Below are 72,089 nucleotides of genomic sequence, written 5' to 3'. Positions count from 1 at the left end.
GGAACCAGACAAGGATGCCCTTTATCACCGCTCTTATTCAACATCGTACTTGAAGTCCTAGCCAGGGCAATTAGGCTAGACAAAGAAATAAAGGGTATCCGGATTGGCAAGGAGGAAGTAAAGCTATCACTATTTGCAGATGACATGATCGTATACATGGAAAACCGTAAGGAATCCTCCAGAAAACTACTGAAACTAATAGAAGAGTTTGGAAGAGTCTCAGGTTATAAAATAAACATACAAAAATCACTTGGATTCCTCTACATCAACAAAAAGAACACCGAAGAGGAAATAACCAAATCAATACCATTCACAGTAGCCCCCAAGAAGATAAAATACTGAGGAATAAATCTTACCAAGGATGTAAAAGACCTATACAAAGAAAACTATAAAACTCTGCTACAAGAAATTCAAAAGGACATACTTAAGTGGAAGATCATACCCTGCTCACGGATAGGAAGACTTAACATAGTAAAAATGTCTATTCTACCAAAAGCCATCTATACATATAACGCACTTCCAATCCAAATACCAATGTCATACTTTAAGGAGATAGAGAAACAAATCACTAATTTCATACGGAAGGGAAAGAACCCCCAGATAAGCAAAGCATTACTGAAAAAGAAGAAGAAAGTGGGAGGCCTCACCCTACCTGATTTCAGAACCTATTATATAGCTACAGTAGTCAAAACAGCCTGGTACTGGTACAACAACAGGCACATAGACCAATGGAACAGAATTGAGAACCCAGATATAAATCCATCCATGTGTGAGCAGCTGATGTTTGACAAAGGACCAGTGTCAGTCAATTGGGGAAATGATAGTCTTTTTAACAAACGGTGCTGGCATAACTGGATATCCGTTTGCAAAAGAATGAAACAGGACCCATACCTCACACCATGCACAAAAACTAACTCCAAGTGGATCAAAGACCTAAACATAAAGACTAAAACGATAAAGATCATGGAAGAAAAAATAGGATCAACCCTAGGAGCCCTAATACAGGGCATAAACAGAATACAAAACATTACCAAAAATGATGAAGAGAAACCAGATAACTGGGAGCTCCTAAAAATCAAACACCTATGCTCATCTAAAGACTTCACCAAAAGAGTAAAAAGACCACCTACAGACTGGGAAAGAATATTCAGCTATGACATCTCAGACCAGCGCCTGATCTCTAAAATCTACATGATTCTGTCAAAACTCAACCACAAAAAGACAAGCAACCCAATCAAGAAGTGGGCAAAGGAGATGAACACACATTTCACTAAAGAAGATATTCAGGCAGCCAACAGATACATGAGAAAATGCTCCCGATCATTAGCCATTAGAGAAATGCAAATTAAAACTATGATGAGATTCCATCTCACACCAACTAGACTGGCATTAATCCAAAAAACACAAAATAATAAATGTTGGAGAGGCTGCGGAGAGATTGGAACTCTCATACACTGCTGGTGGGATTGTAAAATGGTACAACCACTTTGGAAATCCATCTGGCGTTATCTTAAACAGTTAGAAATAGAACTACCATACAACTCAGAAATCCCACTCCTCGGAATATACCCTAGAGATACAAGAGCCTTCACACAAACAGACATATGCACTCCCATGTTTATTGCAGCTCTGTTTACAATAGCAAAAAGCTGGAAGCAACCAAGATGTCCATCAACGGATGAACGGGTAAATAAATTGTGGTATATTCACACAATGGAATACTACGCATCGATAAAGAACAGTGACGAATCTCTGAAACATTTCATAACATGGGGGAATCTGGAAGGCATTATGCTGAGCGAAATGAGTCAGAGGCAAAAGGACAAATATTGTATAAGACCACTATTATAAGATCTTGAGAAATAGAAAAAAACGGAGAAAAACACATACTTTTGTGGTTACAAAGGGGAGAGGGAGGGAGGGAGGGAGGGAGAGGGTTTTTTATTGATCAATCAGTAGGTAAGAACTGCTTTGGGTGAAGGGAAAGACAACACACAATACAAGGAAGGTCAGCCTAATTGGACTGGACTAAAAGCAAAGAGGTTTCCGGGATAAAATGAAAGCTTCAAAGGTCAGCAGAGCAGGGGCTGGGGTCTGGGGAACATGGTTTGAGGAGACTTCTAAGTCAAGGGGCAAAATAATTCTATTATGAAAACATTCTGCATCCCACTTTGAATTGTGGTGCCTGGGGTCCTAAATGCCAACAAGCAGCCATCTAAGATACATCAATTGGTCTCAACCCACCTGGAGCAAAGGCAAAGGAAGAACACCAAGGCCACAAGACAACTAAGAACCCAAGAGACAGAAAGGGCCACATGAATCAGAGACCTACATTATCCTGAGACCAGAAGAACTAGTTGGTGCCCAGCCACAATTGATGTCTGCCCTGCTAGGGAGCACAACAGACAACTCCTGAGGGAGCAGGAGGCCAATGGGATACAGACCCCAAATTCTCATAAAAAGACCATACCTAATGATATGAATGCGACTAGAGGAATCCCAGAGACAATGCTCCCCAGAACATCTGATGGCACAGGACAGGAACCATCCCCGAAGACAACTCATCAGGCATGAAAAGGACTGGTCAGTGGGGGGGAGAGAGATGCTGATGAAGAGTGAGCCAATTAAATTAGGTGGACACTGGAGAGTGTGTTGGCAGCTCTTGACTGGAGGGAGGATGGGAAGATAGAGAGAGAGGGAAGATGGCAAAATTGGCACGAAACGAGAGACTGTGGGGGCTGACTCAATAGGGCGAGAGCAAGTGGGAGAAGGGAGTAAGATGTATGTAAACCTACATGTGACAGACTGATTGGAATGGTAAATGTTCACTTGAAGCTTAATAAAAATTAATTGAAAAAAAAAAAGAAGCAAGGATGGAGAGACTATATCTCACATGCTTTGGACGTGTTAACAGGAGGGACCAGTCCCTGGAGAAGGACATAATGCTTGGTAAAGTAGAAAAAAAAAAGTAGAGGATCAGTGAAAAAGAGGAAGGCTCTCAAGGAGATGGGTTGACACAGTGGCTCTAACAATGAGCTCAATCCTAGCAACGATTGTGAGGGTGACGGGGGACCAGGCATTGTTTCATTCTGTTGTACGTAAGTGTTGCTATGAGTCGGAACCTACTTGATGGCACCTAACAACAACAACAACAATATTCCTTATGCCTGTACAAGTCCACTCAAGGCCTCTATCTATAATGATCCCATTCCGTTAATCACCATCCTCAGAAAAGATCTTTAATATAACAGGCAGCTGTTGTCAATTATTTTCAGCATCTTAGGTCAAAAACTGTCCATTGTGTATGTTTCTTGAGCTTCAGCTTCACTAAATCATGCCTTATCATTTCTAGTTTTAAGGTGAATCCCCTTACTAAAGAAAACAAAATCTGTTTCAAGTAATCCAGGTTTCACTATTTTTCCAATGGAAAGCTGATTAGAAGAGCAAAGCTGCAAGTTTTTTAAAAAATCACTCTGTTACAGCACATATTTCAAAGTATTCATGGTAATCCCAAAATTTAGGCATAATTATCAACTCTTCAAATGCAATCATTTACATTCCCACATCAAAGTGTATTGACTAGGTAACTATTTGTGGGTCCAAATAATTGATTACATTCACCCAAGCCTTGAGGCAGCATAGATCATTGCTAGAGCACATGGTTTTCCTTTAGTTTGGAACTTAAAAGAAATAGACATATGTTAAACATGTTTTTTGAGAAAAAGAAAAAAAAAACATATAAAAAATCTGTAAGTATTACTTAGATTTAAGGGAAAATACAATAAACTTTTAAAGATCCAAGTGTATCTCTAGGCCCTGAGTTGGTGTCTGAAAAAATGGAGACTTTTATTTGGAAAAGTCATATGCACAGTAAGCTCGTGGCAGGGTTCCTAACCCTCCTAATGACGATAGAGCGTCAGGCATGCAGGAGTTATCACATCTTTGAAGGGTGCTCCATTTGGGTCATTATAGGAAGATGTGCTGTTTCCTATGCCCTGAGAAGGTAGTAACATGCAGTATAAACCTTTGCACACCTGTGTCAGCAGCTCATTAGACCAACTGGGGGCACAGCCTGGGATGGGGAGGAAGACGTGGGAGGAGGATGTCTTGCCACACTGCATGTCATAGCGCATGCATGCTCTCCCCCATAGGGAGGCACTGATAGCAGCTTGGCCCCAGCAAGTGTGTAGAAAACTACATGCCAGAGACCTATGGATGCCCTCAAGTGATTCCCAGATTCTGCTTGTTTCCACAGTATCACTAGGCTCATCATTCAACTTTCTGAAGGAATCCACCAAACAATGTATACTAAAAAATGCCCATGTGCCAGGCACTCAGGAAAGTACGTTTACAAAAGTCATAAAGTCATATTTCATGCCCACAGGTTAGTGGAAAATTCAAAATTTAAGTGTCTTTCATAATAAAAAGAATATGCTTTATGTCTAAGCCTTTATTCTTTCTGACATGCCATGGTTTGAATGATGAAGGTTAAAGCTATCAAAAAGAATAATTGATAACATATATGTGTGTGTGTATATATAAACAAAAACCAAACCCAGGGCCATCGAGTCGATTCCAACTCATAGCGACCCTATAGGACAGAGTAGAACTGCCCTGTAGAGTTTCAAAGAAGCGCCTGGAAGATTTGAACTGCTGACCCTTTGGTTAACAGCTGCAGCACTTAACCACTATCGCACCAGGGTTTCCGTATGTGTGTATATATACACATATATAATTTTTTTTACATGTAGAAAAAATTGAGGAGGGAGTTATAATATTAGAGCCAAAAGACATGTTTTAAAAGTGAATTTAGTTATAGTTAAATTATGTCAGATTTAGCTTGGCTGCTAACCAAAAAGTTGGAAGTTCAAATCCACCAGCCACTCCTTGGAAATTCTATGGGGTGGTTCTACTCTGTCCTGTAGGGTCCCTATGAGTTAGAATCGACTCAATGGCCACAGGTAATAATTATTGAGGGGTTTTGGGTGGGTATCCAGGGACTATTGCTAAATACTCATTTAATCCTCCCACAAACCCATGATACAGATTGTTTTACTCTCCATCTAACAGAAAAATAGAAAAACAACAACTGTTCAGGGCAGCAAAAGGAAGTACCTTGTCCAAGATCACATAACACAGTAAGATTTTTATATTATTAATTTTGGTAGTCACACGCTAAACAACTTTATATATCTATATATAATTTCATATTTATTTATATGTATATTTAATATACATATATCTCAAAAATATTTCACTTGATACTTTTAAACTTAGCTTTAAAGTGTGTTCATATATATATATATTTTATGTGTCCTATATATAAAAAAATTTTTTTTTTATATATATGTGTGTGTGTGTGTGTATATATATATATAAACTCTTGCTGTTGAGTCAATTCCGACTCATAGCAACCTTATGGGACAGAGTAGAATTGCCCCATAGGGTTTCCAAAGAGCAGCTGGTGGATTTGAACTGCCAACCTTTTGTTTAGCAGCCAAACGCTAAGCACTGCATCTCCAGGGCCCCAGATATATATATATAGACACATAACATTAACCTAGAGATAATTCAAAAATGATTTAAGCAGTACATCAACAGGAAACTGCCAGAAATTCAAACTAGATTTGGAAGATGAAGTAGAACAAGGGATATTATTACTGATGTCAGATGGATCTTGGCTATAAGCAGAGAATTTAAGAAAGATGTCTGTGTTTTATCGACTATGCAAAGGCATTCGATTGTGTGGATCATAACAAATTATAGATAACATTGCAAAGAATGGGAATCCCAGAATTTAATCGTGCTTGTGTGAAACCTGTACAAAGACCAAGAGACAAGTGTTCAAACAGAACAGGGGGTGCTGTGGTTTAAAATCAAGAAAGGTGTGCCTCAGGTTAGTATCCTTTCACCATACTTAATTTGTATGCTGAGCAAATAATCCAAGAAGCTGGACTATATGAAGAAGAATGCAGCATCAGGATTGAAAGAAGACTCATTAACAACTTGTGATATGCAGATGACACAACTTTGCTTGCTGAAAGCGAAGAGGGCTTGAAGAACTTACTGATGAAGATCAAAGACTACAGTCAGTATGAATTACACCTCAACATAAAGAAAACAAAAATCCTCACAAGTGGATCAATAAGCAACATCATGCTAAGTGGAGAAAAGATTGAAGTTATCAATGATTTCATTTCACTTAATCCACAATCAGTGCCTTGAAAGCAACAGTCAAGAAATCAAATGACATATTGCATTGGGCAAATCTGCAAAAGACCTCTTTAAAGTGTTAAAAAGCAAAAATATCACCTTGAGGACTAAGGTGGGCCTGACCCAAGCCATTGAATTTTTGCTGTATATGAGTGAGAAAACTGGACAATGAATAAGATGGACTGAGGAAGAATTGATGCCTTTGAATTATGGTTTCAGCAAAGAATATTGAATATACTTGGACTGCCAGCAGAACGAATAAATCCATCTTAGAAGAAATACAGCCAAGTGCTCCTTGGAAGCGAGGATGGCCAGACTTCGTTTCATGTATCTTGGACATGTTATCAGGAGGGACCAGTCCTTGGAGAAGGACATCATGCTTGGTAAGGAAGAGGATCAGCAAAAAAGAGGAAGACCCTCAAGGAGATGGTTTGACACAGTGGCTGCAACAATGGGCTGAAACATAGCAACAATTTTGAGGACAGCGTAGGACTGGGCAGTGTTTCATTCTGTTATACACAGGGTTGCTAGGTGTCTGAACTGACTCGACGGCACCTGACAACAGCCTATTCTGACTCATAGCGATCCTACGCACAACGGAATGAAACACTGGCCAGTACTGCGCCATCCTTACAATCATTGTTATGCTTGAGTTCGTTGTTGCAGCCGTTGTGTCAATCCACCTCGTTGAGAGTCTTCTTCTTTTCTGCTGACCCTGTACTCTGCCAAGCATGATGTCCTTCCCCAGGAACTGATCCCACCTGACAACATGTCCAAAGTATGTAAGATGCAGTCTCGCCATCCTTGCCTCTAAGGAGCATTCTGGCTGCACTTCTTCCAAGGCAGATTTGTTCGTTCTTTTGGCAGTCCATGGTGTATTCAATATTCTTCGCCAACACCACAATTCAAAGGTGTCAATTCTTCTGTCTTCCTTATTAATTGTCCAGGTTTCTCATGCATACGATGTGATTGAAAATACCATGACTTGGGTCAGACGCACCTTAGTCTTCAGGGTGACATCTTTGCTCTTCAACACTTTGAAGAGGTCCTTTGCAGCAGATTTGCCCAATGCAATGCGTCTTTTGATTTCTGGACTGCTGCTTCCATGGCTGTTGATTGTGGATCGAAGGAAAATGAAATCCTTGACAACTTCAGTCTTTTCTCTGTTTATCATGATGTTGCTCATTGGTCCAGTTGTGAGGATATTTGTTTTCTTTATGTTGAGGTGTAATCCATACTGAAGGCTGTGGTCTTTGATCTTCATTAGTAAGTGCTTCAAGTCCTCTTCACTTTCAGCAAGCAACGTTGTGTCATCTGCATAATGCAGGTTGTAGATGAGTCTTCCTCCAAACCTGATGCCCAGTTCTTCTTCATATACTCCAGCTTCTCTTATTATTTCTTTAACATACAGATTAAATAGGTATGGTGAAAGAATGCAACCCTGACACACACCGTTCCTGACTTTAAACCAATCAGTATCCCCTTGTTCTGTCCGAACAACTGCCTCTTGATCTATGTCCATGTTCCTCATGAGCACAATTAAGTGTTCTGGAATTCCCATTCTTCACAATGTTGTCCATAGTTTGCTATGATCCACACAGTCGAATGCCTTTGCATAGCCAATAAAACACAGGTAAACATCCTTCCGGTATTCTCTGCTTTCAGCCAGAATCCATCTGACATCAGCAATGATATCCCTGGTTCCATGTCCTCTTCTGAAACCAGCCTGAATTTCTGGCAGTTTCCTGTTGATATACTGCTGCAGCTGTTTTTGAATGATCTTCAGCAAAATTTTGCTTGTGTGTGATAGTAATGATATTGTTCTATAATTTCCACATTCAGTTGGATCACCTTTCTTGGGAATAGGCATAAATATGGATCTCTTCCAGCCAGTTGGCCAGAAAGCTGTCTCCCATATTTCTTGGCATAGATGAGTGAGCACCTCCAGTGCTGCATCTGTTTGTTGAAACATCTCAGTTGATAATCCATCAATTCCTGGAGCCTTGTTTTTCACCAATGCCTTCAGAGCAGCTTGGACTTCTTCCTTCAGTACCATTGGTTCCTGACCATATGCCACCTCTTGAAATGGTTGAATATTGACTAATTCTTTTTGGTATAATGACTCTGTGTATTCCTTCCAGCTTCTTTTGATGCTTCCTGGGTTGTTTAATATTTTCCCCATGGAATCCTTCACTATTGCAACTCAAGGCTTGAATTTTTTCTTCAGTTCTTTCAGCTTGAGAAATGCCGAGTATGTTTTTCCTTTTGGTTTTATATCTCCAGCTCTTTGCACATGTCATTATAATGCTTTACTTTGTCTTCTCGAGAGGCCCTTTGAAATCTTCAGTTCAGTTCTTTTACTTCATCAATTCTTCCTTTTGTTGTAGCTGTTCGATACTCAAAAGCAAGTTTCAGAATCTCCTCTGACATCCACCTTGGTCTTTTCTTTCTTTCCTGTCTTTTTAGTGAACTCTTGCTTTCTTCATGTATGATGTCCTTGATGTCATTCCACAACTCATCTGGTCTTTGATCACTAGTGTTCGATGCATCAAAACTATTCTTGAGATGGTCTCTAAATTCAGATACCAGCAGGGTCACCCACGGAGGACAGGTTTCAGCTGAGCTTCCAGGCTAAGACAGACTAGGAAGAAGGACCCGGCAGTCTACTTCTGAAAAACATTAGCCAGTGAAAAGTTTATGAATAGCGGCAGAACATTGTCTGATATAGTGCTGGAAGATGAGTCCCCCAGGTTGGAAGGCACTCAAAAGATGACTGGGGAAGAGTTGCCTCCTCAAAGTAGAGTCAACCTTAATGATGTGGATGGAGTCAAGCTTTTGGGACCTTCATGTGCTGATGTGGCACGACTCAAAATGAGAAGAAACAGCTGCAAACGTCCGTTAATAATCAGAACCTGGAATGTACCAAGTATGAATATAGGAAAATTGGAAATCGTCAAAAATGAGATGGAACGCATAAACATCAATATCCTAAGAATTAGTGAGCTGAAATATACTGGTATTGGCCATTTTGAATCAGACAATCATATAGTCTACTATGCTGGGAATGACAACTCGAAGAGGAATGGTGTTGCATTCATTGTCAAAAAGAACGTATCAAGATCTATCCTGAAGTACAGCGCTGTCAGTGATAGGATAATATCCATACGCCTACAAGGAAGACCAGATAATACGGCTATTATTCAAATTTATGCACCAACCACTAGGGCCAAAGATGAAGAAATAGAAGATTTTTATCAGCTGCTGCAGTCTGAAATTGGTCAAACATGCAGTCAAGATGCCTTGATAATTACTGGCGATTGGAATGTGAAAGTTGGAAACAAAGGATCGGTAGTTGGAAAATATGGCCTTGGTGATAGAAACAATGCCGGAGATGGAATGATAGAATTTAGCAAGACCAACAACTTCTTCATTGCAAATACCTTCTTTCACCAACACAAACGGCTACTGTACACGTGGACCTTGCCAGATGGAACACACAGAAATCAAATTGACTACATCTATGGAAAGAGACAATGGAAAAGCTCAATATCATCAGTCAGAACAAGGCCAGGGGCTGACTGTGGAACAGACCATCAATTGCTCATATGCAAGTTCAAGCTGAAACTGAAGAAAATCATAGCAAGTCCATGAGAGCCAAAATATGACCTTAAGTATACCCTGAGTAACAACATAATACCCTGAGTAACAACATACACACATATTTTAGACATACAAAATATGTCTTTAAGGCTTCAAATCCTGTTTGTATTTTTAGTACATATTGATGCTAACATTATTTGAAATCATTATTATATTTGTATGGCTACACAGAGTGCTTTAAAGTTTTCAGAATATCTTGACATGTATTGTCATATTCGATGTCAATAAAAAGAGTACTATTGATAATAACTATGTTTTATTGCCATGAATATTTTTAGGCACTTGAGCGTATGTTATTTAATTAAAGCAAGTTTTATTTTCACATTTTGCGGATGAAGAAACTAAGAACCTGAAGCCTAAAATAAGGTGGCCAAAATGATAGGACAAATAAGCAGCAGCACTAGCAAAGGGTCATATCTAATCTTCTGGCTCCAAAGCACCTGTGCACTGTAATATATATGTGAATAGAGATTTGACATGTTATGGAATTTATACACTTGATCACCTTCTCAGCTAGCATGAAATGTATCGGAAATTATTATAAGATTGGGAAATAGCTTGCACTTGCTGAAATGTTGTAGAAAGTGTTTAAAACTCAACAATGGCATGGCTCCTGGAAATTTCCATTTCGGCTGCACAGACTTGAGTCATGAATTTTGTTTTCATGACTGGAAGCTGTCACGTTCTGAGTCAGATTGACTGCCTGCATATGAAGCCAGCTCAGAACCATGTATCCCTACAATGTCACCTCCACAAATAAAGTTAGGAATTGAGTATATTTTCCTACAATTTTTCTTATTATGTTAAATTATAAATCTTAGACAAACAGGTAAGTGAAACCATGATATGTTACTAGTTTAGGTTTAGGACACATCAATATATGTAGCAGGATATAAACCTGTTGCGGTTGAGTTGATTCTGACTCATAGCAACACTATAGGACACAGAAGCTATTTTTTACAGCAAAAAAATTTAAAAAGTCGCATAGAGGGCTTAGGAAAATATCTCGCCGGGGGTGGGCGTGGTTGGAAAAAAACGTAGAGCACATGCATTGTTTGCATGAAACACGGTGGAACAGCGCCATAGAGTTTCCAAGGCTGTAATCTTTACGGAAGCAGACTGACGCATCTTTCTCTCATAGAGCAGTTGGTGGGTTCTAACTTCTGACCTGTCGCTTAGCAGCTGAGCATTGCGTCACCAGGGCTCTTTGCAGAAAGTAAGTGCTATCTAATAAACCTGGGCTATGTTTATCTTATATCAGCTAACAAAAACATTAGATGTTCCAATACTAGAGTCCATGATTTGAGCTCCACAGTTTTTTTCAGTAGCATTGGATAACTTTCTAATAAGATCAAGCATGTGGCTTATGTGGTTGTGGGTATTTGCCATCCAGTCAATTTCAACTCATGGCAACCTCATGTGTGCAGAGTAGAACGGCTTTGTAGGGTTTTCAAGGCTGTGAAATTTTGGAAGCAAATTGCCAAGACTCTCTTCTGAGGAGCTTCTGGGTGGATTAGAACTGCCATCTTTTAGTTAGTAGTGTAGCCCTTAACCATTTGCATCACCCAGGGATTACCAATCATGGCATGATCATAGCAAAATTGAAATGTTGATTAACAAAACATTTATCATATAAAAAGCCACATTCATTTTACTTGCAGCCTTCATTGAGCTATTTTCACAAACAGGCTATTTAAACAAAAATTTTAGAGGAAGATTCTAACATCAAGGAAGCAAACAAACAAACAAAAAAAAATCCAGTAGTATTTAGGTAAATAGCTTCCCTGCTCCTGGCATGCAAATTGAACAAAGGTAGGGCAGTTGCACAGACTGTGTCATCTCTAATCTGACCATGGTCTGCTTTGGAGCTGCATCTGTATTTTGATAGCAAATTCAGAGGGATAGATGGTATAGTTATTGCAAGGTTGGCTTTTCTCTTCTAGTAACTTTTACGGTGCTCTAGGATTACTGAATTCTATAATGGTGGAAGGGTTTTATTTTTATAGAGTGAGATCATTTTTAAAAATACTGTTATGCAGCAGTTGAGATTAAAGTCAAATTCCCCTTCACACTCCCTAATAATCTGCTTCTGTATCCAAAAGATAAGAACTTGAGAAATGGCTCACTGGGACAGGCCAATGGGCCTGGAGTCAGGATTCCATCTCTGACAATGACAGCAAAAAATTTTATAGGGAACTGCATAGTTACGCTCCATGACATGAGCCTGAAGTGGTAGGAGATGTATATTAAGAACATCTGATGACCTTTAATAATCTGTTATGGATCTGACATCTAAAGCTTTATCTCAGTCCTTTGTCGTTCCGTACATATATTTGGTTTCTGATGCCTTTGTTGGGTTGGGCAACCTTAGACTAGAGTCAAACATTTTTTGTTTCAGTCCAAACTCTTCCACATACTAATTGAATGAACTTCAGGAAATCCTTTTACTTCCATAGTCTCAGTTTATCTGTTAAATTACAATAATAACCGTCCTGCCTTTATAGAACTAAATTTCAAACCGTTTCTCTAAAGAAAAAGTGAGAGAATTTATGTCTATTAACTGAAAATGAAATGATCCAAATGTAATGGTAGCATTCTAATAATCTTACAGGATCTGAAGTGATCTTCCTGAAATTCATGCCCAGAGGCTAGCTACTGACCACTTAGAAGAGATTATCATCATCTAAACTTTGGGATTCTCATGAGGGTATCCTCATCCATCTTCCAGATTGTTAAGAACATTTAATAGTAGTATTTTTTTTTTTCTTGAAATAGACAGGGATGTACCATTTCATCCTTGCCTTTGATTTCCAAAATCTAAGAAATTTGTTCAAAAACAACTCTTAAATACTTATAACATCCACAGGCTGCTGTTCTCATGACAAGTAATTCCTACATCATTTCATATACCTATATATACTGATGGTTTTTAAATAAAAGTCAATGTCATTTTTAATATTCATGAACTGTTCCATCCCTCACATGTTTCTTTACCCCTCAGAAAATCCCAGTATTTGGGGAAAGAATGATTGCCCCTTCCAGGAACTACGTTTTGTTTTCTACAAAAAGGAAGTAAGAGTTATAACATAAGAAGATATCTGGGAGAGGAACAAATCAGTCTGTGAGAAAGAAGATACAAAGAAGTAGAATAAGTAGCTCTAGAGAAGAAATGGTTCAATCAATTTCCATGAATCACAGTGTTTGAAGTCATTAAACAAATTTTACAAGGTTCAAATACATTGAACCAGTCAAAGTGTATTTTTCCTTCTTCAAAGCAGTTCTCAATTTGTAATTTTCCATCAGCTATCTACACTTGACCATTTCTGACATGTACTAGCCTTTATATATTAATATCTTCACTGGATTTACAATTTTGCTCATACAACTGTCAGGAGAGTGTTGTTGTAATATGTGAGGATGGGAGAGGTCAGCAATTTTAGTAACAACCTTTTTAGTAAGATCATGAGTTTGTAAAGACAGTACAGAATAATAACCAACTCTCCCAGATAATTTTAACTGGAATATGTGATAGGAGATAGTGGGACATTGCAGATTAAAGGATCATGTTGTCGTTGTTGTTAGGTGCCATTGAGTGGTTCCGACTCATAGTGATCCTATGTACAGCAGAAGGAAACATTGCCCTATCTTCTGCCATTCTCACAATCATTGTTATGTTTGAGCCCATTGTTGCAGCCACTGTGTCAATCCATCTTGCTGAGGGTCTTACTCTTTTCTACTGACCATCTATTTTACCAAGCATGATGTCCTTCTCCAGGGGCTTATCCCTCCTGATACATGTCCAAAGTATGTAAGACATAGTCTTGCCATCCTCACTTCCAAGGAGCACTTGGCTGTATTTCTTCCAAAACATTCATTCTCTTGGCAGTCTATCGTTTATTCAATATACTTCTCTACCACCACAATTCAAAGGTCTCAATTCTTCTTCGGTCTTCCTTATTCATTACCCAGCTTTCACACGCATATGATATGATTGAAAATACCATGGCTTGGGTCAGGGGCACCTTAGTCTTCAAGATGACATCTTTGCTTTTTAACACTTTAAAGAGGCCTTTTGCAGCAGATTTGCCCAATGAAATGTGTCTTTTGATTTCTTGCCTACTGCTTCCATAGGTGTTGAACAGACCACCAATTGCTCATATGCAAGTTCAAGTTGAAACTGAAAAAAATTAGAAGTTCATGAGAGCCAAAATACAACCCTGAGTATATCCTATCTGAATTTAGACATAATCTCGAGAATAGATTTGATGCATTGAACTCTGATGGCCGAAGACCAGATGAGTTGTGAAATGACATCAAGGACATCATCCATGAAGAAAGCAAGAGGTCATTAAAAAGAAACAAAAGACCAAAACGGCTGTCAGAAGAGACTGAAACTTACTCTTGAATGTCAAGAAGCTAAAACAAAAGGAAGAAATGATGAAGTAAAAGAACTGAACAGAAGATTTCAAAGGGCGGCTTGAGAAGACTAAGTAATGTATTATAAAGACAGGTACAAAGACCTGAAAGCAGAAAACCAAAAGGGAAGGACATGCTAGGCATTTCTCAAGATGAAAGAACTGAAAAAAAAAAATTCAAGCCTCAAGTTGCAATAGTGAAGGATTCCATGGGGAAAACTTTAAATGATACAGGAAGCATAAAATGAAAATGGAAAGAATATACAGAGTCATTATACCAAAAAGAGTTGATCAACATTAAACCATTTCAAAAGGTAACATATGATCAGAAACTCATGGTACTGAAGGAAGAAGTCCAGGCTGCACTGGGCATTGGCAAAAAACAAGGCCCCAGGAATCGAAGGAATGTCAGTTGAGGTGTTTCAACAAACAGATGGAGATCCAGAAGTGCTCACTCATCCATGCCAAGAAACTTGGAATACAGCTACCTGACCAAATCACTGGAAGAGATCCATATTTATGTCTATTCCCAAGAATGGTGATCCAACTGAATGCTGAAATTATCGACCAATATCAGTAATATCACATGTAAGTAAAATTTTGCTAAAGATCATTCAAGAGCAGCAGCAACAGTATATTGACAGGTAACTGCTAGAAATTCAGGCTGGATTCAGAAGAGGATGTGGAACCAGGGGATGTCATTGCTGATGTCAGATGGATCCTGGCTAAAAGCAGATAATACCAGAAAGATGTTTACCTGTGTTTTATTGACTACACAAAGGCATTGGACTGTGTGCATCATAACAATTAATGGATCATGAGGAGCCCAAAGAGCGGATTTAAGGAGAAGGGAGGGTTAAGAAATCCCTATGATAATAAAGCCCCTTCTCCTTCACATAGCTAGTCCATACTGAAATAATAAGGAAGAAAGGCCTAGTAATCTACTTCAAAATATCAGCCAATGAAAACCCTGTGGATTACAACAGTCTGATCTGAAACCTATCACAGGGATGGTGCAGGACCAGGCAGCCTTTCTTTGCATTGTATGTGGGATTGCCATGGGTCGGGGCCTGACTCAGTGGCATCTAACAACAAGAATTGAAATGATAACCCTTATTCTCTTTGTTCACATTTACCTTTACCAAAAACATCACTCTATTAAAAATAAAATACATTAGTTTGCCTCAAATGTCCTACTTTGTATTTCCACTTTGGTAATGGTTACTCTCTTCCACTTTCATTGAGACATTCATGAAGCCAGCTCAGGAAGATGGCAAGGGAATTCCTATGGAATCCACACAATATTTTTAGTGTTTTAATTCCTTTCTAGTATGCCATCTTGTATGATGGGTCAACATACTATATCTCAGATAATTAGATTCAAAATGGGCTAGCTACTTTATCACATCTTGTAATCATTAGCCAAGTAGCATTTAGCTTAATCATTTTAGTTTCTTCATTTATTTTAAGACTATGTCACAAGAACAACCTTATCTGTTTTTAATTGTTCTGCCCAATCACTAAAATATCTGTAATTGTTTTACATTTGAATCAAATTAATTAACAGACATATGGTTATAATAGAGAAATCACTCCAGGTGGTAAAGCTAAGCCCACAATAATTTGATCATTTGCAAACCATTGTCACTTGAATGTTTTCTTAGTACAGCTTAATTATGACCAGCTCAGTCCAAACTACAATGCACTTCCTGGGAAAAGAGGAAATTGAGAGCTCTCAATACAAAGAGGGCAAGCTTTGTTATTCAAGTAGATCTTCCCTGCACCACTGAACATCTGCTAATAAATGTGCTTCCAGTTTTCATGATAGCTTTTACCTTCAGCATTCAAACCTGGCAGGAAATTTATATCAACTGAGAATTCATGTTATTTACTCATTGCTAACTATTACGATCCCATTAAAATTTTAGCTTATAATACCCTCTGGAAAATTAGGAATGTTTATAAAAATAAATGCACAAATAAGACAGGAACGCATTTTGCCTTTTTTTCCCAGAAGCTCTTTGACAGGTGGTCACCTTGAAATTATGCTGTGATAGTACAACCGATTTAAAAAAATGGTCTTGATATAGAAGGTAATCAAGAGCTCTTGGGAGCCATCTCTGCATTTTTCCAAGCAATCTTTTCTCCAGTTTAAATGTGTTCATACAAATCTTAAATGACATATAAAGCAATTTTTTCCTTCAAACTATGTATATCAGTCATAGCATTATAATTAAATGTCACAGAATGGCAAACAATTATCTTGCATAAATGGTTAATATAGGAAAAATCCATCAACTATCAGTCCTGAATATGGAAACACGATACTTGCAGCTCATTTACTATAATTAAACTTCAAGTCAGATTTTATTTGTGTGGTCCCACCTGCCATTGACACATCAAGTTTGAGAACTGATATTTGAGTAGAGGTAACAAACAGAGTCTACAAGTCTTCAGTGCTGATAAAAATCCACCCTTACTTAGATGAGAATTCAGGTGTAAAAAATCCATTGTCTCTACTGAGACAAGGTCAACTTGTTCCAAGTGAGGGGCCTAGAAAGTTTAGAATTAGTAACAACCTCCTTCTACTGGGTCAGGGCTAAAGTAAGTTCATAGCTCACTCCTTGTAGTAAAAAACAGCTGCAAAATTCATATTTTCCAGATGTTTCCTAGATCTGTATAGACTTCTGAAAAATAACATAATTATAATGTAAAGATGGTACTACAACGTCCCTATCTTCAGCACCCCTTTCCCCTTCATTATACTGGAGACCACTGTCATCCAATTCTCCTGCTCTGGTGGCTACTTTGCTCACCAAGAACACACACTCCTAGAAAGCAATTCCCCAAATTCTGTTTTACAACAATTACTCCTCTGAGAAGACCTAGAACCCTTCTGCAAAATTAAAACTCAGGACATGCCAGGGGCATCTAATGTAAATTCAAAGCATATGTGTCAGTTAAACAATATGTCTCTACTGAAAGGGATGTGGTACAAACTGCCCATATTGCCATTTTTCTGGCCTAGATATCACTTTGTCAAGTGGGACAAAGAGTCCTCAAATACAAGCAAAAAGAAAACAAATAAGAATATTACCCAGAACAGAAATACACCATGTTAAAGACATGGGTATATAATGTGTTCAATTCTACTCCTAGTTATATCCCCAACATATGTTAACCCAAAGACGTGTACAAGAATTTCAACATTATTGGTAATATGCCCAAAATCCCCAAAATGTCTGTCAGTTTGTCATATTGGGGGGGCTTGGTGTTTCTGTGATTCTGGAAGCTATGCCACCGATATTCAAATACCAGCAGGGTCCCCGGTGGTGGACAGGTTTCAGCTGAGTTTCATAACTATGACAGACTAGGAAGAAGGACTGGTGGTCTACTTCTGAAAAGAATTATCCAGTGAAAACCTTATGAATAACTGCAGAACATTGTCTGATACAGTGCCAGAAGATGAGCTCCTCAGGTTGGAAGACATAAAAAGATGACTAGGGAAGAGCTACCTCCTGAAAGTAGAGTTGAACTTAAGGGCGTGGATACAGTCAAGCTTTCAGGACCTTCATTTGCTGATGCAGCATGACTCAAAATGAGAACTGCTGCAATTTCCATTAATAATCACAGCACGAAATGTAGAAAGCATGAATGCAGGAAAATTGGAAATTGTCAAAAATGAAACGGAATGCATAAATATTGATACTCTAGGCATTAGTGAGCTGAAATGGACCAGTATTTATCATTTTGAATCAGACGGTCTTATTGTCTACTATGCTGGGAATGACAACTTGAAAAGGAATGGCTTTGCATTCATTGTCAAGAAGAATATTTCAAGATCTATCCTGAAGTATAACTCTATCGATGATAGGATAATATCCATAGGCCAGTTAATACAACTATTATTCAAATTTGCTCACTAACCATTAAGGCCAAAGATGAAGAAACTGAAGATTTTTACCAACTTCTACAATCTGAAATTGACTGAACACATAATCACGATACATTGATAATTACTGGTGATTGGAATGTGAAAGTTGGAAACAAAGAAGAAGGATCTGTATTTGGAAAATATGGCCTTGGTTATAGAAACAACACCAAAGATGGCATGATTGAATTTTGTAAGACCAATGACTTCTTCATTGCAAATACATTTTTTCACCAACATAAACAGTGACTATACACATGGACCCCACCAGATGGACTACACAGGAATCAAATCGACCATATTTGTGGAAAGAGACAATATAAAACCTAAATATCATCACTCAGAACAAGGCCAGGAGCCAACTGTGGAACAGACCATCAATTGCTCATGTGCAAGGTCAAATTGAAGCAAAAGAAAATTAGAACAAGTCCATGAGACCAAAGTAGGACCTTGAGTATATCCCAGCTGAATTTAGAGACCATTTCAAGAATAGATTTGACACATTGAAAGCTAATGACTGAAGACCAGTGAGTGGTGGAATGACATCAAGGACATCAAACACAAAGAAAGCAAAGGGCATTAAAAAGACAGGAAAGAAAGAAGAGACCAAAATGGATGTCAGAAGAGACTCTGAAACTTGCTATTGAATGTCAAGTTGCTGAAATGAAAGGAAGAAATGGTAAAGTAAAAGAGCTGAACAGAAGATTTCAAAGGGTGGCTCAAGAAGACAAAGTAAAGTATTATAATGAAATGTGCAAAGACCTGGAGTTTGAAAACCAAAATGGAAGAACATGCTCAGCATTTCTCAAGCTGAAATAACTGAAAAAAAAAAAAAAAATTCAGGTCTCAAGTTATGATACTGAAGGATTCTGTGGGGAAAATATTAAAAGACACAAGAAGCATCAAAGAAGATGGAAAGAATACACAGAGTCACTAAATCAAAAAGAATTGATCAATGTTCAATTATTTGAGGAGGTGGTGTATAATCAGGAACCAATGGTACTGAAGGAAGAATTCTAATCTGCACTGAAGGCATTGGCGAAAAACAAAGCTCCGGGAATTGATGGAATACCAACTGAGATGTTTCAACAAAAGAATGCAGCACTGGAAGTGCTCACTCATCTATGCCAAGAAAATTAGAAGACAGCTACCTGGCCAACCAGCTGGAAGAGTTCCATATGTGTACCCATTCCAAAGAAAGCTGATCCAACTGAATACGGAAATTATTGAACAATATCAGCAATATTACGCACAAGTAAAATTTTGTTGAAGATCATTCAAAAGCAGTTGCAGCAGTACATCAACAGGGAATTGCCAGAAATTCAAGCCAGGTTTAGAAGAGGACAGAGAACAAAGGATATCATTGCTGATGTCAGATGGATCCTGGTTGAAAGCAGAGAATACGAGAAAGATGTTTACCTGTGTTTTATTGACAACTTAAAGGCATTTGACTGTGTGGATCATAACAAATTATAGATAATATTGTGAAGAATGGGAATTCCAGAATGCTTACTTGTGCTCACGCAGAACCTTTACATAGACCAAGACGCAGTCCTTCAAATGGAACAAGGGCATACCGTATGCTTTAAATAAGGAAAGATGTGTGTTAGGGTTATATCCTTTCATCATACTTACTCAAACAGTGTGCTAAGCAAATAATCCAAGAAACTGCACTATATGTAGGGGAAAGGGGCATCAGGTTTGGAAGAAGACTCATTAACTACCTACATTATGCAGATGGCACAACCTTGCTTGCTGAAATGTGAAGAGGACTTGAAGCACTTACTCAAAAAGATAAATAAATAAATAAAAGAAAAAAAACCCACTGCCGTCGTCAATTTTGACTCAAAGCGACACTACTGGTAAAGATCAAAGACCACAGCCTTGAATGTGAATTACACCTCAACACAAAGAAAACAAAAAAATCCTCACAACTGGGCCAACAAGCAACATCATGATAAGTGGAGAAAATACTGAAGTTTCAAGGATTTCGTTTATCTTGGTTCCACAATCAACACCCATGGAAGCTGCAGTCAAGAAATCAAATGGCACATTGGATTGGGCAAATTTGCTGCAAAAGACTTCTTTAAAGCATTAAAAAGCAAAGATGTTACACTGAAGACTAAGGTGTGCCTGACCCAAGCTATGGTGTTTTCAATTGCCTCATATGGATATGAAAGCTCGACAACAAATAAGAAAGAGAATAATAGACACTTTTGAGTTAAGGTTTGCTAAGGTTATTGAATATACCATGGACTGCCAAAAGAACGAATAAATCTGTCTTGGAGGAAGTACAGCCAGAATGCTCCTTAGAAGAGAGGATCACAAGACTATGTCTCACATTCTTTGGACATGTTATATCAAGAGGGACCAGTGCCTGGAGAAGGACATCATGCTTGGGAAGTAGAGGGTCCACGAAAAAGAGGATGACCCTCAAGGAGATGAATTGACGCACTGACTGCAACAATGGATTCAAGAATATCAACGATTGTGAGGATGGTGCAGGCCTGGGCAGTATTTTGTTGTGTTGTACATGGTTGCTGTGAGTTGAAACCAACTTGAAGGCACCTAACAACAACAACAATATGCCAGAAATGGAAATATCTTAAATTTCAACTAGTAGTAAATTTATTTTGGCTTATTCGTTCGATGAAATATTATATAACAATGAAAAATAACAACTTCTATTTTCACAAGTTGATTAATGAAAAAAGTAGACACATACAGTCTTTAAGTTTCCTTTTATACAGGCTTGAAAAACAAGCAAAAGCAATCTATAGTGGTGGATATTAGAATAGTGCTTACCCTTGCAAGGAGTTAAAGCTTAGAAAGATTATGTGGAAGGATTTGGGGGTGTTAATAATATTCTCTAACTTGATCTGGACAGTGAATACATAGGTATCTTTATTTTGTAAATATGTATCAATCCCTACAAATACAATTCATGCACTTTCAATGATGCACCTTGTGCTTCAATAAAAAATAAAATAAAAAACAAACAAATAAATGAACAACAACCACCAAAAAAGTCATTCTTGTTTGATAGCCCCTTAGAGCCCCAGAACAAAAAACCAAAAACCAAACTCCTTGCTGTGAAGTGGATGCTGTCCAACTCATAAGGACCCTATAAGCATCAACTTATTCACTATATCTCTGGATCCCAGGGATCTTGGTTTTGACATTTGGAGATATCCTTTCATTTCTTATGAGATAACCCACAAATGAGAAAGCACTATATATTACTCAGGCTCATTTAAATATCAATGGAAAAGTTTATTTTTGCCTGGAATCCATTTTTTTCAGGAACATAAACTGATTGTGAGGATATAAATTTATATAATCTGTCTCAAATATATTTTGACAGTTGCATTGTCCCATTTATTTTTCACATCTCATTCCATGTTCTCACTTATAGGAAGTTTGGATTGAGAAATTATATAATTATGTGTCTAAGTATGCAAATTCATGGATACTGGTTACAGCCACGGTATTAAAACAAAAATAAATTCTGAAAATAGCTTAAGTGTTTAGCAATAGAGAATTGGTTATGGCATATCCTTAAAGTGAACAATTAAACAAGCATTAAAATGATGCTGTTGACCTATACTTAGTGACAGGATTTTCATAATATATTGTTGCCAGGAAAGACTATTAGTCCCATTTCATAAAATATATATATAGACAAACATTAATGAAAGCTACACGAAAATGTTGAGAGTGGTACTTCCGAATGGAGTGCACTTGAGTTATTTTTCTTGTTCTTTGTTTTGAATATTTGTTTTTTAATTTATATATAATGAATTAAACCTAAATAATTTGTATAACTGTTAATGTGGTCATTTATCTTTTTTAAGGAAATGTATTTTTAAATAATTGCAATAAGTTATAATACAATAATACGGTTATTAACCCAAAATCTTAAGGAGCCATACGCAATACCTTCGTGCATGCCTATGAAACTCTGTAAGTTTGACTTCTCCCCTTTTGTGATTAAAAAAAAAAATGTAGAAGAATACAGGCTGTTTCATAGTCCACTGTATTTGCATTAATATATGAATGAAAATTTGTAGTATATTTATAGCATAATTATTCTTATCATTTACAATTTAAACAAAGCGGTTCACTATGATTCCATGCTGTGTGTTTCCATTGCTTTAAGTGCTTCCCACTGTTTTGGAAAACTGTAGATTGGGAATTAACTAACAACTTAGAAGTGCTGTTTGGTCAGTCTCTGTGTGCTAGCAGATATTGCTTTTTCCTCCCTGCTTTTGTGTAGATGAGAAAGGGGTAAAGCACAAACCAAAGTAAATCCATTTCAGCAAAGCCATTATTTGATCAAGAGTAATTAATCAACAGCAGCAAAAACCAACAAAAACACACAAAAAAGAAAAAGAAATTCATCATCAGATCTTTAATTAGAAGAAATTTATAAGGCTAGATATGTGGAAGTGGCAGTGTTATAAGGACACAATGGGGAGGAGGGATAATCCTGTATGTTATCTGAAGATCTGGTGGTACAAGTGATTTAGCCCTTGACTACTAGCCAAAAGATTGAGTGTCCAAACCACCCAGAGGCATCTTGGAGGACAGGCCTGGTGACCTGTTTCTGAAATCTGCTGCTTAGCAACTAGCATCAACATTTATTTATGTACCATTATGACTCCACATGGGATTTTTTTTAGGTAATTCAGAATAAAGGCCTTTTAAATTCTTAAATTATCTTCACTTTCATGAAATATAAAGGATAGTGATTGCTTTAAATCAAGTGTACGACTCTACCTATTTATTTTAATTGGTCATGCTAGGATTGGTTCTTGCATTCTATTCAAAATATATATAAAGCCTGTACTGGAGGCCACTCTCCACATACCATGACTAGAAGTATTTAAAATTTCTTTCAACCCTGAGAATCCACAATCTTAGGGGAAGAAAGAGAACATATTTCACAAATACATAGGCTTCCCTTTTAGCCTAGAGCTTGAGGACAGTGTGGTGCCATATTCCCTATCCCTCTATGCACTGCTCTGCTTAACTTGTCAACTTGTTCTTCACCTCTGTGTTCTCCAGTGCATCACTGGCAGTAGACTGCCCAAGAAGGAAGAGCTCACTGACAGCATGCTGATATGGATTTCTTATAGAAATCTTAGGCTGAAAGTTGGATTTCCCTGGGCTACAAGATTCAATAGGCATTATCATAAGCTCACAGTTGCTTCAAATCTACAAAGTTATCCATTTTTAAACACATATATTTTATTGTATATGCACCAAAGAACTTTACCTGAATACAACAACTTATAAGTGCTTAATCTTCAATGGTTAAAATCGTTTGATGTCATAATGTTGTAGAATTGTCTGAACAGACAGCCTATTTCCCACATCATAGTCCCATGTTGTCTTTTCAAACATAGCTATATGGGAAGGAAGTTTAGTAAGAGTGGACTGACAGTATATCCTATAATCTTTTTATATTTTATGCGGCAGCATTTCTGAAGGATATTTAAATAAAATTTGAAAACCTTGCACCTCCTGGAAATATTACTAATAGGTCAAATTTTCTGTGAGCCTAAAATAGTGTTCCCCCTACCTAAATAACAGAATTATAGACATAGGCTAGTTAATATCCTTAGAGAACTATTAAATTCACATTATTCATAAGAATAATAAAGGACAGAACGGTAGTCAAGAAATTCAGAGAGCCAGGCAGAGCCAAGATGGCGGAATAGACAGACACTTCCGGTGAGCCCTCTTTACAACAAAGACCCAAAAAAACAAGTGAAACAAATATATTTGTGACAAGCTGGGAGCCCTGAGAATCAAAGGCAAGCTTAGACAAGGAACTGAGGGTCAGGGGGAGGAAGAGACCTTTCAGAAGTGGAGAGGAGTTACAAGACCTGAATCGCAAGAAGCCCTCAGGCACAATTCCTGGAGTGGCCGCGGTAGTGGGCTGGTACTAGCGTTAGGCTGCAGTTTCCTCAGGCAGAAACAGCCAGCCATACAGCCTACACACACCTCCAGAACCTGAGAAGAACGGTGCTCTTGGCAAAAGCTAAGTACTTGTGTATACTTTACCGTGCCCCCCCCACCCCAAGCTGGCTTCAGTGGCTGAATCCCTGGGCCTGAAATAAGTCCTGGTGAGCACCTAGAGCCACCCTCCCAGCCTTGGGGAAGGAAAAAATTTGCAACTTGGGGGAAAAGATAATTTGCTAGCTCCATTAACTGGGGGAGCTCAGGAAAGAAGCAGCTCCTGTCCAGGCATAAACCATCCATGGACCTTGAGCACCTTTCCCTTCTGCATGGACCTGTGGGGGCCTATTTCAGGAGAATAGGCCCTTGTTGCCAAACTCTAACCATTTCAGCTGTGCAGTGGAGAGGTGGGTGTTTGATGTTTGACATTGCTTTGCCTATTAAACAAGGCCTGCACCTACCCACATCAAGGACCTAAGGACTGGTAGCTCCTCTCTGGCCGCCAAGCCACCTGCGACAGGGGTCCAAAGATAACTGGTACCTCCCAGTCCTTACAACCAAAAACTTTGGGTGCCCGTGGTCTGTCCGCAGAACCCACCAACCTGCACGCTGTAGGGAACAGAGACACATTTTCCTCAGAGACACTCGGGGGCCAGTTCTCAGCCCCCTGCCTTGTTCAGAGCATGACCCCTGGTGCAATCAGATATCGGAATATACGCCAATCACCTCTGCCCCTCTAAGACTGTAGGACAGAGCCCGTTCCACACACTTGATGATCAGCTACCTGGAAACCTGAGCTGAATTCATACAAGAAAACTGAATGGACTCCTAGACTGATATACCTGAGGACAGCTCTAGCCAGCTGGGGACAGGACATCAGAGCGCCAAAGGCAAAAATAATCAAGCTAGCTCTCTCAAGCAAAACATAGGGGTATACCAAAACAAAACAAAGCAAGCAGCTATGACAGAGTAAGCAAGCATAAACTAATACAATAACTTATAGATGGTTCAGAGACGACAGTCAATATCAAGTCACATGAAGAAGCAGAAAACGATCATGTCAACAGGCTCTCAAAACAAAGAATCCAGGGATCTTCTAGATGAAAGTACATTTCTGGAATTACCAGAGCCAGAATACAGAAGTTTAATATACAGAACCCTTCAAGACATCAGGAAGGAAATGAGGCAATACGCAAAACAAGCCAAGGAACACACAGATAAAGAAATTAGAAAGATTACTCAGGAACATAATGAAAATTTTAATATGCTGGAAAAATCCATAGACAGACAACAATCAGAAATTCAGAAGATTAACAATAAAATTACAGAATTAGACTACTCAATAGAAAGTCAGAGAAGCAGAATTGAGCAAGTAGAAGCTAGAATTTCTGAACTCGAAGATTAATGACTTGGAACTAATATATTTGAAGAAAAATTAGATAAAAGAATTTTTTAAAAAATGAAGAAATCTTAAGAATCATGTGGGACTCTATCAAGAGAAATAACCTACGAGTGATTGGAGTGCCAGAACAGGGAAGGATAACAGAAAATACAGAGAGAATTGTTGAAGATCTGTTGGCAGAAAACTTCCCTGATATTATAAAAGATGAGAAGATATCTATCCAAGATGCTCATCAAACTCCACATAAGGTAGATCTGAAAAGAAAGCCACCAAGATGTATTATAACCAAACTTGCCACAACCAAAGATAAAGAAAGAATTATAAGAGCAGTGAGGGATAAACGAAAAGTCACCTACAAAGGAGAAGGAGAGCCAATAAGAATAAACTCGGATTACTCGGCAGAAACCATGCAGGCAAGAATGCAATGGGATGACATATTTAAAAAATTGCAGGAAAAAAAATTGCCTGCCAAGAGTCATATATCCAGCAAAACTGTCCCATAAATATGAAGGAGAAATTAAGACATTTCCAGAGAAATGCAAGTTTAGGGAATTTGTAAAAACAAAACCAAAGCTACAAGAAATACTAAAGGGATTTCTTTGTTTAGAAAATCAATAATATCAGGTATCAACCCAAAACTAGAACACTGGCAGAGCAACCAGAAGTCAACCCAGACAGGGAAATCCAAAAAAAACAGCAAGATTTTATATCTATATCTATCTATCTATCTATCTATCTATCTATCTATCTATCTATCTATCTATCTATCTATCTATCTATCTATCTATCTATCTATCTATCTATCTATCTATCTATCTATCTATCTATCTATCTATCTATCTATCTATCTATCTATCTATCTATCTATCTATCTATCTATCTATCTATCTATCTATCTATCTATCTATAAAGCCCAAAACAGGGTAAGAGCAATGTTATTATATAAAAAAAAAGACAACATTAAAATAATAAAGAGAGACTAAGAGATGTAATCATACACCTTCCATATGGAGAAGGAGTTATGGTGATACAAAGAAATAATTCATCAAAATAAAATAAAAGGGAAAAATAGAGACTCAGCAGAAACAAAATCAACAACAAATATGAGGAAAGGATAATACATGAAGAAAATCTACTCAGCACATAAAAGTAAGTGGGAAAAAGAAACTGTCAACAACACATAAAAAAAGACATCAAAATGATAGCACTAAATTCATACCTATCCATAATTACCCTGAATGTAAATGGACTAAATGCACCAATAAAGAGACGGTGAGTGGAAGAATGGATTAAAAAACAAGATCCGTCTATATGCTGCCTACAATAGACACACCTCAGACTTAGAGACACAAACAAACTAAAACTCAAAGGATGGAAAAAATATATATATATCAAGCAAACAACAATCAAAAAAGAGCAGGAGTGGCAATATTAATTTCTGACAAAATAGACTTTAAAGTTAATTCCATCATAAAGGATAAGGAAGGACACTATATAATGATTAAAGGGACAATACACCAAGAAGATATAACCATATTAAACATTTATGCACCTAATGACAGAGCTGCAAGATACTTAAATTCTATTGGCACCGAAAAGTGAGATAGGCAGCTCCACAATAATAGTAGGAGACTTCAACACACCACTTTCGGTGAAGGACAGGACATCCAGAAAGAAGCTCAGTAAAGACACGGAAGGTCTAAGTGCCACAGTCAACCAACTTGACCTCTTAGACATATACAGAACACTCCACCCAACAGCAGCCAAGTATACTTTCTTTTCTAGTGCACATGGAACATTCTCTGGAATAGACCACATATTAGGTCATAAAGCAAGCCTTAGCAGAATCCAAAACAAAGCATCTTCTCTGACCAGAAGGGCATAAAAGTGGAAATCAATAACAGGAAAAGCAGGGAAAAGAAATCAAACACTTGGAAACTGAACAATACCCTGCTCAAAAAAGACTAGATTATAGAAGACATTAAGAATCGAATAAAGAAATTCAGAGAATCCAATGAGAATGAAAACACTTCCTATCAGAACCTTTGGGACACAGCAAAAGCAGTGTTCAGAGGCCAATTTATATCAATAAATGCGCACTTCCAAAAAGAAGAAAGGGCCCAAATCAAAGAATTATCCCTACAACTTGAACAAATAGAAAGAGAGCAGCAATAGACACCCACAGGCACCAGAAAAAAAAAAAAAGAATAAAAATTAGAGCTGAACTAAATGAAACAGAAAAAACAATTGAAAGAATTAACGAGACCAAAGCTGGTTTTTTGAAAAAATCAACAAAATTGATAAACCACTGGCCAAACTGACAAAAGAAAAACAGGAGAGGAAGCAAATAACCCAAATAAGAAATGAGATGGGAGATATCACAACAGACACAACTGATATTAAAAGAATCATATCAGATTACTATGAAAAACTGTACACAAAGAAACTTGAAAACCTAGAAGATGGATGAATTCCTAGAAACACACAACCTACCTAAACTAACACAAACAGAGGTAGAACAACTAAATAGACCCACAACAAAAGAAGATATTGAAAAGGTAATCAAAAAACTCCCAACAAGAAAATGCCCTGGTCTGGACGGCTTCACTGCAGAGTTCTACCAAACTTTCAGAGAAGAGTTAACACCACTACTACTAAAGGTATTTCAGAGCATAGAAAAGGACAGAATACTACCAAACTCATTCTATGAAGCCACCATATCCCTGATACCAAAACCAGGTAAAGACACCACAAGAAAAGAAAATTATAGACCTATATCCATCATGAATGTAGATGCAAAGATCCTCAACAAAATTCTAGCCAATAGAATTCAACAACAAATAAAAAAAATAATTCACCATGACCAAGTGGGATTCATGCCAGGTACGCTGGGATGGTTCGACATTAGAAAAACAATTAATGCAATCCACCACATAAATAAAACAAAATATAAGAATCACATGATTTTATCAATTGATGCAGAAAAGGCATTTGACAAAGTTCAACACCCATTCATGATAAAAACTCTCAGCAAAATAGGAATAGAAGAAAAATTCCTCAACATAATAAAGGGCATTTATACAAAGCCAACAGCCAACATCACCCTAAATGGAGAGACCCGGAAAGGGTTCCCACTGAGATCGGGAACCAGACAAGGATACCCTTTATCACCGCTCTTATTCGACATTGTGCTGGAGGTCCTAGCCAGAGCAATTAGGCTCACTAAAGAGATAAAGGGCATCCAGATTGGCAAGGAAGAAGTAAATGTATCTCTATTTCCAGATGACATGATCTTATATACGGAAAGCCCTAAGGAATCCTCCAGATAACTACTGAAACTAATAGAAGAGTTCAGCAGAGTATTGGGATAAAAGATAAACATACAAAAATCAGTTGGATTCCTCTACACCAACAAAAACAACATCAAAGAGGAAATCACCAAATCAATGCCATTTACAGTAGCCCCCAAGAAGATAAAATACTTAGGAATAAATTTTACCAGAGATATAAAAGACTTATACAAAGAAAACGACAGTACACTCCTGCAAGAAACCAAAAGAGACTTACATAAGTGGAAAAAAGTACCTTGCTCACGGATAGGGAGACTTAACATTATAAAAATGTCTATTCTACCAAAAGGGGTCTATACATTTCACGCAATTCTGATCCAAATCCCAATGAAATTCTTTAATGAGATGGAGAAACAAATCACCAACTTCATATGGAAGGGAAAGAGGCGCCAGATAAATAAGGCATTACTGAAAAAGAACAAAGTGGGAGGCCTTACTTTACCTGATTTTAGAACCTACTCTACAGCTGCAGTAGTCAAAACAGCCTGGTACTGGTACAACAACAAATACGTGGACCAATGGAACAGACTTGAGAATCCAGACATAAACCCATCCACATATGAGCAGCTGATATTTGACAAAGGCCCCATAACAGTTAAATGGGGGAAGGACAGTCTTTTTAACAAATGGTGCTGGCATAACTGGATATCATTCTGCAAAAAAAATGAAAGAAGACCCATACCTCACTCCATGCACAAAAACTAAATTAAAATGGATCAAAGGATAAAATCTAAAATGATAAAGATCATAGAAGAAAAAATAGGGACAATGTTAGGAGCCCTAATACATGCCATAAACAGTATAAAACTTTACTAAGAATGCAGAAAAAAAAAAACTAGATAACTGGGAGCTCCTAAAAATCAAACACCTATGCTCATCCAAAGACTTCACCAAAAGAGTAAAAAAATTACCTACAGACAGGGAAAAAGTTTTTAGTTATGACATTTCCGATCAGCGTCTGATCTCTAAAATGTACATGATACTGCAAAAACCCAACTGCAAAAAGACAAATAACACAATTAAAAAATGGGCAAAAGATATGAATAGACACTTCACTAAAGAAGACATTCAGGTACCTAACAGATACATGAGGAAATGTTCACAATCATTAACCATTAGAGAAATGCAGATCAAAACTACAATGAGATTTCATCTGAGTCCAACAAGGCTGCCATTAATCCAAAGAACACAAAAGAATAAATGTTGGAGAGGCTATGGAGAGATTGGAACACTTCTACACTGCTGGTGGGAATGTAAAATGGTACAACCACTTTGGAGATCGATTTGGCGCTTCCTTAAAAAGCTAGAAATAGAACTACCATACGATCCAGCAATTCCACTCCTTGGAATATATCCTAGAGAAATAAGAGCCTTTACACGAACAGGTATATGCACTCCTATGTTTATTGAAGCACTGTTTACAGTAGCAAAAAGATGGAAGCCACCAAGGTGCACATCAATGGAAGAATGGATAAATAAATTATGGTATATTCACACAGTGGAATACTACGCATCGATAAAGAACAGTGAGGAATCTGCGAAACATTTCATAACATGGAGGAACCTGGAAGGCATTATGCTGAGTGAAATCAGTCAGTTGCAAAAGGACAAATATTGTATAAGACCACTATTATAAGAACTTGAGAAATAGTTTAAACTGAGAAGAAAACATTCTTTTGTGGTTACAAGAGGATGGAGGGTAGAAGGGTGGGAGAGGGGTATTAACTAATTTGTTGATAGATAAGAACTACTTTAGATGAAGGGAAAGACAACACACAATACAGGGGAGGTCAGCACAACTGGACTAAACCAAAAGCAAAGAAGTTTCCTGAATAAACTGAATAATTTGAAGGCCAGTGTAGCAGGGGCAGTGGTCTGGGGAGCATGATTTCAGGGCACATCTAAGTCAATCAGCATCATAAAACCTATTAAGAAAATATTTTGCATCCCACTTTGAAGAGTGGTGTCTAGGGTCTTAAATGCTAAACGCAGCCATCTAAGATGCATCAATTGGTCTCAATCCACCTGGATCAAAGGAGAATGAAGAACACCAAGGACACAAGGCGATTACGAGCCCAAGAGACAGAAAGGGCCACATGAACCAGAGGCTACATCATCCTGAGATCAGAAGAACTAGATGGTGCCCAGCTACAAGCAATGACAGCCCTGACAGGAAACACAAAAGAGAATGCCTGAGGGAGCAGGGAGAGCAGTGGGATGCAGACCCCAAATTCTCGTAAAAAGACCAGACTTAATTTCCTGACTGAGACTGGAAGGACCCCAGTGGTCATGGCCCCCAGACCTTCTGCTGGCCCAGGACAGGAGCCATTCCCGAAGCCAACTCTTCAGACATGGATTGGGCTGGACAATGGGTTGGAGAGGGATGCTGATGAGGAGTGAGCTTCTTGGATCAGGTGGACACTTGAGACTATGTTGGCATCTCCTGCCTGGAGGGGAGATAAGAGGGTGGAGGGGGTTAGAAGCTGGCGAAAAGGACACGAAAAAAGAGAGTGGAGGGAGAGAGCGGGCTGTCTCATTAGGGGAGAGTAATTGGGAGTGTGTAGCAAGGTGTATATGGGTTTTTGTGTGTGAGACTGATGTGATTTGTAAACTTAAAGCACAAAATAAAAATTACAAAAAAAAAAAAACCTGCCAAAAAAAAGAAATTCAGAGAGCAATGTTTTTCTTGTAACCAAGTCTAAGTGAAAACACTCAGTATCCTGAGAAAGAATTATGATGCTCAAAAAAAAAAAAAAAAATTTTTTTTTTTTTTATTATGCCAGACTTCACCCAGAATTTAAACTAAATAAACAGATGACCTAAGAAAATGATAAATAAACATATTTAAATTTATCTTTCTGTAGCAAACAAGGAAATGGAGGGCGGGGTAAGGCATTGTCAATTTTTTCCTAGCTTCTCAAATTTAGCTTGAGTTTAGTTTTACAAGGCACAGTTTAAGAGATACAGATGTCTTCATTGGTTTTCTTTCAAGGGGTGCACTTTTATTTAATAACAGTTTCACTATACGCATAAAACAGAGTTTAAATTCAGGCTAATGATTCTATGGTTCCATGATTCCCATTGCATTTAATCTGATTTTACTAATGTTTCAGGAAAAAAAAGGTGTAATTCTAATTTTCACGGAAACCCTGGTGGTGTAGTGGTTAGGAGCTACATCTACTAACCAAACGGTCGGCAGTTCATATCTACCAGGTGCTCCTTGGAAACCCAACGGGGCAGTTCTACTCTGTCCTTTAGGGTCTTTATGAGTTGGAATGGATTCGACGGCAATGGGTTTGTTTGGACGGTTCTAAGTCTCACCAATCACATCTTCTTTATGTTGTGGAACCATGTAAAGAAGTTAAAGCAAGTGGAATTTGTAGCCACAGAGCATCCAGTTAGGGGATATAAGTGCTCATCCCAAATACAAGTAGCTGGAGTTTAGTAAATTACTCAGTTGTGATTCATACAACACACACACACAGGCATTAAAACCATTATGAAGTATTCACCAATGACTTCCTACAAGCAGATGTAGTAGTTATATAATTCTTTTGCCCACCATGCAGCATCACAGACGTTAGCCTGTAAATTCGATTAGCTCTTCCGCGTTCCATGGCCTTTGTGCTCCTAGCAAACCATACTTTACCTTGGGAAACTAGACTACTCCTTTTGACAATTCATATTTTAATGTTGTCAGAGTCACACATCTTCATAAGCAGGAGCTTACACATTTTTTGATTTATATTCACTCATCAATATGAAGTCCCTTAAGGAAAAGCTGCATTAATGGTTTATTGCCACATAGTTAAAAGGGTATAATTTGGGCATTTGAAATTAAGCCTGTCTATGCTTTTTTTAGGTCTCTGGGAGGCGCAAACGGTTTGAGCTTCACTACTCACCCAAAGGGGCAGTTCAAACCCACCCAGCAGTGCTGCAAGAGAGGCCTGGCAATCTGCTTCTGTAGAGATTACAGAAAACCCTATAGACTCTATAACACGTGTGGTCACCATTAGTTGGAATTGACTAAAGGGCAATACGTTCTTTTCGTTTGTTTGTTTGCTTTTTATGCTTTCCTTTACCCATAACCAGCTGCACTATTTTTTAGAAGATGTTCTATTTCCTTCCCAGTGTTTGAATAAAATGAATACTACAATTTTCAAGTTTCTCTATGTCTCTGCCTCTCTGTTTTTCCTCTTCTCTCTTGTCCTCTCAGTAGGAAACCACACTTTTAAGCGTGAAAGAATAGCTGGGAATTTGGGAGGCTTAAATTCTCTAGACTCACTGTTGTAGCTGTGAGATTTTCCTCAGACTAAGTACCATCTATGTGACTCAGCCTCTATATTTAAATTTGGCATTATATCACTCATTCGTATTTATTTTACCAAAATATGGTAAAACCTAAAGAGTTAAACTGTTTAGGAAATAAAGTTGCTGCATAAATCAAGATATGATCTTTTGGAATAATTATTATAGCACATCAACTTATCACTGACAGCTAATAAATCATTTAGCGTATTAGTAACAAAAACTACTAATTATGCTAAGTGAACAACGTCCTGATGTAATTCTGTATTTTATTCCTGGTAACTAATTTACCATGGATAGCCTTTCTTTCTTACCACTCAGTGCTTTGCCAGCATTTTCTTTAATCTTATCAGATCTCTTTGATTTAATTGAGAAGTCACTCTTGAAGAATGTCATTTTTCTTGCATCTTTTCAACAAAGTAATATAATTAAGATTATGCAAAACAGAGAAGATTCCCAGAGTGCCAGGCAAGAGTGAAGGCGTGTGAAATCCCAAAATTAGGAATTGCTGTAGTCAACATAAATAATTGACATTTAGATGACCTAATTAAAACAAATTGCAGCTCTGTGGGGGAAAGTTATGATTTCAAACATAGCATATTCTTGACAAATTATAGACAAAATATCTGATATAGCTGTATTTTATATTTTCCACAAAAATCATGCAAATTCAGGCTTCATTCTTGACAACAATAATATGCAATACATGGCAAATGCAGCAATTTGAAAATGTTGAATATACTTGAATACCTTTAAGGCAAAATAACATAATAGTTCATTGAGACAACTCTAGAGCGAGACCGCAAAGACTGAAATTATGTCTCTGCCATTTACTAGTTTTTTGCTCTTCAGCCAATTAGTTAAACCTACTGTGCCTCCATTTTGTTGTCTATAAAATGGGAAATTTATGGGGCTGTTGTGAGGATTCAATAATTAAATGTATATTAAGTGTTTTGAACAGTGCCAGGAATATATTAAGAATTTGACAAATATCCAATTTGTGGTAATTTTCATCTTTTTTTATACAACCAGATATTCTAATGATAAGATCAAAGCATTATAAGAAATTAAATGGAAAATTCACATTATTATTTTTTATTTAATTTAGTTTCAGAGAAAAATTATATTCTTTCACATAAAAATTATATTCTTATTCCCAGGATTTCATTACCTCTTCTTCCTATGAAGCAATACATTTTTACACAAAATCTCTTAAACATTCAGAAATGTGCTTTCATTTTGGAAATGTATCAGCTATGCTCTAATGCTCTAACAGCTTTGAATTTTGCTCATTGTGTCAAATCACCATTAATAAAGAAATGGAATTATGGATGTTGACACCATAGGGAAAAAAGCACTTTCAAATTCTCTTTATGAAAAATTCAGTGCCTTGAACATAATAACCACTTATGCTAATGGTAGAGTATCTACAATATCTCCTGATGAGAAGTTTTTTTTTTTTTTGAAAAGGAAAGAACCTACTGATAAAACTTAAAATTTTATCAAAATCCTATTTCAATTGTCTGTATTAAAGGCACTTTTGTGAAATATATAATTTATGAAATGATGAATTAAAATGATTATCTATTGAGACCTTATCTGTTGGGTGTTTTTTAAATATTTCTTTCACTCATTGAAAGCAGAAGGTAGTTTTTTGGTGAAAAACGACCAAAGTCAACCATTCTGTTGAAAATGTAACATGCAAAGCAGGTTGTCCTCAACAAAGCTCTAAATGTCTACAGCCTCGTGACTAAGAACAACATTATGAAATCACGTTATCTGAGTTCAAATCCTAGTACTGATATTTATTAGCTGTATGACCTTAAGAGAGTTATGTAACCTCCCCATGCCTCAACTTCCTCATCTGTAAAATGGGGAATATAGTTGTAATTACTCAATAGGATTGTCGTGGGGATTAAATAAGTGATATGTGTGAATCACTTAGGATAGCTCCTGACATGTAGGAAGTGCCCAGCATGCTTGCCATCATCATCATGGATATACATGCATTCTGCTCAATAGCTGTTATATGTGTTTTAGATATTATGATGGAAATCAATCCTGAGTCACTAACTTAAGAACACTGCGTGGCATAGCTTTACTCTTAACCACATATTTGGAAGTAACTGGTGTGTAAAAAAATTTTTTTTAGCCCATGAACATTAAATATATTATTAAAACGAGATTGTAGAAAGTGATTCAGTATCCAGAACAAATGAATAAAAAATATGGTATCTTCAAGTTTTATTTCAAGGGCAAAGTTTTATAAAACTTCCTTTCTCACTGGATTGTGTTTTTTGTTTTAAAACTCACAGCCAAGTGAAGAAGAAATGAGCAGGGACATGGAGATAGGGAGCTTCATTTTCCTGAAATCCAGGGCCACTGTCCAATCAGAGTGAACACCTTCAATATTAATCCCTTGACTATTATTGAGTTAACCCCTACAAGAATTTTGCTCTACGTTTAAATATAGTAATAGCTAACATTTTATTAAACCCTGTTAATCCGTTGCCATCAAGCCAATTCCAATTCATGGAGACACTATAGGGCAGAGTAAAATTGCTCACAGAATTTCCAAGGCTGTAATCTTTACAAGAAAACCCTGGTGGCGTAGTGGTTAAGTGCTACAGCTGCTAACCAAGAGGTCGGCAGTTTGAATCCGCCAGGTGCTCCTTGGAAACTCTATCGGGCAATTCTACTCTGTCCAATAGGGTTGCTATAAGCTGGAATCAACTCAATGGCAGTGGGTTTGGTTTTTGGTTTTGAAATCTTTACAAAAGCAAAGCAGACTTTTCCCATGGGGAAGTTGGTGAGCTCAAACCACTCACCTTACTGCTAGCAGCCAACCCAACTGCTTAACTGCTGTGCCACCATCACCATCTCATTAGCAACTATTAAATAAAAACCCAGTGCCATCTAGTCGATTCTGACTCATAGCGACCCTATAGGACAGAGTAGAACTGCCCCATAGAGTTTCCAAGGAATGCCTAGTGGATTCGAACTGCTGAACCTTTGGTTAGAAGCCGTAGCACTTAGCCACTACACCACTAGGGTTTCCAACTATTAAATACCAGGCATTTAAATACCAAGCATTTAATAAGCAGTTTTATACAATATTTTGAATTTCCCCAACAATTCTCTGTAATGGTGAAGAATAAATCATAACAAGGCACATGTAAAGAGGAAATGTAATTTAATTTTGGTAATTAATTGGAAGAATTTCCACTGCCTGATTAGCATGAAAAATCTGACTAAATATTTGACCACTTTAAATATAATCCAGTTTGATCATGTAAATAACTCCTTGAGGGACTGTTGTCTCGTTTGGGAAAGCACTCCATCTTTCAGAGAACCTTCCCCTCCTCCTGTCTCTTCTCTATTCTGGGGCATAGGAGAAGGAGTGTGTAGGTGATCTGCCCCTGAGTTTTGCACGGTAGAAGAAATCACTGGCTTTGTTCTGGTTACCAGGTCTATACTAGTTGCTGTTCACTGGAGCTGGACAAATGTTCCGTGTCCGCCTGCTGACTACCAAGGCTTCAATCTATGGCTAGTGCATTTGTGATCCCTTATGATTGGCTTGAGCAATGCTCTTGGAGTGACTCCCTTCAGTTGTCCTGATAGCAGATTCTGGGCCCCCATCTACCCCAGTGCCCAGTGACCCATCCCAACCTCTATTGTAGGATCAACTGCAGCACCTGGCATGCCCACTGGTTTTCCAGTTAACATCCATTCCACATACAAACTGAGAGAGACAGGGGAATGGGACCAGATCCTCTTCCAACCTGATCACAACATTCCATTCTTTTAATTAGATTGGGCTAACCATGATGTTTCAGGCTCCTTCTAGAATTCAGATGGGAAATGGCGAGAAAGCACTTTCCATGACAGATATGTCCCTCAATTTATTTAACACATGCCCTCTGCAAGCCCAGAGAAAGGAGATTAAGACTCCATGGTCTTCTTGTATTCACCAAACCAGTCCCCAACCCCACTGTGTCTCTCTCCCTTCCTCCCGCTCCCCCTCTCCTTTTGCGTGTCCCTCTCTCTTTCTTTCTCCTCTTATCTTTGTCCTCCTTCCCATAATCCCTCAGGGTTGAGAACGTCCATTTTTCTTTTCCTACGTCATATACTCTTTATATCATAGAACAGCAAACTCATGGCTTTCTTAAAAAAAGAAAAGCCATTTTCTCTACACTATGGCAGAAAGCTTTGGTCTATGCCTTCTTCAGGTTTGATTGTTAACTGGCTAAGACCGAACCAGGGAAGGGAATGCCAATGGAATTGAGCAAATCCTACTCTCCACCAACTCTGGATCTCAAGCCTATTGTATTGGTCAGGAATAAAACACCAGCCTCGCCTGGCTGATGTTGCAAAGCTGAACTAAAATATGATTTCAAAGGTAAAATTAATTTCTGACAAAAATACCCCCTTAAAGGAGGCTTAAAGGAGTTGAGTAACTTCCACAGGTCAAAATTCTCTCTCCTTCTCCCTCCATCTCAATACCTCATTTGCCTTCCTTCTTAAGGCGTTGACGTCTTGGCAGAGCCTCTTAGTCCTCTGCCCTTTTCAGAAACCTGAACCTCATAGACTTTGAACTACACAGTCACTTATCAAACTTAACCTCCTGGTGACCCGATGAACCCCCTTTCATAATTTTCTATGAATATGATGTAAAATTAAAAATCATAAAATGTATTACACTTCCATTGTCTCTAAGTCTGAAAGTACGATCCGACATGAAAACGAACTAAAACTTTATATAATGCTATAATTCCCACATGTCTGTCAGTTTGTCATACTGTGGGGGCTTTCATGTTGCCTTGATGCTGGAAACTATGCCACCTTTATATCAAATACCAGCGGGATCACCCATGGTCTTCCTTATTCATTGCCCAGCTTTTGCATGTATATGAGGCCATTGAAAACACTACAGCTTGGAACAGGAATGCCTTAATCCTTAAAGTGACATCTTTGCTTTTTACACATTAAAAAGATCTTTTGTAGCAGGTTTGCCAGATGCAAGTCATCATTAATTTCTTGACTGCTGCTTCCATGGGCGTAGATTGTGGATCCAAGCAAAATGAAATCCTTGACAACTTCAATATTTTCTCCATATTATGATGTTGCTTATTGGTCCAGTTGTGAGGATTTTTGTTTTCTTTATGTTGAGGTGTAATCCATACTGAAAGTTATTGTTTTTGATCTTCATCAGTAAGTGCTTAGTCCTCTTCATTATCAGTAAGCAAGGTTGTGACAACTGCATAAAGCAAGTTATTAATGAGTCCTTCTCCAATCCTGATGCCCCATTCTTCATATGGTCCAGATTCTTGGCTTGTTTGGTCAGCATACGTCTTGAATAAATATGATGAAAGGGTACAACCCGGAAGCACATCTTTCCTGACTTTAAACCATGCAGCATCTCCTCGTTCTGTTCAAATGACTGCCTCTTGATGTACGTACAGGTTCCTCATGAGCACAAGTAAGTGTTCTGGAGTTCCCACTATTTGTAATGTTATCCATAATTTGTTATGATCCTCACAGTCGAATACTTTTGCGTAGTCAATAAAACTCAAGTAAACATCTTTGTTTTATTATCTGCTTTCAGCCAGGTTCATATGACATCAATAATGATATCCCTTGTTCCACATACTTTTCTGAATCCGGCTTGAAATTTTGGCAGTTCCCTGTTGATGTACTGCTGAAGCCGCTTTTTAATGATCTCCAGCAAAATTTTACTTGCTTGTGATACTGATGATACTGTTTGATAATTTCCACATTCTGTTGGATCACCTTTCTCTGTAATAGGCATAAATATGGATTTCTTCCAGTTGGTTGTCCACGTAGCTGTCTTCCAAATTTCTTTTCATAGACAAGTGAGTACTTCCAGAGCTGCCATTCTTCATTGAAACATCTCAACTGGTATTCCATTAATTCCTGGAGCCTTGTTTTTCCCAATTTCTTCAGTGCAGCTTGGAGTTCTTTTAGTACCATCAGTTCTTGATCACATGCTACCTCGTGAAATGACTGAACGTTGATGAATTCTTTTTTGTACAGTGACTCTGTGTGTTCCTTCCATCTTCTTTTGATGCTTCTTGCATCATTCAGTATTTTTCCTGTAGAACTCTTCACTATTTCAACTTGAGGTTTATTTTTTTCTTCAATTCTTTCAGTTTGAGTGATGCCGAATGTGTTCTTCCCTTTTGGTTTCTATCTCCAAGACTGTGCAAATGTCAGTATAAGACTTTGTCTTCTCAAGCCATCCTTTGAAATCTCTTCTGCAGCTCTTTTACTTCATCAATTCTTCCATTTGTGTTAGCTACTCTGCGTTCAAAAGTAAGTTTCAGAGTCTCTTCTGAGATTCATTTTAGTCTTTTCTTTCTTTCTTGTCTTTTTAATGACTTCTTGCTTTCTTCACAGATGATGTCGTTGATGTCATCCCACAACTCCTCTGGTTTGGTCATTAGTGTTCAGTGTGTCAACTCTATTCTTGAGATGGTCTCTAAATTCAGGTGGGATATACTCAAGGTGGTACTTTGGTTCTCATGGACTTGTTCTAATTTTCTTCAGCTTCTACTTGAACTTGCGTATGAGCATCTGATGGTTTGTTCCATAGTCAACACCTGGCCTTGTTCTGACTGATGATATTGAGCTTTTCCATTGTCTGTTTCCACACATGTGGTCGATTTGATTCCTGTGTATTCTGTCCAGTGGCCTCAGTGTGTATAGTCACCATTTATGTTGTTAAAAAATGGTATTTGCAATGAAGAAATTGTTGGCCTTACAAAATTCTATTATGAGATTTCCCATATCATTTCTATTACCAAAACCATATTTTCCAGGTAACATTTCTTCTTCTTTGTTTCCAACTTTCATATTACAATCACCAGTAATTATCAATGCATCTTGACTATATGTTCGATCAATTTCAAACTATAGATGTTGGTAAAAATCTTCAATTTCTTCATCTTTGGTCTTAGTGTTTGGTGTGCAAATTTGAACAATTATTATATTAACTGGCCTTCCTTGTAGGTGTATGGATATTTTCCTTTCACTGGCAGTATTGTACTTCAGGATAGATCTTGAAATGTTCTTTTTGATGAAGAATGCAATGCCACTTCTTCAATGTGTCCTTCCTGGCATAACAGACCTTATGATTGTCTGATTCAAAATGGCCAATACCAGTTTATTTCAGCTCATTAATGCTTAGGATATAGATCTTTATGTGTTTCATTTCATTTTTGACAGTTTCCAGTTTTCCTAGATTCATACTTTGTACCTTCTACATTCCTATTATTAGTGGACATTTGCAGCTGTTTCTTCTCATTTTGAGTCATGCCACATCAGCAAATGAAGGTTCCGAATGCTTGACTCCATCCATGTCATTGAAGTCGGCTTTGCCTTGAGAAGGCAGCTCTTCTCTAGTCATTTTCTGAGTAACTTCCAACATGAAGGTCTCATCTTCTGGCACTATATCAGACAATGTTCCACTGCTATTCATAAGATTTTCAGTTCCTCTCTAGTCTTAGTCTGGAAGCTTCGCTGAAATCTATCCACCATGGTGACCCTGCTGTATTTGAATACTAGTGGCAGAGCTTTCGGCTCACAGCAACATGCAAGCCTACACAATATGACAAACTAACAGACCCATGGGGAACCTTGAGTATACCTCAGCTGAATTTAGAGACCATCTCAAGAATAGATGTGACCCACTGAGCACTAATAACTGAAGACCAGACGAGTTGTGGACTGACATGAAGAACATCGTACATGAAAAGAAGAGGTTGTTAAAAAGACAGGGGCAAATGCCTGACGGGGAGTTTGCTTGGCATGTTCAAGGAAGAACATAGAGACTACTGTAGCTAGAACAAGGGCGCCCAAAGGACTAGTGGTAGCCAAAGAGGGAGAGAGACATGGAAGATAGACTATGTGAGATCTTTGGAGACTTTGCTTTCTGTGAAAGGTGAAAAGCCACTGTTAGTTTGTGAAGAATATCATCGACCTACTTATATTTTAAAAGATCTTTCTAGTTGCTGGGTGAAGAAAAGACCGTGGGAGAACAACAGTGAAATCAGGAAAATCAATTATTGCAATAGCCCAGGAGAGAGATGGTGGAGGCTTAAGTCACAATAGTGAGAATGGGTTTATTTTGGTTATTACTGTTGTGTAACAAACCACCTCAAATCTAGAAGCATAAGAAGAAAAAAAAAATTTTTTTTTTTTTTTTTTTTTTTTATACGAAGACAACCATTTAATCATGTGCATGTATTTTGGGTGTCAGAAATTTGTTCAGAGCACACCAAGGATGGCTTGTGTTAGCTTCATGTTGTCTGGAGCCTCAGCTAGGATGACTTGAAGGCTGGGGATGGTGACTCAATGGTTGGGGGCTAGACCATCTGAAACCCTATTTACTCACAAATTTGGCTATTGGCCAGGAGCTCAGCTGGAGCTCTCAGCTGAATCAACTTTTTCCTCTCCATGTGCCCTGAACTTTCTCAAAACATGATGGTTGAAGGTAAAAGACTCAGTGTCTCAGTGAAGCCTCAGAAGTCATGCAATGTCATTTCCACCACATTCTGCTGGAGGAAAAGATTGCCAGTCCACTCAGATTCAAGAGCAAAGATGTTAGACTCCATTTCTTGACAGAGAGGCAATCAATACACATTATAAGAAGTACAGGTGGGATAGAAGCTATTGCTGGACCATCTTTGAAAACTACAATTTGCTCCAATGTTGTATAAGGGACAGTCATAAAAGAAACGGAAAAATGTATTAAAAGGAATGTGCCGTGGGTAATTTTTTTCAACAAACAATTCATTGATTTGCATTTTTAAGTGCCGTTTTTATTTATTCTCTTTTAGAAAATAAGTTATATTCTATACAGATTAAAATACCAGGGGTTCAACTCACTGGTTTAAATCGTGACTTGAAGCACTTACTGACGAAGATAAAAGATTGCAGCTTTCAGTATGGATTACATCTTAACACAAATAAAACAAAAATTATCACAACTGGACCAATAAGCAACACCATGGTAAACAGAAAAAATTGAAGTTTTCAAGGATTTCGTTTATCTGGATCCACAATCAATGCCCATGGAACCAGAAGTCAAGAAATCAAATGACACATTGTAAATCTGCTTCCAAAGACCCTTTCAAGTGCTACAAAACAGAGAGGTCACTTTGAGAACCAAGGTGCTCCTGATCTAAGTCATGGTATTTTCAATCGCCACATATGCATGTGAAAGCTGGACAATGAATAAGGATAACCAAAGGAGAATTGATGCATTTGCATTATGGTGTTGGTGAAGAATATTGAATAATATCATGGACTGTCAGGAGAATGAACAAATCTGTATTGGAAAAAGTACAGCCAGAATGACCTGTCGAAGCGAGGATGGTGAGGTTTTGTCTGCATACTTTGGACATATTATCAGAGGGGCTAGTCCCTGGACAAGGACATGATGCTTAGTAAAGAAGAGGGTCAGTGAAAAAGAGGAAAACCCTCAAGGAGATGGATTGACACAGAGGCTGCAACAATAGGCTCAAAAATAGCAATGATTGCCCTTGCAGTGTTCCGTTCTATTGTACCTACAGGGTCACCATCAGTTTGAAGCCCTGGTGGTGCAGTGGTTAAGAGCTCGGCTGCTAACCAAAAGATTGGCAGTTCAAATTCACCAGTCACTTCTTGTAAATCCTAAGGGGCAATTCTCCTCTGTCCTATAGGGTCACCATGAGTCGGAATCAACTTGACAGCAATGGGTTTTGTTTTGTTTGTTTGTTTGTTATGAGTGAGAACTGACTAGACAGCACCTAACAACAGACCACTTCCTTTCTGATCTTGGACAGAATATTATGTTTTCTCAGAACCTGTTATGTATAAATTGGTGATAATAATATTAGTAATGAAAGGAATTTTTAAAGTTGGAAATGTGACAATGCATGAAAAATTATATAGTTATTACTAAGTTTTCAATCAATTTTAGCACTTACTGCCCTCCCTCTCCTTATTTTTGGAAATTTGAGAAACATAGAAAAATCAAAAAAATTAAAATTACCAGAAAGGATACCACACAGAACAATGTCTTATGACTCCATTACTGTATTAGTGTGACCTGAATGTAAAGAAAGTGAATATATTTTATTATTTTCCTTACTGGTTTCAGAGTCATTTTTGTGGTAGAGCAATTCTTTGCAATCAATTTTTGCAGACATACTAACTACCCCCCCCTTTAAACACGCACACACATGAACATACACTCAAACATATAATGTAAGAGGCAAGAAATGAATAGATTTGCTACAGCCACAGTGGCTTTGCCTTGTTTCAAAAAAGTAGCGGGGTGGGGGAAGAAAAAAACAATGAGGTTGGGAATTAAATGTGGACACACCCTAAAGTAAAGAAAATGCAAAAGTGATTTCTTCTCAAGATGCGGTTCATTCGAATAGAGGATTTGAAAATCGATCAAACACCAATGCAAAGGCATATAACGCTTCAATGACATTAATTAGTTGAATATTGAGCCCAGGAGCAAGCGAGGCTCATCCACTGAATATGTGCATAGGATTCTCCTATCAAGGAGAACCGCAGACAAATTTCTGGAGCCCTTCCTCCTCCTGTTTACATTCTGGTGCCTATTAATATTTTTCTGAGAAAGAACTTTATGCAAATACAAGCCTTCCAACTTAATAGCAATCTGATCATAAAAGTGAGCACTCCTTTTGTGGACCAATGCCTTTAAAAAGGATTTGAACCATGAAAGTATTTAATACACTATGATTTTAACCAGATTATGTTTTAAGACATCAACTAAAAAAGAGGATTTCAAATATCCCTTTATAATCTTAATTCCAGGGAATTTAATAGTCTTTAGCTTAACACTACTATTTGACAAATACTATTTCTTAAGCTTTCACCAATTCTTTTATTGGTTTTGCCTGTTTTTAACATTTTTTTTTTAATTTTTCCTGTTTATGTAATTTGGGATCATGGCATTTTACTCTGCTTTCAATCTTTTTTACCCAGAATGAACATGAATCTGACCAGAAGGTCAATCTAATAGCTTTAAGAACACAATGCTTTTAGGCTTTTCAAACTAAAATGATTCCAAATTCATCTTGGCCACTCCAAGTTAAAAATTCATAAGCAGCTTTAGTGTTTTTGAATATGATTTTTTTTCCTACACTATTTTTTTTTTATGCACTTACTTTGAAACTTCAATGACTGTTGTCTACAATAAATTATACTATTACTGCTGCTTTCTTATGTAAGTCATGTTCTATCACTTAACAAACCCACCCTTCTTTGAGTTTCAGGAATCTTTCACGGACAAATCAGCAAAAAGCTAGGGGGGATAAAAGAGACTCAGTATAGCGCTATGAACTAGGAAATAACAGGCAATTCAAAGATCATGATCTCTAATAACTTTTGACTATTAACTTACCACCTGACCTTCTGCCAGTCACTTACCCTTGCATAGCCTCTTTCTGAAGGTGTAAAAATGGCAGTCGATGAAAACATTGTGGTTGTGGCCCAGAGGGACTGGGCAGAAAAAACTGGTGCAGGGGCTGAAAAACAACTTGCAGGCCCTAAAATGCCACATAGATGCTTGATAATAAAATACTTACAGAGCCCTATGATTTAATATAAAACTCGTTTTTCCTCTGGGAAGTACTAGCAAAAGCAACTAAGACCATACAGAAAAAGATGAAAAGCTCCTGGTCATAATTAAAAGGGTTTGCCTGTTTGGATTGATTTTATAGCTGATGAGTAGATGTCTGCACAGACAATGTGATCCAACGTAGACAGTAATCGGGTCATCATGTATTACTCTATCAAGACCGTCCAAACCAGCAGGCTGGAGTTGGAAGCTGGAAGGCGTATCATTACACGGTCTCATGGGCATGTTCCTTTCAAAATGTGTTTGTGTGTAGTGTGTGTGTGTTTTGTATCTTTGGCAGTGCTTCATGGTAAACAGCCAGGAGTAGAGAAAATGTTTTTTGACATGTTTTTACACATCCCTTTTGAATATGCTCATTGTGCTATTTTCCCTTTGTAATTCTCATTTCATTTACTTAAAACTAATTTAATTATTTCAAGGAATCTTCCTCAAAATTGTGATTTTACTTATTGGAATTTAATCACAACAAAATGTTGCCTAACATAATTCATGCAACATTCAGAAATATCTTATTCATGTTCTAGAGTCTCCTTGTTGTTCCTCAGAACAGAAATAAGAATAAAGCCTTGTCATCATCTCTCAGAAAAGCCACCTTTGGTCTTGGGATTAGAAATCACTTGCTAACTTGCAACTTAATATTTTAAAAAAGTATAAGTTACCTGAAGAATAACACCAAGTCCTGAATAAGGGCAGAGAAGACACATTCATTCAACTAACTTAATAGGAAATTGTAATATATGTTGAGTAAGTTAGAATGTTTTTACAATCAGTACTCTTAAACCATGAGTAGATCAAGCTACAAAGGAAAATGCTAAAACTCGAGCTTTTCATTTATTAGGTAAATATGCCTCAACCATCACTTAACGTTTTAAGCCACCAGTTTCTTCTTTCATTCATTCAGCCAGTATTCATTGACACCTCTACATGGTAGGCATTCTTCTAGGCACAGGAGATTAAGTCAACAACAGAGATGAAGATCTGTGGCCTCATGAAGCTGATATTTAAGTATACATTGGAAAAATAATACCTTCTTTGCTCATCTCCAAGTGCCATCACTCTATAAATATGATAATTTATGTCAAAATATTTTGCAAACTGTTAAGTGCCACACAAATATTAGTTATCCCCATTATTTCAGAGGTTATATCATTGCATGGAGGAAAGGGGCTGCCCCAGTTAAGAAAAAACCTGGAAGAATGCTGAATTTATAAGACACCCTAAGTTTCTCTTATTACTTGTTAGAGAATCTGATTGTTTAAGTCTTAAAAGAATGATTCCAGATGGTAATCCGCAAGATTAAAAATAGAAGCTCACAGAATTTAATGCCACTTACTTTTATTCCTATCCAAATCACACTATGCATGATACAATTTTTTTTTAATTATTATTTCAATTTCTATTGAGATTTTGGTACATTCAGTAAATTAAAATATTCTTATAAATAAAAAGTATATGAAACTAATTGAGGTTCTGGCACTAGAATCAAGGACCACTATTCATTGAGTCAGTGTTTGCCAGGTACATAATTCAGGCAAAAGAAGACATCCTGATATTTGCAATATGCATTATATTTTCTGGATATAAGAATCTCAAATCTATGACTCACTTTTGATACCGTGATTGCAAATATAGTATCTGGTAGATAGAGGACCCGAGCTCCTTCCTCTACTTAAAGTCCTCATTCTCTTCCCCTGTAGAGATTTCAGCCTAGGAAACCCTATGGGGCAGTTCTATTCTGTTCTATACAGTCACTATGATTTGGAATTGACTCGACAGCACTCAACAACAACAACAACAAAGAGGCAGATAAATAAAAATTAGTTGTATAAGAAATTGTAAGTATGATAAACTAAATTAAGTTAGGTATTCATTAGAAAAGATATTTTATTCATAGCACAATTTGCCTGTATTAAAAGAGCCATTGTCTATAGCTATGGTGTATTTAATTGCTAATAAGAAGGTAAAGGCACACCAATTGATAAACCATAAAATAACTTATGAAACCCCAAAATTAAGGGAGTTAAGATTTGAAACCACTAGTCCTATTGAAGCAAAAATAGAGTACCAAGTTAATTTAATAATATTTTAAACTATTTAAATATCTACACACACAAAATATTTCAGCATTACTCTTAAATCAAGAAAACAGCCCCAAAATCATTTTGTGTTGAGCAGACTTTGACTCTCTTTCAGTGAAGGAGAAAGGAAGGAGAAAACCACAGATCAAAATTTACAAATACAATCTCTACACACAATCTTGTGGAAAAACAATTCCATTAACCATTTATTTGTTCATTCAGTCTCTCATTTATTGAACAAATGTATATTGAGAATCTACGTTGTGCTAAGTGTTCAGCACACTGGAAAATACAGAAAAGAATAATACCAAATACTGGTCATTTAGGAATTCACAGTCTGGGAAGTGACATTTGTATTAGATGTTTCTTCTAAATAATCCTAATTCAAAAGATAACAGATTCTGAGGACTTTGGTAGCTGAATCCCACAAGAAAGTGTTATGCTTTCTGATTATTTTGTTTATATTTACTCTAATCATAAAATATAAAGTATGTCAAGATAATTTTTTCAATGTACATGAAAGAATTTGCAGTTTAAGTAGCAGCAATGTCATGCATTGGATGGTTGGTTGAATAATGTGACCTTCAAATCACTTCTCAGTTCCAATCAAATAAAAGCTTAGTGAAGTGTCCTATGACAAAGACACTGAGCCCGATCCAAAAACATAAATCTTTCCTTCACTTTGAATAAAAAGTATACATTTTTCCCTGTGCTGTTATTTTGAGTCAAATAATCCAAAAAAGTGGTCATTGCCAATTTGTTTATTTAATTTACAGTTTTAATTATTTTATTCATGAATACCTCTTCCAGCATTCTAGATTAGTCGTTTAAAATTCTGCCTTTCAATAAAAGCATCTCTTTTCTCCCTGTCTTCTAACATCTCTCATAGAAAAGTCAGTTTAAAGTCTCTTGATATTTAATTTCTCATTAATTTTCAATTCCTCACTATGAGTGCGTTATGTGTATGATATTCAAACTCACAGTAGTCAACTCAACTTTTAATAAATTCCTTTTACTAGTCACGCTTAAAAAAATAATCACTGGCTTTAGAGATGTCTGCATGGTCATTTGCACATCATTTAATCATTGTTTTTGATTTTCTGGGATTTTCCACTCTTTTCATTCTATGCCCTTCTCTTTTCAACTATTCATGAAGTTGTATCACCTACAGATAAAGCAATATAAGCTTTTTTTTAAATTTACTCTTTTCTATATTCATAAATTTGCCAGATTCTACAAACCCATAATAATAATGCACCAAGCATTTAAGCTGAACTTACATTTGTGGTTACCCAGAACTAAATGTTTGCCAGTTTCAAGACAGTTTAACTGATTATGGAAGAGCAGGCTCAAGTAAAAGATGTTATTTGAAACAAAACAGAAGGACATGTCAAGGTGCAATAATTCCATGTATAATTCTACATTAGACACTTGCATTTACAGTGTAAATGTGCCATTTCTTTTGCCAAAACATCATTAAAGTAAATAATAAAACACACAAAATACTGTCAACCCTAGTATTTGCAATAATATGAACACAAACAAGAGAACAAAATTTAAAGGCAAGCATAATTTTGACTGCCATTGTTGAGCTTGTCCATCTGTGTTCTGGATGCTGAAAGGTCAACATCAATATTACAAGAATACTGTAAACAAAGGCTAAATGTTAACCCTTAAATCATTTCTTTTTTTATATCTTTCTGTTGCAGTTGTAAATTCTGTCACTGTAAAATCAGACGATTCATTGCAGTTGTGAGATCATTTTCATTTGAACAATGAACAGTAATGATGTGCTGTGAATAATACAGTTAAAAATGGATTTCGTATAAATTCCTAGCAAGACATTTTTGCCATGTGCCAGGCTTCAAAAGGATTGAACTGCAATGCAGATTGTGCTGCTTTTCTGCAAACTCTTCAAGGGTGGGACTATTTGAGGATAACCATATTAATGCTTTTTAAATCAGCACAAAATACATTTTTATGGGAAACATAATATTAGCATTTTTCTAAATAAGACTGTATTTCAACACATTGTATCAAATAAAACTTGTCCCTTATAGAAAGAAGGGGCATCAAGTTGTGTATAGCTCCTCAACTGAAGTATATGCAGGATTTATGTCTAAAGTTTTGCTGGGAGAAAACTTCCCAAAGAGTTGTTTCAAAACAGTGTAAGCGGGAGGGATCAAGAAAGGAGGAATCATTGTTTAGAAAGCACTGAGTTTCTGTTTATGTTGATGAAAAACGTGACAACAGATGTTGGTGATGGATGCGTGACATGATTGATGCAATCAATATCAGTGAATTCTACAGGTAAAAACTTGAATTGAAAAATGTTGAATTGGAAAATGTTGTGTTATCTAAGTTTTATAACAATTAGAGAAAAAAAAAAAAAACTTCCCTCCCTTCCACACAAAAAAGTGTAAAGACTCTGTACTAAGTGGCAAGAAAACACACTATCAGCCCCAACTTTACTACTGTCTAGTTGTGTGACCTTTGATAAGTCACATCTTTTCTGAATTTCTTTTTCCATCGGATTGAATTAGATTAGGCCAGTGGTTCTCAAACCTGGCTGGATGCTAAAATTACCTGGAATGCTTTTTAAAATTATGATGCTCTCAACATTTCTCAGACCAGTTAGAGCAGAATTTCTGAAAGTGGAACTGAGGCACTAGTCATTTTTTAAGTTCTTTTCCATGTAATTCTAACATACATGCAACAATTACATTCAACTCTGAAACGCTCTGACATTTTAAAGAGCTTGCAGTTTGAGAACCACAGCATGTGTTTCAAATGAGTTCTGGGGAGAGAATATCCAATGTAAGGTGTTGATGTTTGTTCTATCAGTTACATTCATAAAGTAGGCTGACAAGGAAGGAAAAAAACAAGAGAAAAAAATTAACAGGGAAGGTAGACAGACCATACAAACAAGAGCTCAATTACAGAAGGGCTGTCTCCAGGAGACCAGAGTCATGCTCTTTAACATTCTAAGTGATTGGTTTGTGCAGTGAACCAAATCTGAGCCGCTCCAATGTTTGAAAATGTAATGACTTAAATAGAAATACTAATATACCCTTCAAGGTCATGAAAGAGTTCCTTGGCCTTAGGAAATAGTAACTTCTATGGGCTCAAGTAGGCCAATTTGATGAAACCCTTATAACTTTAAGATACATCTTGCTCTTTCCTCTGCATTAAAATATGTTAATACTAGCTTTGAATCATATTGATTTATTAAACAAAAAAAGTTGCCTTTTTTTAAATTTTCTTTTCATTTGCAGAATTACCAAGAAGTTGTTCAAAATTACCATATCTTCTAACTCTGAATAAAATTAGGTAAAATACTGAAGACAAAGAGGTCATCAAAACAAGAAAGTATAAAAGAAATATGAGAAAAAATATCTACTGCTAACGATAACCTAAAATTTAACTCAAGGAGAGCCCTGAAAATGTGTAATGGTTAAGAACTAAGCTTCAAGTCTTGGCCATAAGTGTGATATATTTATGGTATGAGCTATTTCTAACCAAAATAGTGAGAGAGGAGGAGAGCAGATAACAACCCACTAGGAATCACTGGTGTCACTAGGATTAATATCACCCAGTGTGGTGACTCATGGTGTGTCATGCCCTGCATGGACATCCTTCCATACCAGACCATTCAGAATCTTTAGTGATGTTTATTATGAATTTTAATCATAGAATAATGTGTGAAAAATACTGTCATAAATTGCTTAAATGTAATATTTCTTGTTATTGTATTGTTAGGTGTCATCGACTCAGTTTCATCTCATAATGACCTATGTATAACAAAATGAAACACTGCACAGTCCTGCACTATCCTTACAATCATTGCTTCGTTTGAGCTCATAGTTGCAGCCACTGTGTCAACCCATCTTGTCAAGGGTGCTCCTCTGACCTTCTACCTTACCAAGCATGATGTTCTTCTCCAGGAACTGGTCCCTCCTGATCACATCCAAAGTACATGAGACAAAGTCTCACCATCCTCACTTTCAAGGAACATTCTGACTGTACTTCTTCCAATATGAATTTATTAGTTTTTCTGGCAGTCCGTTTTATATTCAGTATTCTTCACCAACACCATACTTCAAATGCATTAATTATTCCTCACTCTTCCTTATTCATTGTCCAGCTATAACATGCATAAGAGGTGGTTGAAAATACCACGGCTTGGGTCAGGCGCACCTTAGTCCTCAAAGTAACACCTTCACTTTTTAACACTTTGAAAGGAGTCTTCTGCAACAGATTTTCCCAATGCAATGTGTCTTTTGATTTCTTGACTGATGCTTCCCCAAGCGTTGATTGTGGATCCAAGTAAAATTAAATTCTTGACTACTTCAGTCTTTTCTCCATTTATCCTGAAGTTGCTTATTGGCCCATTTGTGAGGATTTTTCTAAGATTATATGAATACTAACAACAAAATTGTTTTGTGAAGTCTTTCTACACTGAATTACAACATTATTAGTCACATTATTAGTAACTGAGCAAAAGCCTTTTTTGATTTTTCTCTTTCTTTTCCCTTAACTGCTAATTCATTCTCAAAAAAGTTATTGAGATAGGTTCACAAATACTACTTACCACAATACTGTAGCTAAAACATAAGAAAATCTGACAAAATCAGCAACTATAAAAACACTGGCAGTGGCAAGTAAAAGGAATAAAGGGCATTCACATTGGTAATGAAGAAGTTAAACTGTCCCTATTTGTAGATGATATGATACTACACATAGAAAACCCAAAAGACTCCATGAGAAAACTGCTAGAACTAATAGGAAGATTCAGCAGAGTAGCAAGATACAAGATAAACATACAAAAATCGTTTGGATTTCTATACATCAGTAAAGAGAATGATGAAAAGGAAATCAGGAAAACAATACCATTTGTAATAGCCCCTAAAAAATAAAATACTTAAGAATGAATCTGACCAGGGATGTAAAAGTCTTACACAAAGAAAACTACAAAACACTTGGATCCACAATCAACACTCACAGATACGGTAGTCAAGAAGCTAAAAAACACATTCCATTGGGCAAATCTGCTGCAAAAGACCCCTTGAAAGTGTTGAAGAGCAAAGATGTCACCTTGAAGACTAAGGGGTACCTGACCCAAGCAGTGGTGTTTTCAATACTCTCATGCACATGGGAAAGCTGGACAATGAATAAGGAAAACTGAAGAAGAATTGACACCTTTGAATTGTGTGTTGGTGAAGAATATTGAATATACCATGGACTGCCAAAAGAATGAACAAATCTGTCTTGGAAGAAGTACAACCAGAATGCTCCTTAGAAGCAAGGAAGGTGAGACTATGTCTCATATACTTTGGACTTATTATCAGGAGGGATAAATCTCTGGAGAAGAACATCTTAGAGGATCAACAAAAAAGAGGAAGACTTTTAATGAGATGGATTGACACAGTGGCTGCAACAATGAGCTCAAGCATAACAATGATTGTGAGCACGGAGCAGGACCAGGCAGTGTTTCGTTATGTTGTACATGTGGACACTCTAAGTAGAAACTGACTCAAGAGAACCTAACAACAACAACAACAAGAGCAATGTCATGATATGGGCTTGGGTATCAATGAAGGCCACAAGAAACATACTTCTCCTTTTAGAGTCTAACCACATGCCTGAGAATAATTCAGTCTCTGATACTCTGAAAACTTTGAAGACTGTGTTTTTCTTTAAACAAAAAACAAATGCATTGCTATCAAGTCGATTCCCAAGGCTGAAATCTTTACAGACGCAGACTGCCACATATTCTTCCTGTGTTAAAGCTGATGGGTTTGAACTGCCAACCTTTAGGTTTTCAGCCAAGCACTTAGCTACTTTGCCACCAGGACTTCTTGTATACTTCATTCATAAAAGTTAATAGAATATGAACTAGAAAAATAAACAGTAGTAAAAGAAGCTGTAGAGAAGTTGTCTATTGGTCACTATGATCGACTTCAGAGTGCTTTGATAATAATCTTAAAGATAATCTAAATAAACTCAATATATAATGTCCGTGACATAGATTTCATAACCTTGGGTTACAAAAAACAATTTTTAAATACAAAGATGACTGTAACAGTAATCAGTTTTAAATTACCTTTCAACCTCAACAACTAAAAGACAAATAATCCAATTAAAAAAAGGCAAAGGATATGAACAGACACTTGACCAAAAAAGACATGTATGTGCTAATAGACACATGAGGAAATGTTCAAGATCATTAGCCATCAGAGAAACGCAAATCAAAACTACAATGAGATGCTATCTCAGGTTGGCATTACTGGCACTAATCAAAAAAAAAAAAACAGAAAATAACAAATGTTGGAAGGTTATAGAGAGATTGGAACTCTTATGCACTGCTGGCGGGAATGTAAAATGGTACAACCACTATGGAAAATGATATAGCACCCCCTTAAAAAGCTAGAAATAGAAATAAAATATGATTCAGCAATCCTACACCTAGGAACATATCTTAGAGAGAGAAGAACCACCACATGAATAGACATGCGCTTGCCCATGTTCATTGTAGCATTATTCACAGTAGCAAAAAGATGAAAACAATATCAGTGCCCATCAACAGGTGAACGGATAAACAAATTGTGGCAGACACACACAATGGAATACTATGCAACAATAAAGAACAATTATCAATCCATGATACATCTCACAACATGATTGCATATCGAGGGCATTATGCTGAATGAAATAAGTCAATCACAAAAGGATAAACACTGTATGAGACCACTATTATAAAAACCCAAGAAAACATTTACACATAAAAAAACAATCCTTGATGGTTATGAGGGAGGGATGGAGAGAACAAATCACTAACTAGGTAGTAGACTATGCTAACTTTGGTGAAAGGAAAGACAACACACAATACAGGGGAAGGCAGCACTGCTTGATCAAGGCAAAGACATAGAAGCTTCCTAGACAAGTGCAAACACCTTGAGGGACAAGTTTACTACGGCTGAGGGCTAGAGACCATGGTCTTGGTGGACATCTAGGTCAACTGGCATAACGTAGTTCATAAAGAAAATATTCTACATCTTACTTTGGTGAACTGTGTATGGAGTCTTAAAAGCTTACCAAGCAGCCATCTAAGATACATCTATTGGTCCTATCATGTTTGGAGCAAAGGAAAATGAAGAAAACCGAAAAAGCAAGCAAAATATCAACCCAAAGGACTAATGGACCACATGAACCACGGCTTCCACCAACTGGAGCCCAGAAGAAGAACTAGGTGGTGCCTGGTAAACCCACCGGCTGCTCTGACAGAGATCACAACAGAGGATTCTGGACAAAGTAGGAGAAAAATGTAGAGCAAAATTCAAATTCACAAAAAAGAACAGATTCACTGGTCTGACAAAGACTGTAGGAACCCCGGAGACTATGGCCCCAAACACCCTGTTAACTCAGAACTGAAGTCTGCCTTTCAGCCAAAGATTAGACATGCCTATAAAACAATGTGATTGAATATGAATAGCAGCGGAACATTGTCTGGTATAGTGCTGAAAAATGAGCCCCCCAGGTTGGAAGGCACTTCAAAGATGACAGGGGAAGAGCTGCTTCCTCAAAGTAAAGTTATCCTTAATGATGTGGATGGAGTAAAGCTGTCAGGACCTTCATTTGCTGACGTAGTATGTCTCAAAATGAAAAGAAACAGTTGCAAATATCCATTAATAATCAGAACCTGGAATGTATGAAGTAAGACTCTAGGAAAATTGGAAACCATCAAAATAAAATGGAACACATAAACATCAATTACCTCGGGATTAGTGAGCTGAAATGGACTGGAACTGGCTATTTTGAATTGGACAAACATATAGTCCACTATGCTGGGAATGGCAACTTGAAGAGGAACGGTGATGCACTCATCATCGAAAAGAGCATATCAAGATCTATCCTGAAGTACAAAGCTATCAGTAATAGGATAATATCCATATGCCTAATAGGAAGACCAGTTAATACGACTATTATTCAAATATATGCACCAACCACTAGGGCCAAAGATGAAGAAATAGAAGACTTTTATCAGCTGCTGCAGTCTAAAATTGATCGAACATGAAATCAAGATGCATTGATAATTAGTGGCAATTGGAATGCAAAAGTTGGAAACAAAGAAGAAGGATCAGGAGTTGGAAAATATAGCCTTGGTGATAGAAACAATGCTGGAGATAGAATGATAGAATAGTGCAAGACCAACAACTTCTTCATGGCAAATACCTTCTTTCACCAACATAAATGGCGACTATACACATGGACCTCGCCAGATGGAACACACAGAAATCAAATTGACTACATCTGTGGAAAGAGACGATGGAAAAGCTCAATATCATCAGCCAGAACAAGGCCAGGGGCCGACTGTGGAACAGACCATCAATTGCTCATATGCAAGTTCAAGCTGAAACTGAAGAAAATCATAGCAAGTCCCCGAGAGCCAAAATATGACCTTGAGTATATCCCACCTGAACTTAGAGATCATCTGAAGAATGGATTTGATGCATTGAACACTAGTGACTGAAGACCAGATGAGTTGCGGAATGACATCAAGGACATCATACATGAAGAAAGCAAGAGGTCATTGAAAAGGAAGGAAAGAAGGAAAAGACCAAGAAGGATGTCAGAGGAGATTCTGAAACTTGCTTTCAAACATCTAGCAGCTAAAGCAAAAGGAAGAAATGAAGAAGAAAAAGAACTGAACAGAAGATTTCAAAGGGCCTCTCGAGAAGACAAAGTACAGTATTAAAATGACATGTGCAAAGAGCTGGAGGTGGAAAACCAAAAGGGAAGAACATGCTCGGCATTTCTCAAGCTGAAAGAACTGAAGAAAAAATTCAAGCCTTGAGTTGCAATAGTGAAGGATTTTATGGGGAAAATATTAAACGATGCAGGAAGCATCAAAAGAAGATGGAAGGAATACACAGAGTCATTATATCAAAAAGAATTAGTCGACGTTCAGTCATTTCAAAAGGTAGCATATGATCAGGAACTAATGGTACTGCAGGAAGAAGTCTCAGCTGCTCTGAAGGCACTGGTGAAAAACAAGGCTCCAGGAATTGATGGAGTATCAATTGAGATGTTTCAACAAACAGATGCAGCACTGGAGGTGCTCACTTGTCTATGCCAAGAAATATGGAAGACAGCTTCCTGGCCAACAGACTGGAAGAGATCCATATTTATGCCTATTTCCAAGAAAGGTGATCCAACTGAATGTGGAAATTATAGAACAATATCATTAATATCACATGCAAACAAAATTTTGTGGAAGATCATTCAAAAACAGTATAACAGTATATCGACAGGGAACTTCCAGAAATTCAGGCTGGTTTCAGAAAAGGATGTGGAACTAGGAATATCATTACTAATGTTAGATGTAGCCTGTGTAAAAGCAGAGAATACCAGAAGGATATTTACCTGTGTCTTATTGACTACTCAAAGGCATTCGAATATGTGGATCATAACAAATTATGGATAACATTGTGAAGAATGGGAATTCCAGAATACTTAATTGTGCTCATGAGGAACCTTACATAGATCAAGAGGCAGGTGCTTGGACAGAACAAGGGTATACTGATTGGTTTAAAGTCAGGAAAGGTGTCTGTCAGGGTTGTATTCTTTCACCATACTTATTTAATCTGTATGCTGAACAAATAATCCAAGAAGCTGGACTATATGAAGAAGAATGGGGCATTGAGATTGGAGGAAGACTCATTAACAACCTGCATTATGCAGATGACACAACCTTCCTTGCTGAAAACGAAGAGGACTTGAAGCACTTACAGATGAAGATCAAAGACCACAGCCTTCAGCATGGATTACACCTCAACATAAAGAAAACAAATATCCTCACAACTGGACCAATGAGCAACATCATGATAAACAGAGAAAAGATTGAAGTTGTCAAGGATTTCATTTTCCTTCGATCCACAATCAACTGCCATGGAAGCAGCAGTCAAGAAATCAAGAGTCCCATTGTATTGGGTAAATCTGCTGCAAGGGACCTCTTTAAAGTGTTGAGAACAAAGATGTCACCTTGAAGACTAAGGTGCTCCTGACCCAAGCCATGGTATTTTCAATTGCATCATATGCATGTGAAAGCTGGACAGTGAATAAGGAAGACCAAAGAAGAATTGACGTCTTTGAAATATGGTGTTGGCGAAGAATATACCGAGGATTGCCAAAAGAATGCACAAACCTGTCTTAGAAGAAGTACAACCAGAATACTCCTTAGAAGCAAGGATGGGCGAGACTGCATCTTACACACTTTGAAGATGTTGTCATGAGGGATCAGTCCCTGGAGAAGGACATCATGTTTGGCAAATACAGGGTCAGTGGAAAAGAGGAAGACCCTCAACAAGGTGGATTGGCACAGTGGTTGCAACAATGAGCTCAAGCATAACAACGATTGTGAGGATGGCGGAGGACCGGGCAGTATTTTGTTCTGTTGTGCATCGGGTCTCCATGAGTTGGAACCAATTCCACAGTACCTAACAACAACAACAACATAATACAAACAATAACACAAGTAAGGAAAGCACTTCTTAGTTCAATCAAGTGCATGAGACCAAATGGGTGACACCTGCCCCAAAGCAAAGATAAGAAGGCAGGAAGGGATAGGAAAACTGGGAAAATGGACATGGATCACCCAGTAAAAGGGAAAGGGTAAGAGTGCTGACACAATGCAGGGATTGCAACCTGTGTCACAAAACAATTTATGTATATATTTCTGAATGAGAAACTAATTTGCAATGTAAACATTCACTTCAAGTACAATAAGACTTAGAAAATAAATAACCTTTAATAATATGACTTCATAATTCAATAGTATTTCATTCTAAGTATTCAAAGGGACCCTTATCTTCCATCTCTTACAGTTTAGCAAATAGTTTTGGTGCTTTTGCTGAAACTGCACTAGTAATATGGGCTCTCTTTTAAATTCATTTACTGCTGAAAAGAAGAAAAAGCTAAAGGTAATTTAACTTATTTTCAAGGAATTGAGTATGAAAGCCTTTACTGGATGCAAATTCTTTCATAATTAGACTAATTAAATTGTGCTTTAGTCTAAAAGTTATTTTTTCTTAGCTCAATTAACTCTTTTTACATATCTTGGCTAATATGTTCCATGACAAATGGATTAATTACCCAATCTGGTATTGTAGTTCATTCAGAACCTCAATTTTCATATCTTAATAGAATTAAAACAAGAAGAATCTAAGACCAAATCAATATCTTTAATACCAAAACTGCTGCAAAGACAGAAACTTTGGAATCCTCAATGGCAAGGTTATTTATAAGTAGTAGAAGTTTGTTGATGAATCCCATGATTACTCCCTTCATTTTTAATGAAGTTGGTCGTGTTGCAGCTTAAGGTGACCTCATTTAAATTTTCCAGTATATCTGAAAAACTTGTCACATCCACTCACAATATTTCAATCTTGATGTTTATTATTCTATTGATAGAATTGTTTTAATAAAGAATTTTTTTTTTTCAGTAGCAAACAGAATCTGTTTTAAACAATATTCTTTGAGAATCAACTTACTTCTTGGTGTAGGATAAGACTCTTGTTGTATATTCTGTATAAAATAATAGATCATTCAAAGAGTTAACCTTAATTTTACTTTTAGTATTATTGACAACATTCATCAGTTTGTGGAGATTTTCATAAAATTTCTTGTGGAGTAAATCTGGTTCACAAATAATGCAATGAATTGATAGAACACCTGGTGCAATTATTTAAGTTGGCTGTAAACCCACATTGCCAACACCCAAAGTTGGTATTCCCATCAGTAACAGAAGCAATGACCCCCAAAATGGAAATATCCTTTTCCATAAAATTATTTCTACAGGTTTCAAATACGGACAACCCCTTTGCATTTATTATCAGTCATTTCAAAAAATAACTTTTCTTTATTACTTTTTCCTTCTGTATGAACCTTTCAAATACATGCAGTAAAGCCTCATTATCCAAAGAAAGTTTCATCCACTTGTAATGAAAATTTGTTTTGACTACACTTCATTTCACAGCTAATTTTTGACATCTTTTGCCATCTCATCAATTATTCTTGGAACAGTATCTTTGCTCAATGAGAGAGAAAAAGTGTTTCATTTGTATTTTGGGGGGTAAATAAAATAAATAAAAGCATACCAATAACAGTTTATGTAGCTAGTAAGATTAATTTCCCCCAATACTGAGAAGTTTATCATTTTGTGATCATGAATGCACATGTAGGAAGCAAGCAGAATTTTATCCTTATATTAAAAGTTTGTTAAAGCATTACAGAGACAATATTAAATATTTCAAAATTTCCCTTTAAGCTTAGAAATGTATGTGACTACTAACTTTGTCAGCCTCCTTCTTTGTAAAATGCTTCCTTAATTTGAACAGGTTGATAATAGCTTCATTAGGAAATATTATGTAGGAAGATGATGAACATTAGTAAGGGTTCGTTTGTGGCCAATCTGCAAAAACCCAGTTTCAAACAATAACTTGATATTTAACAGCTTAAAATGAGCTAAATAGATATATTAATATATATGTTGAATTAATGTGAAGGCAACACGAAAACCCTCAAGCGTCTGCCAATTTGCTGTATTGTGGGAGCTTGCCTGTTGCTGTGATGCTGGAAGCTATGCCACCAATGTTCAAATACCAGCAGGGTCACACATGGCAGACAGGTTTCAGCTGAGCTTTCAGACTAAGACAGACTAGGAAGAAGGGCCCAGCAGTCTATTCTGAAAAGAATTATGAATAGCAGCAGAACATTGTCTGATATAGTGCCAAAAGATGAGCCCCTTAGGTTTGAACGCACTCAAAAGAAAACTGGGCAAGAGCTGCCTTTTCAAAGTAGAGTTGACCTTAAAGGTATGAATGGAGTCAAGCTTTCAAGACCTTCATTTGCTGATGTGGCATTACTCAAAGTGAGAAGAAACAGCTGCAAACAACCATTAATAATTAGAACATGGAATGTACCAAGCATGAATCTAGGAAAATTGGAAGTCATCAAAAATGAAATGGAATACATGAACATCGATATCCTAGGCATTAGTGAGCTGCAACGGACTGGTATTGGCCATTTTGAATCAGACAATTCTCTGGTCTACTATTCTGGGAAAGACAACTTGAAGGAGAATGGTGTGGTATTCATCATAAAAAAGAATATTTCAAGATGTATCCGGAAGTACAGTGCTGACAGTGATAGGATAATATCCATACACCCGCAAAGAAGACCATTTCATATGGCTATTTTTCAAATTTACACACCAACCACTAAGGCCATATATGAACAAATTGAAGGTTTTTATCAACTTCCGCGATCTGAAATTGATTGAACACGCAATCAGGATGCATTGATAATTACTGGTGGTTGGAATGTGACAGCTGGAAACAAAGAAGGATCGGTAGTTGGAAAATATGGCCTTGGAAATAGAAACGATGCCAAAGATTGTATGACAGGATTTTGCAAAACCAACAACTTCTTCATTGCAAATACCTCTTTTCACCAACATAAACAGTGACTATACGTGGACCTTGCCAGATGGAATACACAGGAATCAAATCGACTACATCTGTGGAAAGAGATAATGGAAGAGCTCAAGATCATCGGTCAGAACAAGGCCAGGGGCCAGCTGTGGAACAGACCATCAATTGCTGATACGCAAGTTCAAGTCGAAGCTAAAGGAATTTAGAGCAAGTCGACAAGACCCGAAGTACAACCTTGAGTATATCCCACCTGAACTTAGCAATCATCTCAAGAATAAATTTGATGCCTGAAAACTAATGACCGAAGACCTGAATAGTTGTGAAATGATATCAAGAACATGATCCGTGAAGAGATCAAGAGGCCATTAAAAAGACAGGAGAGAAAGAAAAAACCAAAATGGATGTCAGAAGAGACTCTGAAACTTGCTCTTGAACACCAAGTAGCTAAAGCCAAAGGAAGAAAAGATGAAGTGAAAGAGCTGGAAAGAAAATTTCAAAAGGCAGCTTGAGAAGACAAAGTAAAGTATTATAATGACATGTGCAAAGACCTCGAGATAGTAAACCAAAAGGGAAGAATACATTAGGCATTTCTCAAGTTGAAAGAACTGAAGAAAAAATTCGAGCCTCTGGTTGCAATACTGAAGGATTCTACAGGGAAGATATTAAATGACACAGGAAGCATCATATGAAGATGGAAGGAACACACAGAGTCACTATACCAAAAAGAATTGGTCAAATTTCAACCATTTCAGGTGGTACCATATGAGCAGGAACCTATGGTACTGAAGTAAGAAGTCCAAGCTGCACTGAAGGCACTGGTGAAAAACAAAGCTCCAGGAACTGATGGACTATCAATTGAGATGTTTCAACAAAAGGATGCAGCACTGGAAGTGCTCACTGGTCTATGCCAAGAAATTTGGAAGACAGCTACCTGGCCAACTGACTGGAAGAGATTCTTATTTATGCCTATTCCCAAAAAGGTGATCCAAAGGAATGCAGAAATTTTCAAAAAAATTTCGTTAATATTATACACAAGTAAAAATTTGCTGAACATTCAAAAGGAGCTGCAACAGTATATCCACACAGAAAGCCAGAAATTCAAGCTGGATTCAAAAGAGGACACGGATCTAGGGATGTCATCGCTGATGTCAGATGGACCCTGGCTGAAAGCAGAGAATACAAGGAAGATGCTTATGTGGGTTTTATTGACTATGCAAAGGCATTTGACTGTGTGAATCACAACAAATTATGGATAACATTGCAAAGAATGGGAATTCCCGAACACTTACCTGTGACCTTGAGGTACCTGTACATAGATCAAGAGACAGCCTTTCTAACAGAACAAGGGAATACTGCATGGTTTAATGTCAGGAAAGGAGTGTGTCAGGGTTGTATCATTTCACCATACCTTTTCAACCTGTATGTTGAGCAAATAATCCAAGAAACTGGACTATATGAAGAAGAACAGAACATCAGGTTTGGAGGAAGTCTTATTAACAACTTGCATTATGCAGGTGACACAACCTTGCTTGCTGAAAGTGAAGAGGACTTGAAGCACATACTGATGAAAATCAAAAACCACAGCCTTCAGTATGGATTACACCTCAACATAAAGAAAACAAAAATCCTCGCAATTGGACCAATAAACAAAATCATGACAAGTGGAGAAAAGATTGAAGTTGTCAAGGATTTCACTTTACTCAGATCCACAATCAGCATTCATGGGAGCATCAGTCAAGAAATCAAAAGACACATTCCTTTGGGCAAATCTGCTGCAAAAGATCTCCTTAAAGTGCTGAAAAGCAAAGATGTCAGCTTGAAGAGTAAGGTGCACCTGACCCAAGCTATGGTGTTTTCAATCACCTCATATGCATGCGAAAGCTGGACGATGAGTAAAGACCAAAGAGTTGACGCCCTTGAATTGTGGTGTTGGTGAAGAATATTGAATATACCATGGACTGCCAAAAGAAGAAACAAATCTGTCTTAGAAGAAGTACAACCAGAGTGCTCCTTGGAAGCAAGAATGGAAAGATTACATTTCAAATACTTTGGACATATTATCAGGAGAGACCGGTTCCTGGAGAAGGACATCATGCTTGGTAAAATAGTGGTCAGTGAAAAAGAGGAAGACCCTCAACAAAATGGATTGCCACTATTGTTGGCTGTATCAATGGGCTCAAGCATGACAACAATTCTGTGGATGGAGCAGGACTGGGCAGTGTTTCGTTCTGTTGTACATAAAGTTGCAATGAGTTGGAACAGACCCGATGGCACCTAACAACAACAAAGACAACTGTGAAGGCAACAGTTACATGTCAATGTGTGAAGTTTGATACATTGTCCCAAGCATAAAAGAGCACCTAGCTTCCTGCAGGGAGCCTTAGTGGTACAATTGTTAAGTGCTTGGTTGCTAACTCAAAGGTCGGTCTTTTGAACCATCTCAGCAGCTCTGTGGAAGAAAGATGCAGCAGTTGGCTTCTGTAAAGATTATAGCCTTGGAAACCCTATTTAAAAAAAAAAAAAAAGCCTAACCCATTGTGTTCAAGTCAATTCTGACTCGTAGTGATCCTATAAGACAGTTTTACTCTGTCCTGTTGGATTCCTATGAGTCGGAATCAACTGGACAACAACAGGTTTGGTTTTTTTGTTAGTTTCCTGGCACTGCCACTAAATTACTGCATCACCCACATTCATCGTGACAAAAAATGCCATGAATTTTCCAAAAAAAAAAACCCTACAATTCTTACTCCTGTTGAAAACCAAAGCTCTAGATCTTTTTACCAAAAATGGGATTGTCTATAGTAATTTTGTTTTCAACTACACCGCTCTGCAAGTACCAGCTCCTATATTTCCATGCTATTCGTCTGGTGTTCAAAATTTGAAAAGAAACAATAATAATCCTCAAATTTGTTGTTGTTATTGTTAGTTGTCATCAAGTCCGGTCCTACTCATGGCGACCTTCTATAAGAGAATCAAACATTGCCCAGTCCTGCACCATCATTACAATCTTTGGTATGTTTGAGCTGGTTGTTGCAGCCACCATGTCAATCTATGTCATGGAAAGTTTCCTTTCATCACCACTCGCATGTACTCCCTTGCCTATCTACTCAACTTGGATTCTTGATCCATCAAAAACTCGCAGTTCTGTTGTAACGCTCTCTTGGTTAAAACATAACCCTGGCTAAAGCCAGCACCTCGTGAATTTTGCATCTTTCATCCAAAATCATAAAACTAGGCAAATAAATATTCTAAATATTTGCTTGTGAATTCCAAGGGAAAGGCTCAGGATACTTGACCTAAAGTTTTCTAGTCTATCACTCTTTTACTTTTCTAGACCACTCATTTCTTTCCTTCCATCAAACTGCCTTCCTGCCCAGTCTTCACTCGTGCCTGCTTGCGTGAGAAGCAACCAGGGGAGAAATTCCACTTTCCTACAACAGTGAATTTCCCTACTTACCTAGATGAGTACCCTCCCTGCTTTACGCCTGCCACCATGGGGACTTGTTAGGGCTATTGGCTCCATCCATTCTCAGTAGTCAAGAACTTTATTCCAAACAAGACTAAAGGAGAGTACCAGCCCTGAGGCAGGGACTGGAAGGCAGGAGGGAACAGAAAAGCTGGTAATAGGGAACCCAAGCTTGAGAAGGGAGAGTGTTGACATGTTGTGAGGTTGTTAACCAATGTCATAGGACAATGTGTGTACTAACTGTTTGATAAGAAACTAATTTGTTCTGTAAACCTTCATCTAAAGTACAATTAAAAAAAAAGAAGAAGAAGAACTTTGTTCCTTATATTGGCCCTTATTGCTGATGTCAAATTGGTCCCTGGCCCACGGTGAATCCATGTTCATGGTAACAAAATGCTGCCTGGTCCTGTGCCATCTCCAAGATTGGTTGCAAAGCAGACTGTTGTGATACATATGGTTTTCACTGGCTGATTTTCGGAAATAGATTGCCAAACCTTCCTTCTGAACCCATCCTAGTCTGGAAGCTTCCCTGAAACCTGTTCAGCATTGTAGCAACCTGCAGGTGTCTACTGACAGTGGTGGTTGCATATGAGATGCACTGGCCTGGAATCGAATCCAGGTCTTACCCATGGGAGGTGACAATTCTACCATTGAATTATATATTCTCATATATCATCAGGCTTTACCTCTCTATATAATAATTTTTATCAGCAGTCTAACGAATTTTAATAACACTTATCTTAAAAAAGAAAAGAGAAGAAAACCTTTTAATCCTATCTCCCCTCCAGTCTGTGTCATCTTTATGTTCCAGTTTATAGAAAATTTTCTGAAACTTTTTAAAATAATTTTTATTGTGCTTTAAGTGAAAGTTTACAAACCAAGTCATTCTCTCACACAAAAACCCGTATATACCTTGCTACACACTCCCAATTACTATCCCCCTAATGAGACAGCCTGCTCTCTCCCTCCACTCTCTCTTTTTGTGTCCATTTCGCCAGCTTCTAACCCCCTCCACCCTTTCATCTCCCCTCCAGGCAGGAGATGCCAACATAGTCTCAAGTGTCCACCTGATCCAAGAAGCTCACGCCTCACCAGCATCCCTCTCCAACACATTGTCCAGTACAATCATCGTCTGAGCCAGCTATAAGTTATTTTATTAGTTTATGCTTGCTTACTGTGTCGTAGCTGCTTGCTTTGTTTTGTTTTGGTATACCCCTATGGGTTGCTTGAATGAGGTAGCTTGGTTATTTTCGCCTTTGGAGCTCTGGTGTCCTGTCCCCAGCTGGCTAGAGCTGTCCTCAGGTATATCAGTCTAGGAGTCCATTCAGTTTTCTTGTATGAATTCAGCTCAGGTTTCCAGGTAGCTAGTCATCAAGTGTGTGGAACAGGCTCTGTCCTGCAGTCTTAGAGGGGCAGGGGTGATTGGTGTATATACCGGTATCTGATTGCACCAGGGGTCACATTCTGAACAAGGCAGGGGGCTGAGAACTGACCCACAAGTGTCTCTGAGGAAAAAGTGCCTCTCTTTCCTAGAGCATACAGGTGGGTGGGTGCTGCAGATGGACCATGGGCACCCAAAGTTTTTGGTTGTAAGGACTGGGAGGTACCAGTTATCTTTGGACCCCTGTCACAGGTGGCTGGGTGACCTGAGTGGAGCTACCAGTCCTTAGGTCCCTGATGTGGGTAGGTAAGGACCTTGTTTAATAGGCAAAGCAATGTCAAACGTCAAACACCCACCTCTCCACTGCACAGTTGAAATGTTTGGAGTTTGTCAACAAGGGCCTATTCTTCCAAAATAGGCCCACACAGGTCCATGCAGAAGGGAAAGATGCTCAAGGTTCATGGATGGTTTATGCTTGGACAGGAGCCACTTCTGTCCTGAGCTTCCCCGGTTAATGGAGCTAGCAAATTATCTTTTCCCCCTAGTTGCAAATTTTTTTCCTTCCCCAAGGCCGGAAGGATGGCTCTAGGTGCTCACCAGGGTCTATCTCAGGCCCAGGAATTCAACCTCTGAAGCCGGCTTGGGGGGGGCGGGGTGCGGTAAAATATACGCAAGTACTTAGCTTTTGCTGAGAGCGCCGTTCTCCTCAGATTCTGGAGGTGTGAGTGGGCTGTGTGGCTGGCTGCTTCTCCCTGAGGACACTGTCGCGGAACACTAGTACCAGCCTGCTGCCGCCGCTGCCACTGCAGCTGCTCTGGGAATGGTGCCTGAGGGCTCCCCGCGATTCAGGTCCAGTAACTCCTCTCCACTTCTGAATGGTCTAATCCTCCCCCTGCCCCTCAGTTCGTTGTCTAAGCTCGCTTTTGATGCTCAGGGCTCCCAGCTTGTCACAAATATACTTGTTTCACTTGTTTTTTCCAGTCTTTGTTGTAAAGAGGGCTCACCAGGACCCTCTGTCTATTCCACCATCTTGGCTCCGCCTCTCAATGTCTCTGAAATGTTTTGTATAGTTTGCAACTTCTCATTTACCTTTGTCTGATTTTCTCTTGTTTACCTTTGTCTGATTTTCTTTTGTTTCACCTGTCACGGAAACTGCGCTTATCAAAACCTACAAAAACCTCTATATTTCCAAACCTAATGACCAGTTCTCCTTTCTCAGCTTGCTTGATTTATCAGCAGCATTTGATTTAGCCAATTAGCCTCTTTTGAATTTATTTTCACTTTGGTTCTCTCTGAGCTATCGTCATCCCTTACTGAACCTTCATTCTCAGCCTGGATCTTCCTTATCTTACCACATAGCAAATATTGGATGACCTGTACTCAATCCTTGACCCTCTCCTCTTCACCCCTTAAGCAATACCATCCAGTTCCATGGCTTTACATGATACTTATTCCCATATTTATATATCCTGGCCAGATTTTGCTCCTAAATGCCATATCCAGTTGCTACTTGACATCTCAGCTTGGATGCCTAATAATTATGTCTAATTTAACATGTGCAAAACTGGACTCTTGATTTTTCCTTACCCAAACCACTACTTCTCCAGTTCTCCCTATCTTAGCAGTGGCACTTCATTCTTTCAGTTGCTCCAGTCAAAATGTGGAGTTCATTCTTGTCTATTTCTTTCATGCCTCACATCCATTCCATTAGAAAATGTTTAGTCTGGACCTCAATAAATTCAAAATGAATCACTTTCTACCACCTTAATCACTATTCTTTTAACCATGTAATATATTCCATAAAACTGAAAAATTTTGTATCTGCATTAGTTAGCTTGAGCTGCATAAGCAACAGCTCTAAAACTTAACGTCTTAAAATAATAGCTATTTATTATTACTTAAAAATCTACAGGTTGACCGTGAAGAAGTTTTACTAATTTGAGAAAGGTTCAGTTGATCTAAATTGGGTTCTCTAAAAAAAAATTTTTTTTTTAACATCCCTAGAGTCTCAGCTGAGACAATGGAGTGGACTAAACTCTGGTTTATGTGATCATCTTCTAGAAAGTTAGCTGCAGTTTTTTTCCCATGGAAGCTGACAGAAGTACAAGAAAGTAGAAGTATGCAAGACTTTTTGAGGCCTAGGTTCAAAAACTGGAAATCATAGGATGTCATGTGAGTGCATTGAATTGGTCAAAACAAGTCATAAAGCCCATCGGTTCCACCATGTTGGGAAGAGTTACAGTACAAAGGAGCATGGATACGTGGAGGGGAATAATTGTTACATTGTCGTGTTCAATTTACTATGCCATTTCATTCAGAAAAAAAGATCCAAAAATCCTAACTCTGGCCAACAAAGGCTCTTTGTGATCTGGCAACACCCCACTTCTCCAACCTCACCTCTCATCTCTCTCCTCCTCCCTTACTGCATTCCTGCTGCACTGAATACCAGGCATCTTACAGTCTAGGGCCTCTGTGTTTTTGATCTTCCTCTCATGCTGGAATGTCTTTCTCCTTATATTTTCTTGTGTCTCTACTTCTCTATATTTATGTCTCTGCTCCAATCAGAGAGACTTACCCTGAAACAGCTGTTTAAAATGTCACGCACAATTCTTTTACCATCTAAACTTTCTTTAGTCTTCTTCATAGCACTTATTCCTTATTTAGCTTTAGTTTATTGGTGTTGTCACTACAGAGATGTCAGCATCATAAAAGCAGTGACTTTGTTTTGTTCACTGTCTCATCCTCATTGTCTAGACCAGCACTGTCCAATAGAAAAAGTAATGCAAGGCACATGTATAATGCTGAAATTTCTAGTAGCTGCATTAAGAAAGGTAAAAGGAAGCAAGTGAACTTAATTTTAATAATATTTTTATTTCACCCAATGTATTAAAAAGATTATCATTTCAACATATAATCAAATTTAACAAGTATTAAGATATTTTTATTTCGTTTCTTTTTTAAACAAGGTCTTTGAAATCTGGTATACATTTTACATTTATGCATATCTCAAACTACATAAGCGCTCAATAGTCACATGTGCTCAGTGGTTCCATTTTGACAGCACAGACCTAACTCATTGTTAGTGTTCCATAAGTGTTAGTCATTATTATTTTAACTCCAGCGGTATAAACACAGGTAAAAACCAACGCAGTGCTGTCGAGTCGATTCCGACTCATAGCGACCCTATAGGACAGAGTAGAACTGCCCCATAGAGTTTCCAAGGAGCACCTGGCGGATTCGAAACACAGGTAGGCCGAATGAAATTGAACAAAGTCCTGAGACCAAAACTGAAACTACTAGTTCTACAGCTTTATCAATTTAAGCCGCACCTTGCTACTCTCTTCACTGCTTTATCACGTTATCCCTGACGGTTTAGTGCTTGTTTCCCCAACCCCTCTCAGTGTTCTTGAATGCTTTACTATTTCTGTATTTTTCCTGCTCTCATTGCTCTTAACTCTTTGAAGTAAAAAGTAAACATTCAAGACACTGAAATAAAGGCAGTAGCTAAACCGGAAGAAAAAAAGAAACAAACAAACAAAAAAAGATAATTCAATTCTTATTCTTGTTTCTCTGTTCTCTAAATACTTAGTTTTTCTAAATACTTCTGTTAGTTGTTTTGGCCAGGTGGTGAAAAGCCAATACCTATCCTTCTTCCTTTTTTTTCCCCCTTCCATTGTAGTGTTTTATAATCTAAAACCTTGCATGGACCCCTATGTTCACACCAGAGTTTAAGAAACTCAAGGTCTTCCCATTTTCCAGGAAATTATATTTGCCTTTCACTCTGACTGGAAAGCTCTCCCCTGCTCTCTTCATCTAGCTTCATCTTTCAGATGTTAGATTACATAGCACCTTTGGAGTGGTCTAAATAATGCTATCCTCCCTTTTAGAGATTCTCATATCACTCACCTTTCTTCATATCATTTACCATGATTGTAAATACACAATTATTTGAATAATTATCCACAAAGCACAGAATCAAGTTGCATCCAGAGATGTAGCATAGATGCCAACATGAAGCAGCTGCTCAAACATACTGAGCAATGAATGAAACATATAAATAAACGTGGTTGTTGAATACATGGAATGAGAAAATTTAGAACTAGAAAAGATTGCTAATATCAAACACCAAATAATTGCCAACCCTTTTATTTAAGATGACTACCCCCTGGTGCAGTGGTTTAAGAGCTTGGCTGCTAAACAAAAGGTTGGCAGTTTGAATCCACCAGATGTTCCTTGAAAACCCTATGGGGCACTTCTACTCCATCCTATAGGGTCACTAGGAGTCAGAATCGATTGGAAGACAATGGGGTTTGGTTTTTGATCTTAATGATGGCACTGGAAAATTATGTAAACGAATCAAATAAATGAAGGAAAGAATGAGTAAGTGACCTCAGACACATACACACACATACACACACACACACACACACACACAAGGGTAAGTCCAAAAGTATTGCTACTAGGGTTTCAGTTCATACATATAAGGGCTTATTCCAAACCAAATGTGTTTAAACATGTCTCTGCAATCGCTGCAGAAAAGTTCTCTCAATAATACTCTTGTCTTAGACTAGTTAGGACACTTCAAAAAGAAAAAAAAGGATACTTTTTGTGCCTTGGGGGGGAAAAATATTTTGAGGTCACGGCTAATACAAAATTCTTAACAAAACTCAAGTGGACATCTTCCCAAGTCATTGAAGTTTTTGCAACAAATTTACAAGAACGCTGTCCCACATAATACAACAGGTTTAAACGGATCAAGCATTTTAAAGAAGGTCTGGAAGACCTCCAAGGTGAGCTAACAGAGGGAAGACTGCTCAGAAGGTATGGTGACTAATTTTTGTGATTCCAAATGGGTAATCTTGATAGATTTTCTCAAATGACACAGAATGATCATGGGGGCTTATTATGAAGAATTTTTAATAAAATTGAAAACTGCCTTAATGAGAAAAAGGCCAGAATTTTTCTCCATCAGCACAATACATTTGCTCAGTCTTTGAGGATAGCAAGGGCTATCTATGAGAATTTCTTTGGGAAACCTTACCCCATCCACCCTACAGCCCTTTTCTTGCCCCTTCAAACTTCTTTTTGTTCCCAACACTCAAAGAACATTTAAAAGGATCATGATTTGTGTCCCTCTAGGAAGGCAAAAGTGCCATTTTGATGTGATGTAAATCAGAGCACAGAATTTTGGGGGTAAGGGTTAGAGAGATGGAAACACCTCCTTCTGAAGTGTGTAAACCTAGATGAAGGATATGTCGAGAAACAACAGCTTCATGTTTTGATATTTTTTGTTTAATAAAGGCTGCTGTGATTTTATAGCAATATTTTTTGACTTACCTTCTTATAAAGAGAGAGAGAAAGAGAGGGAGAGAGAGAGATGGCTCAAACAGTTAAGTGTTTGGCCAGTATCTGAAAAGGTTGGAATTTGAATTCACTCAGGGGTGTCTCAGAAGAAAGGCCTGGAGATTTACTTCTGAAAAATCACAGTCATCAGAAACCCAATGGAACACAGTTCTACGGTGGAACACAGGGGGTTGCTCTGAGTCAGAACTGAGTGGAGGGCACTCATGGAAACACATTCACAAACACATAAACATCGTTAGCTTATCTGACTAATTATCTGTACCTGAAAAGTTTATTAACTTATGGTTAAGTCCAGTTTAAGGGGAAAATGCCATAGGGCAGAGTACAGGGCATCCTGAGAAAAGCTGAGCAGATGGCCAGGGGATCTGGCCAGGCCTCATTATTAAGCAGCTTCACGACCTGCAGGCACTTTGGACTTTCAGTTCATTCTTTGCAAAAGGACTTAGTTGGATTTCATCTCTATAAAATCCTATCCTATCAATTCTAAAATACAGTCTTCCCCCTCCACACACACAATTTAACCTCTCTGAGATCGAGATGCATCTTATGATCAATGGCATTTTACATTGTTGTTAACTATGGTTGTGACAATAAAAAATAAAAACCTTTCCTTCATACTTTCTGGAGAAATCACGAAAGCACTAACATCAAAGCTTTTTAGATTCAGTAAAATATGGGGACTTTGAGCCATAAAATTGTAAGATTCCAAGTTATTTCTTCTACTACCCTTTTCCTAACATTTTAAATCAGTTCAAATTAAAAGATAAACATTTATAGACTATTTCTTTGTGTAGATCTCTGACCTGATTTCTGTTAATCATACTGTAGGTCAAAATAGCCAGTGTTTAGCAACATCACTAACATAGCAATATTGACAGTATGTTTTCGTACATGGCTAACTTCAATGCCACCGAAACATACATATTCACTTGACGACATTCTTTTCCTGTTGAAGAAATAGTCCTGGAACTAGGATTCTCCAAATAAACAGCTGCATTTTCCTACTCAGTATCAAGAGAACACATGCTGTGAAAACCTGGAAATAAATGGTTTGGCCCCTTTTCATGTCCTTTTACACCATGGTAGATTTTTATGAATCGGGAGCCATGTACTTATTCAAACCATTATGATACAACTTTATAAATAAACACTGTACTTATTGGGACCCACCCCTGCCCCAGCCACCTTAGAAGTATTTTGGAAGTCTTCCTCTGCTCTATCTTATTTCTTATCTTATTTCTTATCTTGAGTACATTCTGCACACAGCCAATTTAAGTTAATTACCTTATAAAGTCCTCTAAAAAAAAAAAAAAAAGCTGGCTGCACACATTCATCTAGACACAGAACTATATACACAGAGCCAACAACCGAACATATCTGTGTATGCTAC

Source organism: Elephas maximus, chromosome 1, assembly GCF_024166365.1.
Source record: "Elephas maximus indicus isolate mEleMax1 chromosome 1, mEleMax1 primary haplotype, whole genome shotgun sequence".
In the NCBI taxonomy this organism is placed as follows: domain Eukaryota; kingdom Metazoa; phylum Chordata; class Mammalia; order Proboscidea; family Elephantidae; genus Elephas; species Elephas maximus.
The sequence above is the reverse complement of the archived record's forward strand: the minus strand, read 5'-3'. Positions refer to the sequence as shown.